Raw genomic sequence first — 72,089 nt, 5'->3', positions numbered from 1 at the left:
ACAACAACAACAGCAACTACAACAATCATCCCAACAACAATAATAACCGCAACAACAACAACAACAACAACAATCAGAAGCAGCTATGCCAAAGGTGTGAAAAGTATCACTCGGGGTTTTGCACCAAATTTTGCAACAAGTGTAAAAGAAATGGTCATAGCGCGGCGAAGTGTGAGGTCTATGGACCAGGGGTTAATAGAACGAAAGGAACAAATGGTGTCGGAACGAGTAATGGCGGAGCAAGTAGTGCCGGAGCAAGTTATGCCAATGTAGTTTGTTATAAATGTAGAAAACCGGGCCACATTATTAGAAATTGCCTGAACCAGGAGAACACGAATGGACAAGGCCGCGGAAGAGTTTTCAATATTAATGCGGCAGAGGCACAGGAAGACCCGGAGCTTGTTACGGGTACGTTTCTTATTGACAATAAATCTGCTTACGTTTTATTTGATTCGGGTGCGGATAGAAGCTATATGAGTAGAGATTTTTGTGCTAAATTAAGTTGTCCATTGACGCCTTTGGATAGTAAATTTTTACTCGAATTAGCAAATGGTAAAATAATTTCAGCAGATAATATATGTCGGAATCGAGAAATTAAACTGGTTAGCGAAACATTTAAGATTGATTTGATACCAGTAGAGTTAGGGAGTTTTGATGTGATAATCGGTATGGACTGGTTGAAAGAAGTGAAAGCAGAGATCGTTTGTTATAAAAATGCAATTCGCATTATACGAGAAAAAGGAAAACCCTTAATGGTGTACGGAGAAAAGGGCAACACGAAGCTACATCTTATTAGTAATTTGAAGGCACAAAAACTAATAAGAAAAGGTTGCTATGCTGTTCTAGCACACGTCGAGAAAGTAAAAACTAAAGAAAAGAGCATCAATGATGTTCCCATTGCAAAAGAATTTCCCGATGTATTTCCGAAAGAATTACCGGGATTACCCCCACATCGATCCGTTGAATTTCAAATAGATCTTGTACCAGGAGCTGCACCAATAGCTCGTGCTCCTTACAGACTCGCACCCAGTAAGATGAAAGAACTGCAAAGCCAATTACAAGAACTTTTAGAGCGTGGTTTCATTCGACCAAGCACATCACCGTGGGGAGCTCCTGTTTTGTTTGTCAAGAAGAAAGATGGTACATTCAGGTTGTGTATTGACTACCGCGAGTTGAACGAACTTACCATCAAGAACCTCTACCCACTACCGAGAATCGACGACTTATTTGATCAACTACAAGGCTCGTCTGTTTATTCAAAGATTGACTTACGTTCCGGGTATCATCAAATGCGGGTGAAAGAAGATGATATTCCAAAGACTGCTTTTAGAACACATTACGGTCATTACGAGTTTATGGTCATGCCGTTTAGTTTAACTAATGCACCAGCTGTGTTCATGGACCTTATGAACCGAGTGTGTGGACCATACCTTGACAAGTTTGTCATAGTTTTCATTGATGACATACTTATTTACTCAAAGAATGACCAAGAACACGGTGAACATTTGAGAAAGGTGTTAGAAGTATTGAGGAAGGAAGAATTGTACGCTAAGTTTTCAAAGTGTGCATTTTGGTTGGAAGAAGTTCAATTCCTTGGTCACATAGTGAACAAAGAAGGTATTAAGGTGGATCCGGCAAAGATAGAAACTGTTGAAAAGTGTGAAACCCCGAAAACTCCGAAACACATACGCCAGTTTTTAGGACTAGCTGGTTACTACAGAAGGTTCATCCAAGACTTTTCCAGAATAGCAAAACCCTTGACTGTATTAACGCATAATGGGAAGAAATTTGAATGGAATGATGAACAAGAGAAAGCGTTTCAGTTATTGAAGAAAAAGCTAACTACGGCACCTATATTGTCATTGCCTGAAGGGAATGATGATTTTGTGATTTATTGTGATGCATCAAAGCAAGGTCTCAGTTGTGTATTAATGCAACGAACGAAGGTGATTGCTTATGCGTCTAGACAATTGAAGATTCACGAACAAAATTATACGACGCATGATTTGGAATTAGGTGCGGTTGTTTTTGCATTAAAGACTTGGAGGCACTACTTATATGGGGTCAAAAGTATTATATATACCGACCACAAAAGTCTTCAGCATATATTTTATCAGAAACAACTGAATATGAGGCAGCGTAGGTGGATTGAATTGTTGAATGATTACGACTTTGAGATTCGTTACCACCCGGGGAAGGCAAATGTGGTAGCCGATGCCTTGAGCAGGAAGGACAGAGAACCCATTCGAGTAAAATCTATGAATATAATGATTCATAATAACCTTACTACTCAAATAAAGGAGGTGCAACAAGGAGTTTTAAAAGAGGGAAATTTAAAGGATGAAATACCCAAAGGATCGGAGAAGCATCTTAATATTTGGGAAGACGGAACCCGGTGTAGGGCTGAAAGGATTTAGGTACCAAAATTTGGAGATATGAGAGAAATGGTACTTAGAGAAGCTCATAAAACCAGATACTCAATACATCCTGGAACGGGGAAGATGTACAAGGATCTCAAGAAACATTTTTGGTGGCCGGGTATGAAAGCTGATGTTGCTAAATACGTAGGAGAATGTTTGACGTGTTCTAAGGTCAAAGCTGAGCATCAGAAACCATCAGGTCTACTTCAACAACCCGAAATCCCGGAATGGAAATGGGAAAACATTACCATGGATTTCATCACTAAATTGCCAAGGACTGCAAGTGGTTTTGATACTATTTGGGTAATAGTTGATCGTCTCACCAAATCAGCACATTTCCTGCCAATAAGAGAAGATGACAAGATGGAGAAGTTAGCACGACTGTATTTGAAGGAAGTCGTCTCCAGACATGGAATACCAATCTCTATTATCTCTGATAGGGATGGCAGATTTATTTCAAGATTCTGGCAGACATTATAGCAAGCATTAGGAACTCGTCTAGACATGAGTACTGCCTATCATCCACAAACTGATGGGCAGAGCGAAAGGACGATACAAACGCTTGAAGACATGCTACGAGCATGTGTTATTGATTTCGGAAACAGTTGGGATCGACATCTACCATTAGCAGAATTTTCCTACAACAACAGCTACCATTCAAGCATTGAGATGGCGCCGTTTGAAGCACTTTATGGTAGAAAGTGCAGGTCTCTGATTTGTTGGAGTGAAGTGGGGGATAGACAGATTACGGGTCCGGAGATTATACAAGAAACTACCGAGAAGATCATCCAAATTCAACAACGGTTGAAAACCGCCCAAAGTCGACAAAAGAGCTACGCTGACATTAAAAGAAAAGATATAGAATTTGAAATTGGAGAGATGGTCATGCTTAAAGTTGCACCTTGGAAAGGCGTTGTTCGATTTGGTAAACGAGGGAAATTAAATCCAAGGTATATTGGACCATTCAAGATTATTGATCGTGTCGGACCAGTAGCTTACCGACTTGAGTTACCTCAACAACTCGCAGCTGTACATAACACTTTCCACGTCTCGAATTTGAAGAAATGTTTTGCTAAAGAAGATCTCACTATTCCGTTAGATGAAATCCAAATCAATGAAAAACTCCAATTCATCGAAGAACCCGTCGAAATAATGGATCGTGAGGTTAAAAGACTTAAGCAAAACAAGATACCTATTGTTAAGGTTCGATGGAATGCTCGTAGAGGACCCGAGTTCACCTGGGAGCGTGAAGATCAGAAGAAGAAGAAATACCCGCATCTATTTCCAGAAGATTCGTCAACACCTTCAACAGCTTAAAATTTCGGGACGAAATTTATTTAACGGGTAGGTACTGTAGTGACCCGAACTTTTCCATGTTTATATATATTAATTGAGATTGATATTTACATGATTAAATGTTTCCAACATGTTAAGCAATCAAACTTGTTAAGACTTGATTAATTGAAATATGTTTCATATAGACAATTGACCACCCAAGTTGACCGGTGATTCACGAACGTTAAAACTTGTAAAAACTATATGATGACATATATATGGATATATATATAGTTAACATGATACTATGATAAGTAAACATATCATTAAGTATATTAACAATGAACTACATATGTAAAAACAAGACTACTAACTTAATGATTTTTAAACGAGACATATATGTAACGATTATCGTTGTAAAGACATTTAATGTATATATATCATATTAAGAGATATTCATACATGATAATATCATGATAATATAATAATTTAAAATCTCATTTGATATTATAAACATTGGGTTAACAACATTTAACAAGATCGTTAACCTAAAGATTTCAAAACAACACTTACATGTAACGACTAACGATGACTTAACGACTCAGTTAAAATGTATATACATGTAGTGTTTTAATATGTATTTATACACTTTTGAAAGACTTCAATACACTTATCAAAATTCTTCTACTTAACAAAAATGCTTACAATTACATCCTCGTTCAGTTTCATCAACAATTCTACTCGTATGCACCCGTATTCGTACTCGTACAATACACAGCTTTTAGATGTATGTACTATTGGTATATACGCTTCAATGATCAGCTCTTAGCAGCCCATGTGAGTCACCTAACACATGTGGGAACCATCATTTGGCAACTAGCATGAAATATCGCATAAAATTACAAAAATATGAGTAATCATTCATGACTTATTTACATGAAAACAAAATTACATATCCTTTATATCTAATCCATACACCAACGACCAAAAACACCTACAAACACTTTTATTCTTCAATTTTATTCATCTAATTGATCTCTCTCAAGTTCTATCTTCAAGTTCTAAGTGTTCTTCATAAATTCCAAAAGTTCTAGTTTCATAAAATCAAGAATACTTTCAAGTTTGCTAGCTCACTTCCAATCTTGTAAGGTGATCATCCAACCTCAAGAAATCTTTGTTTCTTACAGTAGGTTATCATTCTAATACAAGGTAATAATCATATTCAAACTTTGGTTCAATTTCTATAACTATAACAATCTTATTTCAAGTGATGATCTTACTTGAACTTGTTTTCGTGTCATGATTCTGCTTCAAGAACTTCGAGCCATCCAAGGATCCGTTGAAGCTAGATCCATTTTTCTCTTTTCCAGTAGGTTTATCCAAGGAACTTAAGTTAGTAATGATGTTCATAACATCATTCGATTCATACATATAAAGCTATCTTATTCGAAGGTTTAAACTTGTAATCACTAGAACATAGTTTAGTTAATTCTAAACTTGTTCGCAAACAAAAGTTAATCCTTCTAACTTGACTTTTAAAATCAACTAAACACATGTTCTATATCTATATGATATGCTAACTTAATGATTTAAAACCTGGAAACACGAAAAACACCGTAAAACCGGACTTACGCCGTCGTAGTAACACCGCGGGCTGTTTTGGGTTAGTTAATTAAAAACTATGATAAACTTTGATTTAAAAGTTGTTATTCTGAGAAAATGATTTTTATTATGAACATGAAACTATATCCAAAAATTATGGTTAAACTCAAAGTGGAAGTATGTTTTCTAAAATGGTCATCTAGACGTCGTTCTTTCGACTGAAATGACTACCTTTACAAAAACGACTTGTAACTTATTTTTCCGACTATAAACCTATACTTTTCTGTTTAGATTCATAAAATAGAGTTCAATATGAAACCATAGCAATTTGATTCACTCAAAACGGATTTAAAATGAAGAAGTTATGGGTAAAACAAGATTGGATAATTTTTCTCATTTTAGCTACGTGAAAATTGGTAACAAATCTATTCCAACCATAACTTAATCAACTTGTATTGTATATTATGTAATCTTGAGATACCATAGACACGTATACAATGTTTCGACCTATCATGTCGACACATCTATATATATTTCGGAACAACCATAGACACTCTATATGTGAATGTTGGAGTTAGCTATACAGGGTTGAGGTTGATTCCAAAATATATATAGTTTGAGTTGTGATCAATACTGAGATACGTATACACTGGGTTGTGGATTGATTCAAGATAATATTTATCGATTTATTTCTGTACATCTAACTGTGGACAACTAGTTGTAGGTTACTAACGAGGACAGCTGACTTAATAAACTTAAAACATCAAAATATATTAAAAGTGTTGTAAATATATTTTAAACATACTTTGATATATATGTATATATTGTTATAGGTTCGTGAATCAACCAGTGGCCAAGTCCTACTTCCCGACGAAGTAAAAATCTGTGAAAGTGAGTTATAGTCCCACTTTTAAAATCTAATATTTTTGGGATGAGAATACATGCAGGTTTTATAAATGATTTACAAAATAGACACAAGTACGTGAAACTACATTCTATGGTTGAATTATCGAAATCGAATATGCCCCTTTTTATTAAGTCTGGTAATCTAAGAATTAGGGAACAGACACCCTAATTGACGCGAACTCTAAAGATAGATCTATTGGGCCTAACAAACCCCATCCAAAGTACCGGATGCTTTAGTACTTCGAAATTTATATCATATCCGAAGGGTGTCCCGGAATGATGGGGATATTCTTATATATATGCATCTTGTTAATGTCGGTTACCAGGTGTTCACCATATGAATGATTTTTATCTCTATGTATGGGATGTGTATTGAAATATGAAATATTGTGGTCTATTGTTACGATTTGATATATATAGGTTAAACCTATAACTCACCAACATTTTTGTTGACGTTTAAAGCATGTTTATTCTCAGGTGAATACTAAGAGCTTCCGCTGTTGCATACTAAAATAAGGACAAGATTTGGAGTCCATGTTTGTATGATATTGTGTAAAAACTGCATTCAAGAAACTGATTTCGATGTAACATATTTGTATTGTAAACCATTATGTAATGGTCGTGTGTAAACAGGATATTTTAGATTATTATTATTTGATAATCTACGTAAAGCTTTTTAAACCTTTATTTATGAAATAAAGGTTATGGTTTGTTTTAAAAATGAATGCAGTCTTTGAAAAACGTCTCATATAGAGGTCAAAACCTCGCAACGAAATCAATTAATATGGAACGTTTTTAATCAATAAGAACGGGACATTTCATTCTCATCCCAAAAATATTAGATTTTAAAAGTGGGACTATAACTCACTTTCACAGATTTTTACTTCGTCGAGAAGTAAGACTTGGCCACTGTTGATTCACGAACCTATAACAATATATACATATATATTAAAGTATGTTCAAAATATATTTACAACACTTTTAATATATTTTGATGTTTTAAGTTTATTAAGTCAGCTGTCCTCGTTAGTAACCTACAACTAGTTGTCCACAGTTAGATGTACAGAAATAAATCGATAAATATTATCTTGAATCAATCCACGACCCAGTGTATACGTATCTTAGTATTGATCACAACTCAAACTATATATATTTTGGAATCAACCTCAACCCTGTATAGCTAACTCCAACATTCACATATAGAGTGTCTATGGTTGTTCCGAAATATATATAGATGTGTCGACATGATAGGTCGAAACATTGTATACGTGTCTATGGTATCTCAAGATTACATAATATACAATACAAGTTGATTAAGTTATGGTTGGAATAGATTTGTTACCAATTTTCACGTAGCTAAAATGAGAAAAATTATCCAATCTTGTTTTACCCATAACTTCTTCATTTTAAATCCGTTTTGAGTGAATCAAATTGCTATGGTTTCATATTGAACTCTATTTTATGAATCTAAATATAAAAGTATAGGTTTATAGTCGGAAAAATAAGTTACAAGTCGTTTTTGTAAAGGTAGTCATTTCAGTCGAAAGAACGACGTCTAGATGACCATTTTAGAAAACATACTTCCACTTTGAGTTTAACCATAATTTTTGGATATAGTTTCATGTTCATAATAAAAATCATTTTCTCAGAATAACAACTTTTAAATCAAAGTTTATCATAGTTTTTAATTAACTAACCCAAAATAGCCCGCGGTGTTACTATGACGGCGTAAATCCGGTTTTACGGTGTTTTTCGTGTTTCCAGGTTTTAAATCATTAAGTTAGCATATCATATAGATATAGAACATGTGTTTAGTTAATTTTAAAAGTCAAGTTAGAAGGATTAACTTTTATTTGCGAACAAGTTTAGAATTAACTAAACTATGTTCTAGTGATTACGAGTTTAAACCTTCGAATAAGATAGTTTTATATATATGAATCGAATGATGTTATGAACATCATTACTACCTCAAGTTTAGTAGGTAAACCTACTGGAAGTGACAAGAAATGATCTAGCTTCAAAGGATCTTGGATGGCTTGAAAGTTCTTGAAGTAGGATCATGACACAAAAACAAGTTCAAGTAAGATTTTTACTCGAATTAAGATAGTTTATAGTTATTGAAATTGAATTAAAGTTTGAATATGAATATTACCTTGAATAAGAAAGATAACCTACTATATATAACAAAGGTTTCTTGATCTTAGATGATTACTTGGAATGGATTAGAAAGCTTGGAAGTAAATTAGTAAACTTGAAGGGATTTTTGAAGTGTTCTTGAAGTGTTCTTCCTATGATGATTATAGCTTGATTCTTGAAGTGATTTTTGATGAAGATGATGATTAACTACTGGAAAAATACGTTCATAATAGTGTGTGTGTGTGTTGAGAGAGAATTAGAAAGAGAATTGGAAGTGAAATGGAGTGAATGATGAGTGGTAATTGGTGAGTGGGGTTAAAAGGAGTTCTAGTTAGTTGACTAGCTCATGGTAGAAGTTAAAATTGATTAGTCATACATGACATAATCAAGAGTGGAATCACATGCTAGTTCCTATTGGTATATACCCATAGTAAGTACGTTTTGAAGCTGTGTATAATACGGGTAAGAATACGACTAGAATTCTTGATGAAAGAAAAGAATGGGAAAGTAACTGTAACCATTTTCGTTAAGTATGAGTGTTTTGATATATGTCTTGAATTCTTCCAAAAGTATTTTAATACATCTAAATACACTACATGTATATACATTTTAACTGAGTCGTTAAGTCATCGTTAGTCGTTACATGTAAGTGTTGTTTTGAAACCTTTAAGTTAACGATCTCAATTAATGTTGTTAATCCATTGTTTATTATATCTAATGAGATGTTAAATTATTATATTATCATGATATTATGATATATTAATATATATTAATATGATATATATACATTTAAATGTCGTTACAACGATAATCGTTACATATATGTCTCGTTTCGAAATCCTTAAGTTAGTAGTCTTGTTTATATGTATATAACTCATTGTTAATATACTTATTGAGGTACTTACTTATCATAATCTCATGTTAACCATATGTATATCCATATATATATCATCATGTCATTTTTACAAGTTTTAACGTTCGTGAATCGCTGGTCAACTTGGGTGGTCAATTGTCTATATGAAACATATTTCAATTAATCAAGTCTTAACAAGTTTGATTGCTTAACATGTTGGAAACATTTAATCATGTAAATATCAATCTCAATTAATATATATAAACATGGAAAAGTTCAGGTCACTACAGTACCTACCCGTTAAATAAATTTCGTCCCGAAATTTTAAGCTGTTGAAGGTGTTGACGAATCTTCTGGAAATAGATGCGGGTATTTCTTCTTCATCTAATCTTCACGCTCCCAGGTGAACTCGGGTCCTCTACGAGCATTCCATCGAACCTTAACAATTGGTATCTTGTTTTGCTTAAGTCTTTTAACCTCACGATCCATTATTTCGACGGGTTCTTCGATGAATTGAAGTTTTTCGTTGATTTGGATTTCATCTAACGGAATAGTGAGATCTTCTTTAGCAAAACATTTCTTCAAATTCGAGACGTGGAAAATGTTATGTACAGCCGCGAGTTGTTGAGGTAACTCAAGTCGGTAAGCTACTGGTCCGACACGATCAATAATCTTGAATGGTCCAATATACCTTGGATTTAATTTCCCTCGTTTACCAAATCGAACAACGCCTTTCCAAGGTGCAACTTTAAGCATGACCATCTCTCCAATTTCAAATTCTATATCTTTTCTTTTAATGTCAGCGTAGCTCTTTTGTCGACTTTGGGCGGTTTTCAACCGTTGTTGAATTTGGATGATCTTCTCGGTAGTTTCTTGTATAATCTCCGGACCCGTAATCTGTCTATCCCCCACTTCACTCCAACAAATCGGAGACCTGCACTTTCTACCATAAAGTGCTTCAAACGGCGCCATCTCAATGCTTGAATGGTAGCTGTTGTTGTAGGAAAATTCTTCTAACGGTAGATGTCGATCCCAACTGTTTCCGAAATCAATAACACATGCTCGTAGCATGTCTTCAAGCGTTTGTATCATCCTTTCGCTCTGCCCATCAGTTTATGGATGATAGGCAGTACTCATGTCTAGACGAGTTCCTAATGCTTGCTGTAATGTCTGCCAGAATCTTGAAATAAATCTGCCATCCCTATCAGAGATAATAGAGATTGGTATTCCATGTCTGGAGACGACTTCCTTCAAATACAGTCGTGCTAACTTCTCCTTCTTGTCATCTTCTCTTATTGGCAGGAATTGTGCTGATTTGGTGAGACGATCAACTATTACCCAAATAGTATCAAAACCACTTGCAGTCCTTGGCAATTTAGTGATGAAATCCATGGTAATGTTTTTCCATTTCCATTCCGGGATATCGGGTTGTTGAAGTAGACCTGATGGTTTCTGATGCTCAGCTTTGACCTTAGAACACGTCAAACATTCTCCTACGTATTTAGCAACATCGGCTTTCATACCCGGCCACCAAAAATGTTTCTTGAGATCCTTGTACATATTCCCCATTCCAGGATGTATTGAGTATCTGGTTTTATGAGCTTCTCTAAGTACCATTTCTCTCATATCTCCAAATTTTGGTACCCAAATCCTTTTAGCCCTATACCGGGTTCCGTCTTCCTGAATATTAAGATGCTTCTCCGATCCTTTGGGTATTTCATCCTTTAAATTTCCCTCTTTTAAAACTCCTTGTTGCGCCTCCTTTATTTGAGTAGTAAGGTTATTATGAATCATTATATTCATAGATTTTACTCGAATGGGTTCTCTGTCCTTCCCGCTCAAGGCATCGGCTATTACATTTGCCTTTCCCGGGTGGTAACGAATCTCAAAGTCGTAATCATTCAACAATTCAATCCACCTACGCTGCCTCATATTCAGTTGTTTCTGATTAAATATGTGTTGAAGACTTTTGTGGTCGGTATATATAATACTTTTGACCCCATATAAGTAGTGCCTCCAAGTCTTTAATGCAAAAACAACCGCGCCTAATTCCAAATCATGCGTCGTATAATTTTGTTCGTGAATCTTCAATTGTCTAGACGCATAAGCAATCACCTTCGTTCGTTGCATTAATACACAACCGAGACCTTGCTTTGATGCGTCACAATAAATCACAAAATCATCATTCCCTTCAGGCAATGACAATATAGGTGCCGTAGTTAGCTTTTTCTTCAATAACTGAAACGCTTTCTCTTGTTCATCATTCCATTCAAATTTATTCCCTTTATGCGTTAATGCAGTCAAGGGTTTTGCTATTCTGGAAAAGTCTTGGATGAACCTTCTGTAGTAACCAGCTAGTCCTAAAAACTGGCTTATGTGTTTCGGAGTTTTCGGGGTTTCCCACTTTTCAACAGTTTCTATCTTTGCCGGATCCACCTTAATACCTTCTTTGTTCACTATGTGACCGAGGAATTGAACTTCTTCCAACCAAAATGCACACTTTGAAAACTTAGCGTACAATTCTTCCTTCCTCAATACTTCTAACACCTTTCTCAAGTGTTCACCGTGTTCTTGGTCATTCTTTGAGTAAATAAGTATGTCATGAATGAAAACAATGACAAACTTTTCAAGGTATGGTCCACACACTCAGTTCATAAGGTCCATGAACACAGCTGGTGCATTAGTTAAACCAAATGGCATGACCATAAACTCGTAATGACCGTAACGTGTTCTGAAAGCAGTCTTTGGAATATCATCTTCTTTCACATGCATTTGATGATACCCGGAACGTAAGTCAATCTTTGAATAAACAGACGAGCCTTGTAGTTGATCAAATAAGTCGTCGATTCTCGGTAGTGGGTAGCGGTTCTTGATGGTAAGTTTGTTCAACTCTCGGTAGTCGATACACAACCTGAATGTACCATCTTTCTTCTTGACAAACAAAACAGGAGCTCCCCACGGTGATGTGGTTGGTCGAATGAAACCACGCTCTAAAAGTTCTTGTAATTGGCTTTGCAGTTCTTTCATCTCGCTGGGTGCGAGTCTGTAAGGAGCACGAGCTATTGGTGCAGCTCCTGGTACAAGATCTATTTGAAATTCAATGGATCGATGTGGGGGTAATCCCGGTAATTCTTTTGGAAATACATCGGGAAATTCTTTTGCAATGGGAACATCATTGATGCTCTTTTCTTTGGTTTGTACTTTCTCGACGTGTGCTAGAACAGCATAGCAACCTTTTCTTATTAGTTTTTGTGCCTTCAAATTACTAATAAGATGTAGCTTCGTGTTGCCCTTTTCTCCGTACACCATTAAGGGTTTTCCTTTTTCTCGTATAATGCGAATTGCATTTTTGTAACAAACGATCTCTGCTTTCACTTCTTTCAACCAGTCCATACCGATTATCACATCAAAACTCCCTAACTCTACTGGTATCAAGTCAATCTTAAATGTTTCGCTAACCAGTTTAATTTCTCGATTCCGACATATATTATCTGCTGAAATTAATTTACCATTTGCTAATTCGAGTAAAAATTTACTATCCAAAGGCGTCAATGGACAACTTAATTTAGCACAAAAATCTCTACTCATATAGCTTCTATCCGCACCCGAATCAAATAAAACGTAAGCAGATTTATTGTCAATAAGAAACGTACCCGTAACAAGCTCCGGGTCTTCCTGTGCCTCTGCCGCATTAATATTGAAAACTCTTCCGCGGCCTTGTCCATTCGTGTTCTCCTGGTTCAGGCAATTTCTAATAATGTGGCCCAGTTTTCCACATTTATAACAAACTACATTGGCATAACTTGCTCCGACACTACTTGCTCCGCCATTACTCGTTCCGATACCATTTGTTCCTTTTGTTCTATTAACCCCTGGTCCGTAGACCTCACACTTCGCCGCACTATGACCATTTCTTTCACACTTGTTGCAATATTTGGTGCAGAACTCCGAGTGATACTTTTCACACCTTTGGCATAGCTGCTTCTGATTGTTGTTGTTGTTACGGTTATTATTATTGTTAGGATGATTGTTGTAGTTGCTGTTGTTGTTGTTGTTGTTGTTGGGCCGTTTGTTGTAGTTGCGATTGATGTTGCGATTGTTGGGATAATTGTTGCGATTATTGTTGTAATTGATGTTGTTGTTGTATTGGTGATTCTTATCACCGTTTTCCTCCCACTTTCTTTTGACTTACTTCACATTGGCCTCTTCAGCAGTCTGTTCTTTAATTCTTTCTTCAATCTGGTTCACTAGTTTGTGAGCCATTCTACATGCCTGTTGTATGGAGGCGGGCTCGTGTTAACTTATATCTTCTTGGATTCTTTCCGGTAATCCTTTCACAAACGCGTCGATCTTCTCTTCCTCATCTTCGAACGCTCCCGGACACAATAGGCACAATTCTGTGAATCATCTTTCGTACGTGGTAATATCAAATCCTTGGGTTCGTAACCCTCTAAGTTCTGTCTTGAGCTTATTGACCTCGGTTCTGGGATGGTACTTCTCGTTCATCAAGTGCTTGAATGCTGACCACGGTAGTGCGTACGCATCGTCTTGTCCCACTTGCTCTAGATAGGTATTCCACCATGTTAACGCAGAACCTGTGAAGGTATGCGTAGCGTACTTCACTTTGTCCTCTTCAGTACACTTACTTATGGCAAACACCGATTCGACCTTCTCGGTCCACCGTTTCAATCCGATCGGTCCTTCGGTTCCATCAAATTCTAAAGGTTTGCAGGCAGTGAATTCTTTGTAGGTGCATCCTACACGATTTCCTGTACTGCTAGATCCAAGGTTATTGTTGGTATGTAGCGCAGCCTGTACTGCGGCTATGTTTGAAGCTAGAAAAGTACGGAATTCCTCTTCATTCATATTCACGGTGTGTCGAGTAGTCGGTGCCATTTCCTTCAAAATAGTCAAATGGAACAAGTTAATCATACAGAATATTAAGAGTAGTTAATAGTATTTCGTAGCATAATATGAACTCATTTATAAAAGCTTTTTCTTCATATTAGCGTTTTATAAGTTTAAATTCGGGTAGTACCTACCCGTTAAGGTCATACTTAGTAGCTAATATACAATTCAACTACTACAATTCTATATGAAAAACCGATTATAATAATATTTCGCGTTCAAACTTTTACACAATATTTTACAAACTTACAATACCGCTTATTTTACATATAGCATGAAATATAGCACACAATAAATTTGATACAAGATGGTTGTGAAGATAATTCTAGCTAGTACACAAGTCGTTCAGCAAAGGCAATAAAGACACGTAATTCATACGTCCAGAAACAAGTCATGCATTCTGGTTTTACTAGGATTACTTCCCATCCTTGGTCTTGTGGAACATAACCATTATGGCCGTTGATAAGACAGTGTGTTGTAACGTCGTCAAAGGGACGAGGGTTACGTAATTTCCAACAGTCCCGTAACAATCTAAAAACCTCATTTCTTACCCCAATTATCGACTCCGTCACTTGTGGGAACGTTTTGTTTAATAGTTGTAGCCCGATGTTCTTGTTCTCACTTTGGTGAGAAACGAACATTACTAATCCGTAAGCATAACATGCTTCTTTATGTTGCATGTTAGCCGCTTTTTCTAAATCACGAAGTCCAATATTCGGATATATTGAGTCAAAATAATTTCTTAACCCATTGCGTAAAATAGCATTTGGGTTCCCCGCAATATATGCGTCAAAGTAAACACATCGTAACTTATGGATTTCCCAATGTGATATCCTCCATCTTTCGAACGAAAGCCTTTTATAAACCAAGGCATTCTTGGAACGTTCTTCAAATGTCTTACAAACTGATCTCGCCTTAAATAGTTGTGCCGAGGAATTCTGACCGACTCTAGACAAGATTTCATCAATCATGCCTCCGGGTAGGTCTCTTAAAATATTGGGTTGTCTATCCATTTTGTGTTTTTATACTGTAAAATAGACAAGAGTTAGATTCATAAAAAAAATACTTATTAATACAAGCAATTTTTACATATGTCATAAAGCATAAGCACACTATATTACATATATTACACCACACGAATACAACTATCTTATTCCGACTCGCTTGTTTCTTCTTCTTCGGTTTTGGTTCGTTTTGCCAAGTTTCTAGGGATATATGATGTTCCCCTAATACGAGCTGTCGTTTTCCACATTGGTTTAGAAAAACCTGGTGGTTTAGAGGTTCCCGGGTCATTGTTACAACTTAAGGACTTCGGGGGTTGACGATACATATAAAGTTCATCGGGGTTGGAATTAGATTTCTCTATTTTTATGCCCTTTCCCTTATTATTTTCTTTTGCCTTTTTAAATTCAGTTGGGGTAATTTCTATAACATCATCGGAATTCTCGTCGGAATCCGATTCATCGGAGAATTGGTAATCCTCCCAATATTTTGCTTCCTTGGCAGAAACACCATTGACCATAATTAACCTTGGTCGGTTGGTTGAGGATTTTCTTTTACTTAACCGTTTTATTATTTCCCCCACCGGTTCTATTTCTTCATCCGGTTCCGATTCTTCTTCCGGTTCCGACTCTTCTTCCGGTTCCTCTTCGGGAACGTGTGAATCAGTCCACGAATCATTCCAATTTACATTTGACTCTTCATTATTATTAGGTGAGTCAATGGGACTTGTTCTAGAGGTAGACATCTATCACATAATATCAAACGCGTTAAGAGATTAATATATCACATAATATTCACATGTTAAAAATATATAGTTTCCAACAAAATTTGTTAAGCAATCATTTTTCAAGTAAACACGGTCGAAGTCCAGACTCACTAATGCATCCTAACAAACTCGATAAGACACACTAATGCAAAATTCTGGTTCTCTAAGACCAACGCTCGGATACCAACTGAAATGTCCCGTTCTTATTGATTAAAAACGTTCCATATTAATTGATTTCGTTACGAGGTTTTGACCTCTATATGAGACGTTTTTCAAAGACTGCATTCATTTTAAAACAAACCATAACCTTTATTTCATCAATAAAGGTTTAAAAAGCTTTACGTAGATTATCAAATAATGATAATCTAAAATATCCTGTTTACACACGACCATTACATAATGGTTTACAATACAAATATGTTACAACAAAATAAGTTTCTTGAATGCAGTTTTTACACAATATCATACAAGTATGGACTCCAAATCTTGTCCTTATTTAAGTATGCGACAGCGGAAGCTCTTAATAATCACCTGAGAATAAACATGCTTAAAACGTCAACAAAAATGTTGGTGAGTTATAGGTTTAACCTATATATATCAAATCATAATAATAGACCACAAGATTTCATATTTCAATACACATCCCATACATAGAGATAAAAATCATTCATATGGTGAACACCTGGTAACCGACATTAACAAGATGCATATATAAGAATATCCCCATCATTTCGGGACACCCTTCGGATATGATATAAATTTCGAAGTACTAAAGCATCCGGTACTTTGGATGGGGTTTGTTAGGCCCAATAGATCTATCTTTAGGATTCGCGTCAATTAGGGTGTCTGTTCCCTAATTCTTAGATTACCAGACTTAATAAAAAGGGGCATATTCGATTTCGATAATTCAATCATAGAATGTAGTTTCACGTACTTGTGTCTATTTTGTAAATCATTTATAAAACCTGCATGTATTCTCATCCCAAAAATATTAGATTTTAAAAGTGGGACTATAACTCACTTTCACAGATTTTTACTTCGTCGGGAAGTAAGACTTGGCCACTAGTTGATTCACGAACCTATAACAATATATACATATATATCAAAGTATGTTCAAAATATATTTACAACACTTTTAATATATTTTGATGTTTTAAGTTTATTAAGTCAGCTGTCCTCGTTAGTAACCTACAACTAGTTGTCCACAGTTAGATGTACAGAAATAAATCGATAAATATTATCTTGAATCAATCCACGACTCAGTGTATACGTATCTCAGTATTGATCACAACTCAAACTATATATATTTTGGAATCAACCTCAACCCTGTATAGCTAACTCCAACATTCACATATAGAGTGTCTATGGTTGTTCCGAAATATATATAGATGTGTCGACATGATAGGTCAAAACATTGTATACGTGTCTATGGTATCTCAAGATTACATAATATACAATACAAGTTGATTAAGTTATGGTTGGAATAGATTTGTTACCAATTTTCACGTAGCTAAAATGAGAAAAATTATCCAATCTTGTTTTACCCATAACTTCTTCATTTTAAATCCGTTTTGAGTGAATCAAATTGCTATGGTTTCATATTGAACTCTATTTTATGAATCTAAACAGAAAAAGTATAGGTTTATAGTCGAAAAAATAAGTTACAAGTCATTTTTGTAAAGGTAGTCATTTCAGTCGAAAGAACGACGTCTAGATGACCATTTTAGAAAACATACTCCCACTTTGAGTTTAACCATAATTTTTGGATATAGTTTCATGTTCATAATAACAATCATTTTTTCAGAATAACAACTTTTAAATCAAAGTTTATCATAGTTTTTAATTAACTAACCCAAAACAGCCCGCGGTGTTACTACGACGGCGTAAATCCGGTTTTACGGTGTTTTTTGTGTTTCCAGGTTTTAAATCATTAAGTTAGCATATCATATAGATATAGAACATGTGTTTAGTTGATTTTAAAAGTCAAGTTAGAAGGATTAACTTTTGTTTGCGAACAAGTTTAGAATTAACTAAACTATGTTCTAGTGATTACAAGTTTAAACCTTCGAATAAGATAGCTTTATATGTATGAATCGAATGATGTTATGAACATCATTACTACCTTAAGTTCCTTGGATAAACCTACTGGAAAATAGAAAAATGGATCTAGCTTCAACGGATCCTTGGATGGCTCGAAGTTCTTGAAGCAGAATCATGACACGAAAACAAGTTCAAGTAAGATCATCACTTGAAATAAGATTGTTATAGTTATAGAAATTGAACCAAAGTTTGAATATGATTATTACCTTGTATTAGAATGATAACCTACTGTAAGAAACAAAGATTTCTTGAGGTTGGATGATCACCTTACAAGATTGGAAGTGAGCTAGCAAACTTGAAAGTATTCTTGATTTTATGTAACTAGAACTTTTGGAATTTATGAAGAACACTTAGAACTTGAAGATAGAACTTGAGAGAGATCAATTAGATGAAGAAAATTGAAGAATGAAAGTGTTTGTATGTGTTTTTGGTCGTTGGTGTATGGATTAGATATAAAGGATATGTAATTTTGTTTTCATGTAAATAAGTCATGAATGATTACTCATATTTTTATAATTTTATGAGATATTTCATGCTAGTTGCCAAATGATGGTTCCCACATGTGTTAGGTGACTCACATGGGCTGATAAGAGCTGATCATTGGAGTGTATATACCAATAGTACATACATCTAAAAGCTGTATATTGTACGAGTACGAATACGGGTGCATACGCGTAGAATTGTTGATGAAACTGAACGAGGATGTAATTGTAAGCATTTTTGTTAAGTAGAAGTATTTTGATAAGTGTATTGAAGTCTTTCAAAAGTGTATAAATACATATTAAAACACTACATGTATATACATTTTAACTGAGTCGTTAAGTCATCGTTAGTCGTTACATGTAAGTGTTGTTTTGAAACCTTTAGGTTAACGATCTTGTTAAATGTTGTTAACCCAATGTTTATAATATCAAATGAGATTTTAAATTATTATATTATCATGATATTATCATGTATGAATATCTCTTAATATGATATATATATATATATACATTAAATGTCTTTACAACGATAATCGTTACATATATGTCTCGTTTAAAAATCATTAAGTTAGTAGTCTTGTTTTTACATATGTAGTTCATTGTTAATACACTTAATAATATATTTACTTATCATTTAACATAATTAACCAAGTGTATTAATATCTTAATATGATTCATATGTACCTAGTAAGACGTTGTTATAACGATAATCGTTATATATATCGTTTTCGAGTTTCTTAAATTAATAGTCTCATTTTTTATGTATATAACTCATTGTTAAAATACCTAATGAGATACATACTTATAATAAAATCATGTTAACTATATATATAACCATATATATGTCATCGTATAGTTTTACAAGTTTTAACGTTCGTGAATCACCGGTCCACTTGGGTGGTCAATTATCTATATGAAACCTATTTCAATTAATCAAGTCTTAACAAGTTTGATTGCTTAACATGTTGGAAACACTTAATCATGTAAATAACAATTTCATTTAATATATATATAAACATGGAAAAGTTCGGGTCACTACATTTGTCGCATGGTAGAAGGTGCGTCCTGGAGTGTGATGAGATGAGTGACGGAGCCACCATCAGGTGTCACAGAAAGAAGATGGCGTTTGTGTGTTGAGGTGTCGTAAGCGGTGATGAAAATGGCGGTACCGGCGGTTGATGACGGAGCGATTGAGGTGGAGTTTGGTAAATGATGGATCGGCGATGAGAGATAGCCATGGTTTGGATACTGATCGAAATTGGAGTATCGATTTCACAAGAATTGTTATTTGTGATCCTGATTGTTCTTCTAGGGTAAGGGTTTCCATTTTTGGCAGAAAAGAGGAAAAGATAGCCGTGTGTAAGACCAATTTTAAAATTTTAAAGCAGCGTCACTTTCGGAATCTGACGCCCCTAAAACCGACGTGTCATGTGATTTGGCATAAAATCTGACGCCCTTAACCCTGACGCCCCGAGGCGTCAGTTAAAAAACTGACGGAAAAAAAAGTCAGCGTCACGGATGTTTGGACCAATCAGATTTCACCATTAATTTTTATATATTATTAATTAATATAATTTATACCCAACTACCAATAATATTTTACCACATCATTCTTCACAAATATAACACTCAAACTTAACATTCCCCATTATTTAACATTCACTTCATGACATTGCCACATCATCAAAAAGTACCTCATCTGCCTTTGACATCACAGCCAGGGTTATAATTGGTCTAATTGAAGAGGTGATATTTTCAAACTTTAAATTGATAGATCCACAAACATTTATTGTTTTTTTTAATAATGCCCTTTAAAAAATTGTACCAAGGAATTTGTGTAATATATCATTAAGTAAATCTAGGTGGTTCTATCAAATACATGTTTGGAAATATCAATTCTCGTAATTGAAGATGGAGAAATATTGCGGAATACCCAGCCCGGTTATTTAACATGAGCTTTTACATGGTGGTCTAATGGGCCTGGACGACCAAATAATATGATGAGCCAGTAAATTCGGGTTATTAAGCAGAACACTCATTTTCCGACCATGAAACCACTCATTTTTTATTAATAACCCGGGAAACTCATTTTTGCAACTTGCATGACCCGAGCAAACTTAAAACTTTGAAACGTCATTGAAAACTTACTAGTCAATTTATTTACCGCTCCATTCAATCTTTCATATTCCGACTCACCTTGAGGCTTCGTTCCCGAGTTATACTTTGGGAAGAAGAAAAAAAACCGGAGAGAAACTTAACTGAAATGGTATTTCTAAATTTTGTTCAAATGAAAGGAAAAGAAGAGGATGTAAAATTAGTCGAATTTTCCCTCATAACTCTCCTTTCATTTTGGAAGAACCATATTTCCCTCACCTTTACTTCTCTTCATCTCAATCTTTTTTTTTTCTCATATAATAACTCGGGAACAGAGCATGGGAGTTAGGCAATGATACACTTAGGTCCCGTTTGACTCACGAAAGTCAGTGGGATTCCGACAGAATTGGAATCGAATTTAGACACGAAGCGTGTGTAAATTCAATTCCAATTCTGCCAGAAACTCATTAGATTCCGTAAGTCAAACGAGGCCTTATAGTTCGTATGTCCTAGAATCCATTATTGGATTCGATATGAATAAAGAATCTTCGTGCGATTTTATGTGCTTCTAATTGTTTAATATGGTATTAACTAATATTTAAGGTCACTCAAGTTTATTAATTTGTGTTTATATCCCACTCATATTTTTGATAACGAATTTGTACGCCATCTAAATTCAGATATTGATCCATATAAACCAAATTTGCATAATAACTAATCTAAAATAACACAAAATACAAATGTATTTCATACTTAAAGTTATTTATACCGATTACTAATTTAGCTATTTTCCTAATACACGATCATTTACATTTTAATGATGAGTTTTTAGTCGAATTTAGTATGTATGAACAAGATATACATTTAGAGATGGCCTACGAAATCATTTTTAAATACGAGTGAACTACAAAAATAAAACGACATAGTCTGCAAATGTATAATCACATTTTAAAAATGACGAGAATTCAAAGCGTTGGTACAACACTTAACCAGTTACAACAAAATGGATTTCATCGATAATGTTTCTTGTTTACAAGTTATATATACATAGCTTTTCTTCTTATCTTTGTTTTGGTCCAATCGTCTCGGGGACTAGCCATCGTTCTCGGGTTACTTTATCTCCTAGCCCTATTGTTGCCACAAGATAGGGATTGCCCAAGCTCGTAGGATGAGGACTTTCTGTTGCGTCGTTGAGTCTGTTGGTGACATATCTTTTACTAGAGCGATCGATTCAGTTCCAACAGATTTTCGTTTCCTTCTTTTCACCTCGTTTGAATCAAGAGCTTCAAATTTCTTCCGATTTGCTTGGAGCGAGGTTAGGGGCATACCGGTCAAGTACGCATCTTTGGAAAACACCGAGAAGGTAGCTAACCATTTTGGATCCGTGCTTCATGTGACAAAATCCTCGTCCAATTTGGGTAATGTTGGTAGTTTTATCTCTTTTATCGAATCTAATTGCATTAAACTTATTCATGAGTTATTTGAGGTCGAGTTAGATGAAGCAAACCACGTTAAAACGCAGACTTGAGGCAATGATATTGGGGACCCTTGGTCTTGCCCCGATTGCTTGATAATAAGTTTGCTTTTGATTTCGTTTTCGATGTTAATCGAGCAATTGCGGGCTTTTATGAGAATGTAAATGATTTTGGGTTTGTATCTTGCAATTCGGGTATTGAGGTCGTGGATGGTTCTTCGACGGCGTCAGTACACTCGAACCATATCAAAAAAGCGCAAGGAGCCTTGTGTAAAGAAAAGAGAAAAGCAAGTTTCACCTCGGGATCGGTTAATGTTTCAGCAACGTCTTCGGGTGATGTTAGTTATGAATTTGTGGTGCCTGACACTCTCGTTGATAATTCTCAGGTTGGTTTGAATCAAGAAGACGACGTTCTAGCGTGCCCATGCTACGGTAAACCTTGTGAAAAAAAGTGCTTAAAGGCTTGAAAATTTGCTAGAGAATATAAAGTGTCGTTTGAGTGTATTGGGGGTACTAAAAGGATTTTTCAAAGGATGAAAACCATGGAGGAGGACTCGAATGGCGGCGGCGGCGGCGACGACGACGAGGATGATGATGACGATGATGTCGGCCCCTGTGTGGCTGCGGGATCACATGGTGGGCACTTTTCTGGGTCTTCCAAGATGGCTCAAGTCTCACTGGATGTTGTTCCTCAAATGCCCGGCAAAGAGGTTTCTTATAAGCAAGCCGTGGGTAAATTTGTTGGGCCGGGCCAACGTGGTAAGAAGGCGCGGCCGTTTAGCTTGGATCTTTCTTGCTGCCGGGGTGTTTCTTTTTTGTTTTAGTCAATGTGTTGGGCTAATTTTTTAACTCCCCGATTGTTTGGGTTTAGTTTTGTCTATGTTTGTGATTTGCTTTGTGCAAGTTCTATTGTTGTTCTTTGCGTGTTGTTGCTTGTTTTGCTCGGCACACTCCAATATAGTTCTAGGTAAGGTTGTAGGTGTTGCTTTCTTTGGCCGAGGCATGAGGCATTGTCCGAGTCGGTTTTGTTTCCTCTATTTTGAAGGGCTCTTTCACCAATGGCACTTTCACTATTAGTGAAAGGCCCATATTCAATATAAGTTTTTCATTTTTTGGCGGAAAGAAAAATACATTAACATGGTTTTGTTGACTCTGTCATCTTTTAACTTAACATTCAGATAACACAAAACAATGACATGTTTATATTCAACATAAAGAGTTTGGAAATTTAAGTATTGACATGAGAGGGAGTCTCGAGAGGCTTTCTTTAATAATTCTGATTTCGTTCGGCATCAAAATCGTTACAATATGCACAACTTACATACTGTTGTTGGTACACTACTTAAAAACATTGAGTTGTAGCTCAACTGGTAGTGAATTGCCTCTCTTAGCGAGAGGTCGGTAGTTCGACTCCGCTGGGCTACCAATAGTCCCCCTGGGTGATCTCAAACCGATGTAAAAAAAACACTACTTAAAACATATGAACTACAACTTCAAATATATCATCAACATTGTATTAGGGGTAGTGATTGGAACACTACAAAATTACTTCAGAGTTCAGACATGATACTACAATAACAACAAAAAAAACACCACAAACAAAAACTAACAAATAACTTAAAATCTGAAACTTGAGAGGGAATTGAAATCATCTACCTTTATACAACCATAGATGATAGATCGTACTTGACAATGGCAGGTTATATTAAAATCTTGTGCACATTCCCAATATACCGTAATTGCCTTACCTTACTTCAGTGATAACATTCGTTAATTCAGAGAATCATAGCCTTAACATAAGATCCATGTCTAACAAGACTTTGAACTAAGTACTACAAGAACAACAATAATTCCGTTCTAGGGCCAGAAAATACAAAATAAAATACAGCGATCGTTGACAACCACAGTTAATAAATCATGAAGTCATTGACACATTCATCGGTAAAGGCACAATGCTTTCGACATAACTAGTAACTCCACAGAATTCCACGTTTTTAGAACGTAGAAACTTGTGAGGAAGAAAAAACTTCACGGGTTCAAAACTTGCCGTATTCAAGTCATAAACATATGCTCCCATCATATTCTTAGACAATCTTTTTGGTGAAAACATAATCTTATCCCTATCAACATAATCCGAAGGAAATGGCCCATCTAATTCTACCCAAGATTTAGGGAACGTAATAGTTTCTCTAATCCAAACACGATTATCATAATCTTGTAATATCCACAATTGCATTTCGTTAGTCGCCACCACACGATCATGACAGAGAACTCCTAACAATCCATTAACTTTCATTATCGAAGGTTGGTTTAATTTCAACGTGTTCGTACCTTTGTCATTATACCAAGTAGCGTGTTCACTAGGTAGAGCATCCTCAGGAATCTTAATTATCTCAAACTTCTCCGTTCTCAAATCAAACGCCAAAATTTCGTTCTGACTCTGAAGCATCATGTGTATCACACTATTAACACAAACACTACTTTTCGACCCATAGTACCAATGCTCACCACTAATATCAATCGGAAGCTTCGCATCGATCGTTCTCCAAGAATAATCCGACAAAGAGAATATCATAAACTCGATACTCGACGGTCTAAAAGGTTGCAACGCTTTAAGACCGAGCATCCTAATATTCAAAACCTTATGTTCATTTCTCGACTCATCGAAACCGAACATATAACAGATATGCACCGATCCGTAAGTATATTTTGGTACTAAAGCCACACCAGGTAATTCATAAACGCTACGAGTGCTAGGGTTAATAACGACTGCAAAATTATTTTCAACAAATCAGTTTCCACAAGTGAATAGAATCAAACCGCGTAAATGTTCGGCTTCCGGAGTTTGTCTGTAGGTATAAGGTGCGTCCTGGAGTGTGATGAGATGAGTGACGGGGCCACCATGAGGTGCGGCGGAAAGAAGGTAGCGTTTGTGTGTTGAGGTGTCGTAAGCGGTGATGAAGAGGGCGGTGCGGCGGTTGACGACGGAGCGATTGAGGTGGAGTTTGGTAAATGATGGATCGGCGATGAGAGATAGCCACGGTTTGGAAACGGATCGAAATTGGAGTATCGATTTAACAGGAATTCGTGTGAGGATATCTTGAATGATTTCATTTGGGAATGAAATTGTTGTTTCTGATTCTGATTGTTCTTCTAGGGTTAGGGTTTTCATTTTTGGGAGAAAAGAGGAAAAGAATAGTAGTGTGTAATTGAAGATGGGGAAATATTGCGGATGAATACCCGACCCGGTTAATTGACATGGGCTTTTTTAGGGTCGGTCCAATGGGCCTGGACGTGCAACTAATATGATGAGCCATTAAATTACTATTACTATATTATCTATATATTCAATTAGAAAAGGGAAAAAGACAAAAAAAAAAAAAAATGACACTATTCATTTAAAACTTTTTTTCAATTTTGTAACCTGACCTTCCGATTTTTATATTATGTTAAATTTCATCCTTTTTTTGCATTATGTTAAATTAAAAAGGTAGTAAAAGTTTTACTACCTTTTTAATTGTGACCAAGCCTCTAATTTTAAGAGATATATGTTAAACAAACTATAAATTAATTTTGTCACCTTACCCTCCGGTTTTTACTTTATATTAAATTTCACCCCTTTTACTACCTTTTTAAATTTTGACCAACCCTCTAATTTTAAGGGATATATGTTAAACAAACTATAAATTTATTAGAATGAATATGTAGATCACTTGGTAAGGATGTTTGTTGAAATTTAAAGGGACGCAGGTTCAAACCTTGAAGTTGGCCTTTTTTTTTCAGGCTAGCGATCTTGGGCTCAGCAAAGTGGGCCGACCCGAATACTTGTTAACTATTAGACAAAAAACAATGAATAGTATCAGGGGCGTTTTCGTCCTTTCATCTTTTTTCACCTTTTTTATTTTCCAAAAAAAACCCACACTTTTTCCAAAATTAAAATCGACCCCCAAACAGGGAGAAGTGTCAAATACCTATTGTCATAAAATATCTTAAATAAACTCCACCCAAATATTTAACGGGTTATATCTTCTTGCTCGCAACGAGTTAAATTTTTGGGTCAATCACCAAAATACCCATTTTTTTTGCCTTTTCTGAGCTGGAACCCCCTTTTTTTTTTTTTGAGAATTTGCCCGCGCAAGGCGCAAGTATCTTTAGACCTTGCGACCTTGCGGCTTGCGCCTTTGCGTGTAAACGCAAGGCGCAAGGATAAGGGCTTGCGTCCTTGCGCCTTGCGCCTTATCAGAATGGATTTTTCCTGATTTCTGGATAAGATTTTTTTGGATTCTTTGTACCTTTACGGATAAGATTATGTACCTGTCTATTTAATGAGGCTAGAACTCCAGATTAATAATTTTATTTTACTTCATTTTCAAAAAGATCAAGTCATTAGAGCATCGTTAAGGTACCAACTTTTATCTATTTTTTCACTAATTTGTGTCTTAATGAGCTGTAGTAATGATGAAGCATTTGTTGTTCATGTATGTTGTGGAGGTAATTTTGAATTTGTTAACAACATACCTATGTATCTGCCTCTTGACTGTTTTAGAACCAGATTAAAACTACCACTTGCTCCACAAAAACCAATAAATCGAAGAGTATTGTTAAGGAAAATTCTCAAAAAAATTGAATTGCCACCTAATGCACCTGTTTCGCTAAGATATATTGATAATAATCATATTTTTGATATTACTGATGATCATGAAGATTTTTTTGAGTTTTTAAAACACGCTGTCACAAACGAGCCTATTGATATTTATGTTGTCGACAAAGTTAGAATGCTTCAACCCGGACAAAATTCACAAACACACCAGCCCCAACAAAATCCACAAACACACCATCTCCAACAAAACCTCCGGATTCTCGAGTCTCAACCAAACAAACAAACTCACCATCTGCAAAAAGAACAGGATGAAATACACAATTCCGAACCAAACCTCGAAACACACTATTCGGAAGAAAAACAGGCTGAAATACCACCTCCAAACACAGAAGAATTTGACTTCTTCAACCATGGCGCCGAGAACGTGTGTAAAATAAAAAAAATAGAGAACCCGTTTATACCTGTTGTTGGGTCTAGTGAATCGGATGAAGCAAGTGACGAGGAAGATGAAGATGAAGAAGATGAAGAAAAACAAGATGTATTCTGGAATATGCCAACTCTACACAGTCAGCAAGATGAAGAAAACCCAGAATTTACGACCCCAATTCCAACCACGTATCAGGTATCTGATTTGGTCAAAGTTCGTCAAACGTTTTCGAACAAGGAAGAATTCCTAAACCAGCTATTTACAAAATGCCTTGAAGAAAACTTTCAAATAAAGCCTGTAAAGTCAGACAAATCTCGGTACACCGCTAAATGTGTGTTGCCAAATTGTGAGTGGAAATGTAGTGCATACAAAATAAGACACACTGAAAACTTTATGGTTAAAAAGTTGCATGACGTACACACTTGCTCACGCACACAAATTATGGGAAACAATAAACATGCTACTAAAAAGGTGTTGGGTAGTATTCTTATGGATTCGTTCAAGGCTGCTAATCGAGAGTATAAACCAAAAGATATACGTGATGATGTAGCTAATCGGTTTAGAGTGAGTGTATCATACAATCAAGCATGGAGGGCCAAGTGTCAAGCAATAGAGATGTTACGTGGCAGTAGTGATGACTCCTTTAGAATGCTTCCCATTTACCTTCATAACCTTAAGATCCACAACCCGGGGACCATCACCAATTTGGTTACCGATAAAGAAAATAAATTTGTGATGTGTTACATGTCCATTGGAGTAGTTGTAAGTAAATATATTTTAGCAAAAACCACCTTTTAATATGTACACCATACGCAAAGGCGCAAGGGTCACCTTGCGCCAACTAATACGCAATGACGCAATAAAAACCTTGCGCCTTGCGTATGGTGTATGAGGTCTTTATTAATAATATTTGATTTACTGTGAAAATTTCATGCAGATTCGATCATTTGTGCAACATGTGCGCCCGATAATCATCGTCGATGCTGCACATTTAAAGGGTGGGTACCTGGGTACTAATTTAGTTGCTGTTGCGATGGATGGCAATAATGGAATTTTGCCATTGGCTTATGGAATTGGTGAAGGCGAGACAAACAGTGTTTGGTCATGGTTTTTTGGTAACCTAAGAGATCATTTAATGAGTTATGGTATGGTTGATCGTATGTCAGAGATTACTTTTATTTCTGATCGTGCTGCTTCAATAGCACACGGCATTGCAAACGTGTTTCCGGAAGCGTTTCACGCTCATTGTGCACGTCATTTATTCATGAACATCAAAACTAAATCCAACAAGATGAAATTCTTCGAATGGCACTTTTGGAAAATGGTTAAGGCGTACCGTGCGTCGGATTTTCATGATCATCTGGATGTATTTCGAAGGAGATTGAAAGCGTCTTATAAAGTTCTATGTGAGGATGGTATCAATAGATGGTCCAGAAGTCAATCTACTCATATTAGGTATTCATACCTTACAAGCAACAGTGTAGAGTCTATAAACTCTCTATCAAGACATGCTCGTAAACTACCCGTTTGCATGTTGTTCGAATTTTTTCGTTGTTCAATACAGGATTGGTATTTCAAACATCGCAACAAATCAGTTAGTCTTACTTCACCGGTTACTCCATATGTTGAACGTAAGCTAGCTAAGAGGACGGACAAATCAAGAAGATGGAGAGCATTTCCATCGACAAATGATCTAATAGAGGTACATGATGGACGAAAAAATGGGTTGGTTAATCTACAAGATAGAACTTGTTCATGTGGTCAATGGCAATTATCAGGCATACCCTGCGGTCATGTGATTGCATCAGCACGACACTTCGGAGTGGAGGATATTAGTTGTTATGTATCACATTGGTTCAGCACTCAAACATACATAAATACGTATTCCGAACACATTCTTCCTCTCCCCCATCGGTCTGAATGGTCGGATCCGGTTCCCGGGATTTTGCAACTTGTACACCCCCCAGTTCTAAAGAAAAGACAACCTGGACGTCCTAAAGGTAAAAAACGCATTCCTTCAAAAGGTGAAGAAACTTCAAAAAAAGTAAGAACTTGTAGTCGTTGCAAAGAACCAGGTCATTCTCGATCAACATGCCCAGCTGCTTATGACCGAACAGGTGAATCAACTTCTCAACGGGCAAGAAACACAACCTCGAAGGCGAAAGAGACAGTCGAACCATCTCAAGCTTATCAATCTCAGTTTTATCCAACGTACAATTTAGGTAGTAATTAGTTCCTAGAATACGTTTATTTTCAGGAACAAATTAAGGTGTGATGTCTTCCATTGTTGTAATATTTTTTAATTAGTATTTTATGATGTGGTTTCGTGTGTTACTTCATATGTTATAATATTGAATGCACAAGCTAGTGTTACAAGAATAATAAAAATTTTGTGGCGCAAGGTCGCAAGATGAACCTTGCGTGTGTTTCAAAAATAGGCGCAAGGACGCAAGAAGAACCTTGCGCCTGCTTAATAAAAAGGCGCAAAGACGCAAGAATCACCTTGCGCCTGCTTCTAAATACGAGGCGCAAGGCCGCAAGAAGGACCTTGCGTCTACGGCTATTACGGGACGCAAGGTCGCAAGGTCTGATTACACACCTTTGCGCCTTCAAAAATACAGTTACGGACCTGTTCACAGTTTACAACATTTACAGTTTTATACACAAATTACATAATTAACTACAGTTTCCAAAATAAAACCTCAGTTACCAACTTTTGCTTTCTCTTTTGGTGGGGGTTCCTGGGGTATCAAAGCGTGCACGAAAGAAGGTCTTGGCCATTCTCACTCTGTAGTCTTCTGCGGCCTTTTTAGGATCTCCAATGTTTGGGATTTCATCCCACCCAAAGATCACCCTCTCCATATGGATGCAGACCCAAACACCACAGTCCCCATTACTTCCACCTTGCACCGGCACGACTGGTGCTGCCTCGGTCATGAACTCGATGCTCTCCTTGTTTTCCAAGTAGTCAACAATCTGGGAGTCTTGCTTTTGGTTAAAGTAATCAATTGCTCTTAAGTATACAGGCAATTGATCTCCCAGATCTTTGGTGAGCTTGACAATTTCTTGATCAACATGACCGGGCAAACTATCGTACACCAATATCTTCTGTTCCTCCAAGTTCAACACAATCAGAATAAAGTGTTGAGCATCGTAAAAGTGAACGGGGATCAAAATCTGCAAAAAACATACACAATATTAGCTAAACTGTAATAGGCGCAAGGACGCAAGACCATACCTTGCGCCTGCAGAATGGAAGCAAGGACGCAAGACTAAAGGGCGCAAGGACGCAAGGACAACCTTGCGTCAACCAGAAACAACAGGCGCAAGGACGCAGGGACAACCTTGCGTCAAACCTAAAACACAAGGCGCAAAGACGCAAGTCACACCTTGCGCCTGTGCCAGAACACCTAAAAAGACCAGGCGCAAAGACGCAAGACTGAACCTTGCGCCTGTGCCAGAACACCTCAAAACACCAGACGCAAAGTTTGATTGAGTCTGAGATTGAGACTGAGATTGAGATTGCAGCTCCTTCTCTCGTGATCATTTATTTGCGTTCTACACTCTTGCAGCTCCTTCTCTTGCCTATCCATCCGTTTCACCAAAGACATGTATAATTCCTTTGCATCAGTAGATAAGTTTGATTGAGTCTGAGATTGAGACTGAGATTGAGATTGAGATTGAGACTGTTCTCCACCACCATGTTCCTCATTGACAGGTTCATCTTCAACAGGTTCTTCAACTTCCTCATCCACTTCCGTCCCATCAAAGTATTGGCAACTTTTTAACCACCATTGACATCCACTCTCAACATCAGTGGGATGCAGAGTACGAAAAGGTCGTTTATTCTTCGGACAATCATCCTGTACAACAGCAGCAAAAGTTAAATCCAAAGGCGCAAGGACGCAAGACCAACCTTGCGCCTCGTAAATGATGACGCAAGACTACTCTTGCGTTGACCATAAGACGTTAGCTGAAGGCGCAAGGACCCAAGGACAAACCTTGCGTCCCGGAAACAAACACGCAAGCCGTGAACCTTGCGTGTTACGTCATCAGTAACCAAGAGCAAGGTTGGTCTTGCGTCCTTGCGCCTAATTACTGATGACGCAAGACTACTCTTGCGTTGGCGATATGACGTAAGGTGCAGGCGCAAGGTCGCAAGAACGAACCTTGCGCCTTGGTCACGCAAGGACGCAAGATATATCTTGCGCCCATCACAGAACCCATTTTATCCTAAATCCTTACTCTATATTCTTCCAGCACCAACAAAACTTTTATGTTAAAAACAACACTTACCATAACGTTTAGTAGATGCAGGTAATCAGTGACTGAAAAAGTCTCAGCCGATGAACGTTTCCAAAATAAGGCCCTCGGTACTCCATTTTTGTCTGTCTTGTGGGCAAAACTTTTAATTGTTCGTCGATATGCCTCGAGAATCCAAATCTACAAAATTAGTTAAATAAATAAGGACGCATAAAAAAATAATATACGATTCAAATGTAGAGGTATTAACCAAATCTACCAAACTTGTTTATTTTTACCTTAAATGACCACATAAAACCGACCAAAGTATAACCCTTTCCCACCTCTAACTGACTTTCCCGAGCTTGAAATCCATCTTTAACTACGGGGTAAGTGGCATCCCAAATACGATTACCCCACGGGTAGTCATTCAATTTAGCAAAGTCTTCAACTAGCCATAGGTATTTTTTGCTCACCACATGAATCCCTTGCTTACCCATAAACGCTCTCTCCACAATCAAAATAATGGCTAGTCGCACGACATCATCATCACTAACCACAAAATCAGCACCATCATATAAAAGCTTTTGGATATCGGTAATTGTAATGTTTGAATTAACTTTACGATTTGGGAAACAACGTCGTCTAATCGGTGGTGTTTCTACATCATAACTTCTGGGAATGTAATGTGCCATGTCCGTGCGACGACTAAACTTAAACCCCGTGATGAGACAAAATTCCCGCCTACTAAATCTAATTTTGAAATTCGGACGGAAACTAAACCATATTTCCTCATCATCAGCAGGGTACTTTTCATCTATTCCTATCGGTCGCTCACTCTTTCTTTGGAGCATTGCATGTACAAGGCCCGGATCATTGCCGGTGTAAGAAAGATCTAGCCAACGACCAAAACAAGTTCCCCTAAAAATTTTTTGTTGATTCTCAGTCATTGATGCCTTTAGTTGAGGTATAACATTAAGCATATTCTTCATCGTCAACTTCGCCTCAACATATCCCTGAAACAGACAGTTTTTCAGAAGAAAAATACAGGCGCAAGGACGCAAGTCGCACCTTGCGTCTCGTGTATCACACAGGCGCAAGGACGCAAGACGTGCCTTGCGCCAGCTACTAGGGACAAAACGCAAGGACGCAAGACTTTACTTGCGCCTATACCAGATTCTAGTTTTAAGCCCTAAAACAATCGTGTTCCAGTTTTTATAAAATGTTAGCTTCCAAATACTGTAACTTTAACAAATCTAGCAACACTATAAGTGAGTTTTGCATCACCAAGCTCGTTGAAGCATTTCATCGAACACTTGGTGTGCAACAAAAATTATATATCATTTTCGACATAGAAATGGAGTAATCGAACGGAGATAGTTGAAAGGAAACACTTACCTGTTCTTGTGACATATTGATCACGTTTTTTGTCGGTTTTTTTTCTCTTCCTTTTTCTCAATCGTGGTGGTGATGGTGATGCTAATGGAGGCGGTGATGGTAATGGTGGTGAGATGTACTGATGGCGGTGGTGCTGGCGATGGTGGTGGTGGTGGTGGTGATGTGGTGAGTCTCAGAAGAAAGGTCGCAAGGGTAGACGGGTCGCAAGGGGGTCGCAAGTGCAAGGTTCTTTGTAATCGCCGTCGGTCGCAAAGTGGTCGCAAGAGCTGAGTGTCGGGGTGTGTGTGTATATGTGGTGTCTGATTTCTATATTTGACCTAATTTTTTAACACAAGGACGCAAGGCGCAAGGACGCAAGGCGCAAGGACGCAAGTCGCAAGGTCTCTTGCGCCTTGCGCGGGCATTTTGTCAAGGTTTTTTTTTTTTGGGTACCAGCTCAGAAAAGACCAAAAAAATGGGTATTTTGGTGATTGACCCTAAATTTTTCCGGCACCATCGTTAAACTCGAAATAATTTTAGGAACAAAATGTCACTAACTATATGCAAAACGGACGCTTTTTAAAAAACGCTAAATATTTGAGATACTTTTCATACACGTTGATTTTGCGTTAAATTTTTAAAAGTCGACAATTCCATAGCGAAATGCGGATATGCACATATATTGTTAATTTAAAATAACATTTAAATCTTTCACGGATTATACCTTTTAGTTCGACTCGAGTTGCGCTTCAACGACATCATCGTTAGCCACGAAATAATTTTACAAACTAAACGCAAAAAAATACATTGAAAAACGAACCCCCGGCGCGAAGCGAGGATTCGTAAACTAGTTTGAGTTATTAATCGAAATGTTCATATTCGAAAGTATTATAACGATTCGCTCTAAAAAATAAAATTGTCAAAATGCTCTAGCAACTGGCATGACTCGGGCAAAAGTATAACTTTGAAACGTCAATGAGAATTTACTAGTCAATTTATTTACCGTTCAATTCAATCTTTCCCGACTTTACCTTGAGAGTTAGGAAATGATACCCTAATAGTCCGTATATCCTAGAATCCATTATTGGATTCGATATGAATAAGGAATCTTCATAAGATCTTTTGTGGTTTTAAGAGCACTCTTAACCATGACGTTATGTCATGGTATCACGGACTGCTACATCAGCGCCACATCAACACCTTCTTCTTATCACTAACCAAAGACTAACTGCTAACAATTATGACGTACCCATCATACACTTCCACACACCCACTAAATTAATTAATTAATTCAATGTACAAGTTCAAAAGCATTATGTACAACAAATAAATACAAGTGTTCCGTGATTCAATTTGTCATCCATCGAAAATATGCATCACGGTGGTTCAACCACTTGTTGCTAATATTGGTGTGAGTGGTTGGCGGATCCAACGACATAACCGATAAAAGTGCTCTAATGGTTTAATATGGTTCCAACTAATATTTGAGGTCACTCAAGTTTATTAAGTTTATTAATTTGTGTTTATATCTCACTCATATTTCATAACGAATTTGTACGCCATCTAAATCTAGATATTGATCCATATATATTGCATAAAAACTAATCGAAAATATGTAAAATAACACAAATACAATCGTATTTCGTACTTACAGTTATTTATACGGAGTACTAATTTAGCTATTTTCCTAATACACGATCATTTACATTTTAACGACGAGTTTTTAGTCTAATTTAGTATGTATGAACAAGATATACATTTAGACGGCGTACAAAATCATTTTTAAATATGAGTGACCTACAAAAACAAAACGACATAGTCTGCAAAATGTATAATCACATTTCAAAATGTACAACAGTTAACCGGGTACAAAAAAATAGATTTCATCAACTAACCATCGTTCTAGGATTACTTCATCTCCTATCCCTATTGTTACCGTGAGTATTACTCGCACCTTTATGGTGGTTTATTGTGCTCCGTTTGAAGATGAAAAGGTCCAGAAATTTTTAGAGGTCTGCAAGATAAGGATTGCTCAAGCTCGTAGGATGGGGCTTTCTGTTGCGTCATTGAGTGTGTTGAATCAAGAGCTGCAACATTCTTCCGATTTGCTTGGATCGAGGTTAGGGGCAATGAAATTGGGGACCCTTCGGTGTTGCCCCGGTCGCTTGATAATAAGTTTGCTTTTGATTCCGTTTCCAATGTTAATCGAGCAATTGCGGGCTTTTATGAGAAGTAAATGATTTTGGGTTTGTGTCTTGCAATTCGTGTATTGAGGTCGTGGATGGTTCTTCGACGGCAGCAGTATACTTGAACCATTTCAAGGAAGCGCAAGGAGCCTTATGCAAAGAAGAAGAAAAACAGGGTTTCACTTCGGAATCGATTAATGTTTCGGCCACGTCTTCAGGTGATGTTAGTTTTGAATTTGTCGTGCCTGATATCAGTGGCGAAACTTAATTTTTTTATTCGAGGGGGCGAGATCACTAATTCATAAAATTTAAACCTTATCATCAACATCTTGGCTTGATGGTATCCTTGGTTTCACTTCGGTGGGGCCAGGGCAAGGGGGAGAGTGGACTCAAGTTCGAGTCCCACTCTTTAAAAAATACCCGTGGTAGGCTTACTTACCATAAGCCGGGTTGCCCCGAGGGAAGGTTTTACCGACCTATTCAGGACCCAGATCCAACCCGCCTGCCCCTCGGGATGGTTTAAGGTTCGGATCCCTGTAATATGGTTCGGGTTTCCTGCCCGAACGTGTGTGTTGTGTGCAAATGATGAGTGTCGTTGAAATAAATGATACGCTGATGCAAGCTTGCCGTTCAAAAAAAAAAAATTTAAACCTTTTGTCTTCAAGTTAGGAGGGTATAATATATGAAAATCCATTTATCGTTAGCTTATGTTCCGCCTCTGGGTATGCTTATGTTCCAACTCTGTTGATGCTCACGTTGATAGTTCTTAGGTTGGTTTGAATTTAGAAAACGGCGGTCTAGAGTGCCCTTGCTATGGTAAACCTTGTGCAAAAAGGTACTTAAAGGCTTGGAAATTTGCTAGAGAATATAAAGTGCTGTTCGAGTGTATTGGGGGTACTAAAAGAATTTTTCAAAGGAAAAATAAACCCGTGGAAGACGACTCAAATTTGGTTTCGGGTTCGTGTTTTCTTCGCAAAGGTTGCGACTAGCTTGTGTTTAGTAATTGGGATGAAGATGTAAGTTTTGATGATGATGAAGTCGACCCCTGTGTGCTGCTGGTTCACATCGGATCAACCTTGTAAGAAGGCGATTGACGCAGCCGTTTAACTTGGATCTTTCTTCTTGTTGGGTGTTTTCTTTTTGGTTTAGTCAATGTGTTGGGTATGTTTTAGCTCCCTGGTTGTTTAGGTTTAGTTTAGTCTACGTTTGTGATTTGCTTTGTGTAAAGTTCTATTGTTGTTCTTTGCACGTTTTTGCTTGTTTTGCTCGGTTACGTCTCACTCCACGATAGTTCTAGGTTAGGTTGTAGGTGTTGCTTTCTTTGGTCGAGGCGTTATCCGAGTCCGTTTTGTTTCCTGAATTTTGAAGGGCTCTTTCACTATTGGTGAAGCGCTAAGGTTCAATATAAGTTTTCCAATTTTTGGCGGAAAAAAAAACATTGACATGCTTTTGTTGACTCTGACTTTTTTTTTTTTGCGAAAAAACGAAAACTCATAGAAACGAGACCGTTTTCCAAAGGAAAACGCTCTTCAACGGAAAATACAAAAGGACTAGGGAAAAACGGGAAGGCTCGAGCCTAGAAAGCAACCAACTAAACAAAAAACTAACTACAAACGAGCCTCCCTAACAACCCGAAAAAAACAAACATATTAACCAAACAAAGAACCGAATAAAGACGAAATACAGCGAATGAAAGCAACCGAAGAAAAACAAGACGAACCATAACAATCAACCTCGAGGACCCGCTCTTTTCAATTTTCCATTGACCCGCCCTTTTCAATTTTCCATTGACCTTTTCAATTTTGTTGACTCGTCATCTTTTAATTTAACATTCAAATAACAAAAAAACATTGACATGTTTATATTCAACGTAAAGAGTGTAGAAATTTAAGTATTGACATGAGAGGGAGTCTCGAGAGGCTTTTTTTTGATGATTCCGATTTCGTTCGGCATCAAAATTGTTACATTATCCACAACTTAAATACTGTTCTTGGTATGGTACTTATAACATATGAACTACAACTTCAAATATATCATCAACAAATCAACATTGTATTAGGGTAGTGATTGGAACCCTACAAAATTACTTCAGACATGATACTACAATAACAACAACAACAAAAAATCAACAGAAACAAGAACTAACAAATAACTTAAAATTCGAAAGTTGAGAGCGGAATTGAAATCACCTACCTTGATAAAACCATATATGATAGATTGCATTCGATATTGGCAGGTTATCTTAAAATCTTCCCAATATACCATTATTGCCCTACCTTACTTGAGCGAGAACATTCGTTAATTCACAGAATCATAGCCTTGACCTAAGATCCATGTCTAATAAAACTGTGAACTAAATACAACAACAATAATTCCACTCTATGGCCAGAAAATACAAAATAAAATACAGATCGTCAACTACCGGTTATTAAATCATGAAGCAATTGACACGCTCATTGGTAAAGGCACAATGCTTTCAACATAACTTCAACTCTATGAAAGTCCACATTTTTAGAACGTAGAAACTTATGAGGAAGAAAAAACTTCACCGGTTCAAAACTTCCCGTATTCATGTCATAAACAGATGCTCCCATTATATTCCTAGACAATCTGTTTGGCGAAAACATGATCTTATCCCTATCAAGAGAATCCACAGGATATGGCTGATCTAATTCTAACCAAGACTTAGGGAACGTAATAGTGTTTCTAACCCAAACACGATTATCATAATCTTGTAATACCCACAAATGCATTTCATTAGTTGCCACCACACGATCAGAACAAAGAACTCCTAACAATCCACTAACTTTCATTATCGAAGGTTTGTTGAATTTCAAACAAGTCCTACCATTTCGAATATACCGAGTAGCTAATTCAATAGGTAGAGCATCCTCAGGAATCTTAATTATCTCAAACTTCTCCGTCCTCAAATCAAACGCCAAAATTTCGTTCATACTTTGAAGCATCACATGTATCATACTATTAACACAAACACTACTTTTCGTCCCATAGTACCAATGCTCACCACTAATATCGATTGGAAGTTTCACATCGATCGTTCTCCACGAATAATCCGACAAAGAGAATATCATAAACTCGATACTAGATGGTCTAAAAGGTTGCAACGCTTTAAGACCGAGCATCCTAATTTGCAAAACCTTATGTTCATTTCTCGACTCATTGAAACCGAACATATAACAGATATGCACCGATCCAAAAGTGTATTTCGGTATCGAAGCCACACCAGGTAATTTATACACATTACGAGTGCTAGGGTTTATAACGAATGCAAAATTATTTTCAACAAATCCGTTTCCACAAGAATAGAATCAAACCGTGTAAATGTTCTGCTTCTGTGGTAGATCGCTCGGTAGAAGGAGCGTCCTGATGTGTGATGAGATGAGTGACGGAGCCACCATCAGGTGCGGCGGAGAGGAGGTGGTGTTTGTATGTTGAGGTGTCGAAAGCGGTGAAGAAAAGGGCGGTGCGGTGGTTGACGGCGGAGCGATTGAGGTGGAGTTTGGTGAATGATGGATCGGCGATGAGAGATAGCCATGGTTTGGATACGGATCGAAATTGGAGTATCGATTTTATAGGAATTCGGGTGAGGATATCTTGAATGATTTCATTTGGGAATGAAATTGTCGATTGTGATTCTGATTGTTCCTCTAGGGTTAGGGTTTCCATTTTTGGGAGAAAGGGCAGTGTGTAGTTGAAGTTGGGGGAAATGTAGCAGATGATTGCCCGATCTGGTAAAGCAACATGGGCTATGTCATAATCGGTCCAATGGGCCTGTCCGATATATGATGGCCCATCAAATTCAACATTTGAATTTTTAGTAAGTTTCTTCTAAATTGAATATTTCGCATTATAAAAGTTCTACTTGAGCTCCAAAATTGTAGTGACAAAAAAGAATGATTTAAGTGTTTTATTCATTCTGCGTTGCCCAATGAAGTACACCACCCGAGTTCAATTCCTGTTTATTCCACATTATTCAAAAAGGGAGTGTGACTATAGGGTGCGCATAATGCGCAATTCATCCGGTACCAGGTCTCGCGCTCGGAGGGCTTGATTAGCCGAGGTTTTACACTTTTACCTTCAATGGGGGAGCCAATGTGCTCGTTTATAGGAGAGTTTTCTCGCTTACTAAAAAAAAGTGTTCTATTCGTTTCTTTGTTGGGTCCATTGTGTCTTGGGCCTCTTGGCTCAAATGTGACGTATGTTTTGTAGCTTTCGTGTATTCTTTGATAGTACAAATGTTTACTCATTGGTATTTGTTTTTAGTTGAATTTTGTTGAAGGTAACATGCTTGAAAGGTGCTATATAATTCGATTAAATTCGCATTGTTAAATTTGGATTCTATCTTTTTAGGTTTAAAAACCTGTCCTCCCATAAGTGATTGAACAATCGGTACAAATAATACAATAGGGTGTTAACATCATGTGACATGTTTTGGTTGATTGCTTTTCATATTTTAGTTTTACATTTTATGCTAGATTGCTAATGTTATTATTGAACTTGTCCTACATGTTCACGGTTCACCGTTCTTTTATTTGTACATATTATTATTGATTAATTCATTAATTATTAAATATGCTAAAACGTTATTTAAGCAAGAGTCTAATACTCCTACAAGGGTAAATGTTTATTTTCTTTTTAAGACAGTCGAAATTTATTTGTTTATTTAAATATTTCATTATCATCTGTGAGTCATTAATTTTTCATTTATTAATTAAAAACATAAGTTAAAATTGAACAAGATCCGGGAATCTAAAATGTTACAAGTGATACAAACTTAACAATATGTTTTAGCGGATAGTCGATGTAGTTGACCAATATACATGAACTAACATCTGAACTACCATATGAGCTAAACCAACATGCATGATCTACAAGAACATACTATTGCAACTTTGAACAAACAAACGTTAATGAAACCGATACAATTGAGACAGCCTAATCCCCGGTTTTTCACGCGTCTTGACCCTATTGCATTATCAGAATATTGAACGCCAACAGACTATTGAAGGCGAGACACTAGTTGCATACGATGAGACTCAATCCGGCCCAAAGCTACAATTCTCCATATCACTCACAATATCCACCCCAACGAGCTATGGGCGAATAGAGGAGAAGGAATCATCGAGCAAAGGAACAACCTCCATAGCGAGAACAAACCGAAAAATATGACGAGTCTTGATAAAGCACTTAAATTAACCAACTAAGAATCCAAAGAGTCATGTCATTAATATAGTACTCCCTCCGTCCATATTTATTGTCACTAGAAAAAAAACAAACAGTTTAAAGAAATGTATAAAAGTAATATACTTTATGGTATTTTTTTTCAATTTTACCCTTAATTTTTCTTTTTCCTTCAATCATATCCACATCAGATTAAGGGAATAATTAAATTTAATCTTCTTATTCTTTTTTATTTATTGAAATGAACAATTAATTTGTTATATTCTAAAATGAAATCGTACCAACAAATGGCACCATCCGACTCAAAGACCAGCAAAAACACCAAGAGCATGAAGGCAACTGAAACAACCTCAACCAAAGCAGCACTTGAACCAGTTGATGAAAACATCATTGAAAATATACCTGTGGATCAATTAACTCTTGAAGAAACTTCAATTGAGGAAGAAGATCACTTGCACACTAGGACCACAGATGACCAAGTGCATGAAACCATATCACGATTGAGGAAACCATTGATAGGAAGTTCGAGTGGGGGAGTGTGGAAAGTCACGCGAGGAACACACAATGTTTCTTTTAAGAAGACATCTGATTACACTTTCATTCATGTAGGTTGGTTTAATTTTAACGTATTCCTACCATTCCAATTATACCAAGTCGTTGATTCACTAGGTAGAGCATCCTCAGGAATCTTAGTTATCTCGAACTTCTCCGTTCTCAAATCAAACGCCAAAATTTCATTCTGACTTTGAACATCAAATGTATCACACTATTAACACATACACTAGATTTCATCCCATAGTACCAACGCTCACCACTAATATCAATTGGAAGCTCCACATCGATCGTTCTCCACGAATAATTCGACAAAGAGAATATCATAAACTCAATACGAGACTGTCTAAAAGGCCGTAACGATTTAAGATCGAGCATCCTAATATTCAAAACCTTATGTTCATTTCTTGACTCATCGAAACCGAACATATAATATATATGCGCCGATCCGTAAGTGTATTATGGTATCGAAGCCACACCAGGTAATTTAAAAACGTTACGAGTGCTAGGGTTAATAACAAATGCAAAATTATTTTCGACAAATCCGTTTTCAGAAGTGAATAGTATCAAATCGTGTAAATGTTCGGCTTCTGTGGTTTGTCTCTCGGTAGAAGGAGCGTCGTGGAGCGTGATGAGGTGAGTGACGGAGCCACCATCAGGTGCGGCGGAGAGGAGGTGTTGTTCGTGTGTTGAGGTGTCGTACGCGGTGATGAAAAGAGCGGTGCGACGGTTGATGGCTGAGCGATTGAGGTGGAGTTTGGTAAATGATGGATAGGAGATGAGAGATAGCCAGGTTTGGAAACGGATCGAAATCTATGTAGCGATTTCACAGGAATTCTGGTGAGGATTTCTTGAATGATTTTATTTGGGAACGAAATTGTCATTTGTGATTCTGATTGTTCTTCTAGGGTGACGGTTTGCATTTTTAGGGGGAAAAAAAAAGGAAAAGAATAGATGTGTGTCATTGAAAATGGGGATATATTGCGGAAGAATACCCGACCCGGTTAATGAACATGAGTTGTTTAAGTTTCGTTCCAATGGGACTGGACGACCATATAATATGATTAGCCATCAAATTCAGGGGATTATCACTTAAATGCCTATTTTTTTTTACATTTTTTGACTCAGAACTCATAAAATAAAAGTTTGACAAATTGCCCGCACAAGGCGCAAGGACGCAAGGTGCCATTTTGCGACCTTGCTTCCCGGTAGACCCAAGGTCGCAAGGTGTCTCTTGCGACCTTGCTTCCCGGGGACGCAAGAACGCAAAATGCTCCTTGCTCCTGACTGCATAGCATAATCAATATTTTCTTTCAGACATTTCATCAAACACCTCACTTGCACCTACATTATACATATAATTCAAAATCAGTCAACTAAACCTCTAACTAAACACATATTCCCACAATCAGATATGATTTCGATCAACATAAACACAATTATATTACACCTACATACATATATACGTATATATTAGCATAATATTATCGGCTACGTGAATCTTACAATTACAGTAACGCCACAATATGCACTAACAAACAAAAGAAAAACAAATCAGATAATGCTACTCATTTATATTTCTAAATTTTATGAAAAACATTTGTAGAGGTAACTAACTAGGCTCGGATGATCTAACATGTTCCGATTTCCTCTTTGAAACAGGAGGCATTATTGATTTAAAATGATTCTTAATATTGAAAATGAAATTGACGATTTCAAGAGTTTTAGGGGTTTTTGGTTTTGGTGCACGTAAGGAGTTTGATGAAATGTCTGAAAGAAAACATCGATTATGATATGCAGTCGGGAGCAAGAGGCACATTGCGTTCTTGCATCCCCGGGAAGCAAGGTCACAAGAGGCACCTTGCGTCATTGCGTCTACCGGGAAGCAAGGTCGCAAAGTGGCACCTTGCGCCTTGCGCGAGCAAATTGTCAAACTTTTTTTTTATGGGTTCTAAGTCAAAAATGTTCGAAAAAAATGGGCATTTAGGTAATAATCCCTAAATTCAGCGGTTGAATTTTTAATAATTAACCAGTTTCGGTCCAATGGGCCTGGCCGGCCTAATAATATGATGGGTCCACTGTGTTTTGGCTCAAACGCGACGTATTATCCGAAATTTAAATTTAAACTAGAAAATACTGGTAGATATTATCACATATAGGCAAATAGTCTTCTTCGTGCAATTAAAGTTTAAGGGTAAAAGTTATGTATTTATGAATTTAAAAACAATAAATTGAACTAGAAAAGGGTTTTGACTTTTGATTGATTAAATAATAAACTAAAGCGATAAAGAAAGTAAACGTAAAACTAATAAGAGAAACGGCGTTCACTTAGACATGTTCCCCATAATGCGAATTGTTTTTACGCTAAAATAATTATCAATGTTAATAAAATATATAGTCTTATGACTACTCATCGATATTCACAAAACCTTAAAAAATAAGATCCGAGTAACTCACTTAAATGACGTCTACCTCTACTAGATATCCAATTAACCCAAACATTACAAATATAATGAAATAAAGTACATTTCAAAGGATGTGGCTGAAAAAGGACATTTTTTCGAAGTTTCCAAATATTCCATAAAGTAGCCACAACAATGACGTCGAATCTTCTCTTCGACTCAATTGTAGCCTGCCAATCTTGAAGCCAAACCGTCCATTCTGACCGCGGCGAGAAAGTCGGCAGTTGTACATCAACCCAAGTACGTATGTGACGCCGTAACTCGGAAGCCAAATCGCAAGAAAACATGATATGAGCTAAGGACTCGACGTTGTAGTCACATAGAAGACACCCAAATGTATTCAATTTCCAAACCCTTTTGAGATAAAATTGAGAGATCTTATATAGGGTTAGAACTAGAAACGATCTCTATAATACTCTCTCTCTTAGAACCTTTTATGTTTACTCGTTACAAAATTAAATATTACACTCACAAAACTTAATCAATGAAAATACATACAATAAACTCTGTATGACGAATGAGATTTCACGAGTTGAAATAAAGCAACTAAATTAAAGTTCGGTTAACAAAACATCCGTTAATTGATAGATAATAGCCTTAACCTAGGATCAATATGTAGCAAGACTGAACTACATACAGTTAATCAAATAAAGCAGTCAAGAAATTAGATGAAATATCAACATACTACAATACACTGGATTATCATATATGATTGCATCCCTCAAAATAAATAGCATTAACAATACTTGGGGCCAGAAATACAAAATAACATACACATATCCACAACGAGTTATCAAATCATGAAGTAGTTGACACATTCAACGGTAAAGGGACAATGCTTTCGAGATAACTAGTAACAGTATTGAATTGCACGTTTTTAGAACGTAGAGGCTGATGAGCAAGAAAGAACTTTACAGGTTCAAAACGTCCCGTCTTCAGGTCATAAACAGATGCTCCCATCATAATCCTAGACAATCTTTTTGGCGAAAACATAATCTTGTCTCTATAAACAGAACCCGAAGGAAACGGCCCATCTAATTCAACCCAAGACTTAGGGAACGTAATAGTTTCTCTAATCCAAAAACGATTATCATAATCTTGTAATATCCACAAATGCATTTCGTTAGTTTCCACCACACGATCATGACAAAGAACTCCTAACAATCCATTAACTTTCATTATCGAAGGTTGGTTTAATTTCGACGTATTCTTACCTTTATGATTATAGAAAGTAGAGTGTTCACTATTTAGAGCATCATCAGGAAACTTAATAATCTCAAACTTCTCCGTTCTCAAATCAAACGCCAAAATATCGTTCTGACCATGAAGCATCACATGTATCACACTATTAACACAAACACTACTTTTCGTCCCAATATACAATTGCAAAACACTAATATCAATTGGAAGCGTTGCATCGATCGTTCTCCACGAATAATCCGACAAAGAAAATATCATAAACTCGATACTAGATGGCCTCATAGGCGGGAACGTTTTAAAACCTAGCATCATAATAATCAAAACCTTGTGTTCATTTCTTGACTCATCAAAACCGAACATATAACACATATTTACGGATCGGTAAGTGTATTTTGGTAATGAAGTCACACCAGGTATTTTATAAACGCTACGAGTGCTAGGGTTAATAACGACTGCAAAATAGTTTTCAACATATTCGTTTCCACAAGTGAATAAAATCAAACCGTGTAAATGTTCGGCTACTAGGGTATTTCTCTGAAGAAGAGGTGCGTCCCGGAGTGTGATGAGATGAGTGACGGAGCCACCATCAGGTGCGGCGGAGAGGAGGTGGTGTTTGTGCGTTGAGGTGTCGAAAGCGGTGATGAAAAGGGCGGCGCGGTGGTTGACGGCGGACCGATTGAGGTGGAGTTTGGTAAATAATGGATCGGCGATGAGAGATAGCCATGGTTTGGAAACGGAACGAAATTGGAGTAGCGATTTAACAGGGATTCTGGTGAGGATTTCTTGAAAAATTTCATTTGGGACAGCAATTATTATTTGTGATTCTGATTGTTCCTCTAGGGTTAGGCTTTCCATTTTTGGGAGAAAAAAGGAAAAGAATAACAGTGTGTAATTGAAGATCAAGAAATATTGCGGATGAATGAATACCTGACCCGACCCGGTTTCAGTTGATTCGTGTATTATATTATAATTCATATATTGCTAACAGAGCCTTTGTGGTTTTTTTTCTTAGAATTCTTTACAACAACAACAACAACAATACCCAATCCCATATAAGTGGGGTATGGAGAGGTGTGATGTAGACAATCCTTCCTCTATCCTAGAATAAAGAGAAATCATTTCTCCACCCCGAGTCAAACACTCACAAGAGCGAAGAAAGTCCTCTCTCTCTCTATTCAACGGGTAGAGAGATTGCTTTCAAGGGGACCTCCGGCAAAAAAAAAAAAAGCATGAAATAAATAGATAAAAAATAGTAATAATACAATAAAAAATAAAATAAACAGAGACGCCATGAAAATGGTAGAATCAAATTTTCATAGGTTTTACGTCGTGCCTGGAGTTCAATTTAGGCTCTAAGCGGCAGTCAAGTCGCCAATAGATCGACGCTTGCTAAAGTCTCGCTTAACAGACCCGTGTATGAAAAAAAAAGTAACTATATATATATATATATATATATATATATATATATATATATATATATATATATAACTACACGTACCTTATACAGCTATACGGGGGCCAAGGCAAATAGAGAAATGCTACACTAAAAAAAAAAAAAAAAAAAAAAAAAAAAAAAAAAAGACATATATGACCACCAATCAACAACCAGAAACACACAAAAACATACATATCAACAAAACAAAAACAACATACAAACATCCATACATCCGCATAAGCATACATACATACATACATACATACATACATACATACATACATACATACCTAAACAAAACATAAAACAAACATACATGAAACAAACATGCGTACATACATACAAACACACAGACGCACTACCATACATGTATCCCTAAACATACCTATATCCCTACCATACATATATCCCTAAACATACAAAACATAGAAACATACATAACCATACATACATATACATCCAAACATAAACATACTTACAAACAACCATAAACATACACCAAGCAAACATATAAGCACACAAAAACAACCATAAACATACATACCCAAAAACATCCTAACCTAAACACGAGAGCAACCACACCTGAAACCCTAAACACGCAAGCATCTATACCTGAAACTCTAAACATGCGTACAAACATACACAAACCTCCAAGCATACCCAAATCAAGATGCATCCTGGTTAAAAGCAAAGCGCGAAAAAACACAAAACAAGAAGAAACATACGTACACAACATACATAACAAAAAAAAAAAAAAAAAAAAAAAAACAGACTCACAATCACCCAAACCCACATACCCACAAGCACCCCTACCCGCATACACACAAACATAACAAAGCCTACTCGTCTATTCTAATTCTCGCCCTCCACGCGTTCCTATCAGAAGTCATGTCCTCGGTCAGTAAAAGCTCCTTCAAGTCGAGCTTTATTCTATCCTCCCATCTACGTGTGGGTCTACCCCTTCTCCTTACACCGTCCACTGCAAGTGCCTCGACTCTCCTAACAGGTGCAGTAAGGGGTCGCCTCCTCACATGCCCAAACCATCGGAGCCGTTATTCTCTTAGCTTGTCGATGATGCTTCTAACTTGCAGGTTCTCCCTAAAAACACTATTTGGAATCATGTCCAACATCGTCTTACCGCATGTCCACCTAAGCATCCTCATCTCTGCCACCTCCATCCTTCTCTCTTGCGCCTTCGTCATTGGCCAACACTCTGATCCGTATAGCATGGCAGGTCTAATTGTCACCTTGAAGAATTTCCCTTTCAGCTTTAGGGGGATCTTCCTGTCGCATAAGACTCCAGTCGCTGCTCTCCACTTCACCCACCCTACTTTAGTACGGTGAGATACGTCTTCATCTATCCTCCCCGATTTGTGGAGCATCGAGCCTAGATATCTAAACGAGGTTTGTGGATGCAGGATCTGGTCTCCAATGCAGATGCTCCCTCCATCATCTTGTTCATCATTGTTTCTATCGAAATCACATCTAAGATATTCCGTCTTTTGTTGTGATGACCCGGAAATTTCTGACCAAATTTAAACTTAATCTTTAACGTTTCCGACACGATATGCAAAGTCTGTAAAGTTGAATCTCAAAATTCTTGAACTATTCAATTACCCTTCGATTGTTCTCAACGATTCGCAAACAATTATATGTAAATAGATACCTACTATAATTTGAAAACGTAACAAAGTGTGAAGTATATGATACTGTGCATTAAACTTATTGGTTTGATTATCTGATTTATATATTTACTACGAAGTTAAAAGATTATGCCAAACGATTGAATGAAAAGATATTTATTGAGTCCCTTAAGGATTATGATATTATTAAGGGTCTCTGTTGTGAGGTCCACGTTGATTTGGGAAATCATTCATGTTTAACGGTATTCGAAATTAATGGTAAAGTGTTTGTTTAAATAACGTAATTTGGACACATACAATAATAAGGAATATTAACTGTTAGAATTAGATATATGAATAACTTGCAAAATGTATTTTAAAACGTGTTTATATATATATTAGATATATTTGATTTCAAATTAATTAAGGAAACGATTGTTACGCTCTCTTATGGATTCGATTGAAATTTAGATATGTCATATAGTACATAAAGAAGTAATAAACTCTAGTACATAAATGAACTACTTAGTTAAGTTTTAAAATAAAAACGTGATATGATATAATAAATTTGAGATTAATTTAATTATAAAACGTTTTGAGTAAAAAGGATACTATTATATATATATGTATATGTATATATAACGAGGCGATAATTTATATAAGTAAATGACCAAAACACTCGAAAGTTTAAGATACACTTTGAGTGATATAGTTTATGGATAATTTCAGGCTATATTTTGACAAATGTACGTGACACGAAACGTAAAATGCAAGTTTTCTAAATGTACGAAAGGACATTCGAAAAACGGGAACCGGGACATAAGTCAAGTGACGACGTACGACTTATCGGAGCAAAAGTTACAAGTCCACTACGCACGGGAATAAAATATAATATATAATTAATTAATTTAAATTATATATATTATATATATTATTATTAAATTATGTCGACAAACAAAAAGTTAAAACAATGTGAGCTGGATCAGAGGGCCATGCGATCGCATGGCCTTGATGCCCAAAAACCATGCGATCGCATGGTGGGCTGGGACAAGTCAGATAGTATAAAACTCGAAGCCAGTGATCGAATTCAATTCATATCTATCTCTCTACTTTCCATATTTATATTTAAATTTATATTATTATTATTATTATTATTATTATTATTATTATTATTATTATTATTCTTATTCTTATTCTTATTATTCTTATTCTTATTATTATTATTATTATTAAGATTAATATTATTATTAATCTTATTATTATTAATATTATTAATTAGTATTAAACATAAAATACTACGACGAGGTTATAAGCGTGTCACTTTCAAAATGGTTTTCAAGCGGGATAGAGCTAAGGAAATTATGGGTTATTGCCAAGGAGGTTATGGGTAATGTTCAGGGGTATATTTGTGAATCAAACCTAGTGTTTATCATCTCCGTTACGTCTACGTACTTTCCTACAATATTGAATCTCAATACTGATACGTAAGCACTCATATTTTATCTTTTATATATTAATTGTGTATCCATGTCTAGTGCTCGTGTATATATATTTATACATGCTTGTATGCTAAAATTCGTCGCTAAACAGTTTATAATGAATTACGAATTAAATACATATATTACTGGTAAAAGGTATATGATATACATGTTTTTGGAAAGCTGGCGAAAAATCAATGACTTTTCATTTAGATATCGAATAGTTTCGATGAACGGATTAAAAGATATGATCAACTGAATTATGATTGACGTTAATTGAAATTGCTTTTAAATCTGCAATTAAGATTTAAACAACTTGTTTACGAGATTGATAAAGTGGATTTTTAAATATTAACAACCGAGTAAATGAATCCATATATAAGGTACGTCTCGTTTTGTTGAACTATTGTCAAAATTGACTTTTTGAAACGACTACGGATAACTTTTGTATGTCGGTCTCGAGCATTAGGATTGTGATACACTATGACTTGACCTAGCTTGATAGACATTTATTGACCAACATATGTTCTCTAGGTTGAGATCTACGATTATTTGATATTTCGAGTTTCGGTCACATTACGATGAACAACTTTATGTGCTGCTAAGGTGAGTTTATTAATCCCTTTTTAATTGCTTTTGCAATATATATTTTTGGGCTGAGAATACATGAACTTTATTTTAAACGCAATGGATACAAGTACATACTAAATTCTACACTGAGTTTGAACCGAAAATCCCTTAGCTTTGGTAACTAGTAGCTGCCAGTACATAGGATATGGACTGGTGGGCACGAATAACAGTATATGGATCCATAGGGCTTGACATCCCCGTCCGAGCTAGAGCGCTAGCCTTTTAACGGACGTGTGTTATTTGAGTTTAAGACACGTTGGTTTGCGTGTATTAAAACGAATGTGGTATTTATCATTATAACTTTAAAGCTTAGTTACCAGGGTGCTCTGTTACATAGAATCTATTGACAAACTTTTGATAAACGTTTCTGGATGAAACAACTGAAATCTTGTGATCCACTTTTATATACAGATTATGCGAAACACTAAAACTATGAACTCACCAACCTTTCTGTTGACACTTGTTAGCATGTTTATTCTCAGGTTCCTAGAAGTCTTCCGCTATTTGCTTATATGTTAGACAAGCTATGTGCATGGAGTCTTACATGGCATATTTATCAAGGAAACGTTGCATTCACCAAAGCATCACCATGTTATCAACGGAATTACTATTGTAAACTATTATTTACGGTGATTGTCTATATGTAGAAATCATCAGATGTCTAAAACCTTTGATTTAAATATTCATTTATGGTGTACCTTTTCAAAAGAATGCAATATTTACAAAACGTATCATATAGAGGTCAAATACCTCGCAATGAAATCGATGAATGGTGTGTTCGTCCATATGGATTTGGAGCGATCGTCACAGTTGGTATCAGAGCGTTGGTCCTAGTGAACCAGGTCTTGCATTAGTGTGTCTAACTGATAGTTGTTAGGATACATTCGTAAGTCTGGACTTCGACTGTGTCTGCATGTCAAAAGTTTTGCTTATCATTTCTTGTCGAAAATTACCTGCTTATCATTCCTAGTCTAGACACGTCTTACTGCATTAATTGCATGAATAGTGTATAGACAAAATCCGTATCATAGCGTATCTGCTAATTCATATCTTAGCGTATATGTTACTATAAACTTTATCTGACAGCTTTTGAAAGTTCCTCCGTAATTTACGGATCCCTTGTATTATATATAGGTAGTCTATGTAATTAGAATATCATCCGATATCCAAAAATCATTCCATATCAAAAATCCTTTATCCAAACCGTGTAAGATGAATTCCGCATCTAGTTTGAATTCCTCAGATTCCGATAGCTATTTCGATATGGATTTCCACTCGAGCTCCGAAAGCAGCGTAACCGGAATGAATCAACCAATTAGCCATCATCTATTCTGGATGAATTGGGGATGGGTTCGTAATCTACTTAATTAGTGGAGGCAGGAAGAAGGCGATCCCTTCCATCCACCACATTCACCTCTTGGCGAAGAACCTGAAGCACTTACCGGAGAACCCGTTCGTAACACCATTTTCACCCTCATTTCCAGAACAGCTCGCAATGACTACGTAATATCCAATATTGTAAATCTTATTCATCCGCTTGTCCGAATCGCCAATCATCCGGGGGTAGTAGAAGAAGTCAACGAGCTTCGTGCTCGGGTAGTGGCTTTGGAGAATATGGTGCAAGGGTTACGAACACCAGCAGCAGCACCAGCAGCATAACCGGTACCACCATCATCAACACCAACAGTATCATTACCTCCACCAACAATAACATCCCCATCACACGCCTCAACATCACAATCTATACCTCGGATATCAACATCATACGCACCATAGATACCAAGGAGTACCAACAACAATAAACGATGAAGTATTGATTCATAACTTCATCGGAGAAACATTCTACGGAAATTATGTAATTTCTAAAGTTTAGAGATTATCTATTCTAGCCTTAACCATAAATCAGATAGAGTAGAAACCCTGATCGGAATGGTGTATGATTTACAAGCTAGACTTGTTATATTACAACATCAACAGTACCGTCAGCATCATCAGCACCGTCAGTACCGTCTGCATCGTCAGCACCAGCAGCATCTGCTACATCACAAGCTCCGCCAGTTCAAGAAAGCACTGTGGACATCATTACGAATCAATAACGCGTATATTGTATCAACGAGTTATGAAATATTAACTCATTCCCTCTGAAGAGTTTATATGTATATCTTATATATATAAATTTTGAAACCATCATAAATCTTTTCGTACTAAGCTATTATGTATGAATTGAAAAAGGGTAAATATTACTCGATTAAATTCATATTATTAATATGCTATGATGTACATCCTTCGTTAACAACTTAACCATCGTTAACTACAATCTCTATTTCAACTCAATGAATTCCATTTCATAATAAACCAAGTGTATTATTCAATTACATAATTGATTTTACATTTTCATTTTCGATGTACTCGAAACTTTCCCGAAAACATCATCTGTGACTTGTAAGGTTCACAAGAATTTCACGAGCATCAACATCCTTCACCGAGAAATATCAATAAGAATAAATAATGAAGTATTGATTTTATTAGTGAAATACCCCGCGAAGATTATGTAATCTCTAATATTTTAGAGATTATTCATTTCTAATTTAAGCAGAAAATCAAATGAGTTTAATATGATATTAGCTCATTAAATCTGTATTACATCTGAAGAAAATATACATACATATATTTTCATAAAGACGGTAATAAAAATTCTTTTGTACAAAATATTACTTGTGAAATCTTTAACGGGTAGGTAATACCCGGGAAAATATATAAGTTCACAAATAATATGTTAAACTGTACATTCTTCAACTTTGATTCAAAAATTATTAACAATGCTCACAACGATATACAATCGTTTTCATACAAATTCAATTACATATTCTGATATTGACGGATCAGAATTCAAGTCATAACTCTGAACCGGTGAAATCATTCTTAGATCTCTACATCTTTCAAAGCTATACTTTGACTTCAAAACTGTGCAAGATCCTTTAGCATTATTATTACCGAAAATAATCTTGCAATCCTTTTCAAAGTATCCAGTTTTACCACACTTCCAACAAGTCAACTTTGACTTTTCAGATTAGCCTTATTATAACCTTGACATATACGTTTTTGTCACTGGGGAACCTTTTATGTTCCACCACATTAGCAGTAAATTTACCAACAACTTCATTTATCCTTGACCTTCCGAAAAATCCTTATACTCATTGAAACCCTATCATGTACTCCTTCACATCTTGTAACAATAATTGCCATACCAACTACCGGGAATTAGCAATCAGTATTTTGAATCTCGCAGCATTTTCTACGACAACAGTTATATATAGATAACATCTATCTTCTAGACTTACATACTTCGAATGTGAAGTTTCTGAAAAACACCCCAAACTGTGAAACTAGTCCTCCGAATTTTGGAAAAATGCTGATGAAGCAACAAAAACTGTAAACGACATTAACAGTCAAAAGTTTGATGATAAAGAATGGTATGGTGGTAAAGCTGAGAAAAAGAGAAGGTTGGAACTGGAAAACGGATTTAACAGACCATGAAGGAGACAAAGGACAAATACAAGGACCAAACTCTATATTCAAAGAATCCAAATGATTCAGTGTCTGCTGAAGTCATTAACGAATACCTTGCTCCTGACTCTAAACCTTCACAGACAAATCTTTTTCATCATCCTTCGATATTAGAAATTCTAAGATATCATCGTATCTTTCATTATAAATATCCTCGATATTTCTGAAGATATTTCATAACTATTCTTATCTGAAATCATTCATCTCTTAGTAATATCTGTATTACATCATAAAAGAAACTATTTTAGTTTTTAAATTCTGAAATCTTCAAGTTTAAAATTTGAACGTTTTGAAGTAGTGTTGGGAACTGAAGCATGAATTAGTATAATATAATGACACTTGATCAACGTGATTATATTACAGTAAGTCATGCTGAGTTTCTAATAGAACGTGATAAAGGTTCACAGATCACACCCTCATCATGAACCATGTTACATAACTCTTTCATTCTATTTAATCTCTAAATATATCAAGAAAATACTTTTCTTGATGATTCGGTCTTTTCCAGATATTCTGGTAATTTGACAAATCAAGATCGTGCCATTACAATTTCTTTCTTAGAACATTAACTATGTTCATTCCAAAATGTATAGCTACGAATTTTGGACCATTATTCGCTTGACTTGAAGTCAAGAAGGAAAAACGAAAGCATGGAGCTCCTAAATATAAGGGAAAATATAAAGCCTGACAACAACACATATATTACAAACCGTGTATATCAATGCGTATAGCAATATAAAGACACGGGAGAATGAAAAATACTATAACCCCAAAGTAATAGTAGAAGAAAATAACTTCCTCTGGTGGCAGATGAAAAAGAAGAATGATAGATATGAAAGTTAGGAGCATATCAAGAATTAGAACTGGATGAAGCATTTTCACAATCTATTAAGAAGTATTAAATAATGAAGCAGATTATAGGAGTGGTGAAAATAAATGAAACGGAAGAGGTCAATTTATAGCGAAATATCAGACATAGCAATCGAGGCAGATTACGCATTTAATCAAAGAAAATACTAATTTCCGCAAATTCCGAAGAATCAAATCTTATTTAGATAATGAAGATTTTCTATTCCTTAAATTCCGGAAATCAGTCGTTACTACGTCAAGAGTTAAAACGAATCTCTATTTCCTCATTTCACTCTTTTACGATAACTTCTTTCATACGCTTCGAGTAATCAAAATATTTTATCCATATTATTGAATGGTGATAAAATTCTATTTACCAACTCATATTCATCATAAAAACATTTTTATTGTTAGCCATGACGACCTCACTCAAATTTCGGGACGAAATTTCCTTAACGGGGAGGTACTGTGATGACCCGGAAATTTCTGACCAAATTTAAACTTAATCTTTAACGTTTCTGACACGATATGCAAAGTCTGTAAAGTTGAATCTCAAAATTCTTGAACTATTCAATTACCCTTCGATTGTTCTCAACGATTCACAAACAATTATATGTAAATAGATACCTACTATAATTTGAAAACGTAACAAAGTGTGGAGTATATGATACTGTGCATTAAACTTATTGGTTTGATTATCTGATTTATATATTTAACTACGAAGTTAAAAGATTATGCCAAACGATTGAATGAAAAGATATTTATTGAGTCCCTTAAGGATTATGATATTATTAAGGGTCTACGTTGTGAGGTCCACGTTGATTTGGGAAATCATTCATGTTTAACGGTATTCGAAATTAATGGTAAAGTGTTTGTTTAAATAACGTAATTTGGACACATACAATAATAAGGAATATTAACTGTTAGAATTAGATATATGAATAACTTGCAAAATGTATTTTAAAACGTGTTTATATATATATTAGATATATTTGATTTCAAATTAATTAAGGAAACGATTGTTACGCTCTCTTATGGATTCGATTGAAATTTAGATATGTCATATAGTATATAAAGAAGTAATAAACACTAGTACATAAATGAACTACTTAGTTAAGTTTTAAAATAAAAACGTGATATGATATAATAAATTTGAGATTAATTTAATTATAAAATGTTTTGAGTAAAAAGTATACTATTATATATATGTATATGTATATATAACGAGGCGATAATTTATATAAGTAAATGACCAAAACACTCGAAAGTTTAAGATACACTTTGAGCGATATAGTTTATGGATAATATAAGGCTATATTTTGACAAATGTATGTGACACGAAACGTAAAATGCAAGTTTTCTAAATGTACGAAAGGACATTCGAAAAACCGGAATCGGGACATAAGTCGAGTGACGACGTACGACTTATCGGAGCAAAAGTTACAAGTCCACTACGCACGGGAATAAAATATAATATATAATTAATTAATTTAAATTATATATATTATATATATTATTATTAAATTATGTCGACAAACAAAAAGTTAAAACAATGTGAGCTGGATCAGAGGGCCATGCGATCGCATGGCCTTGATGCCCAAAAACCATGCGATCGCATGGTGGGCTGGGACAAGTCAGATAGTATAAAACGCGAAGCCAGTGATCGAATTCAATTCATATCTATCTCTATGCTTTCCATATTTATATTTAAATTTATATTATTATTATTATTATTATTATTATTATTATTATTATTATTAAGATTAATATTATTATTAATCTTATTATTATTAATATTATTAATTAGTATTAAACATAAAATACTACGACGAGGTTATAAGCGTGTCACTTTCAAAATGGTTTTCAAGCGGGATAGAGCTAAGGAAATTATGGGTTATTGCCAAGGAGGTTATGGGTAATTGTAACATCCCGTTTTCCCGTACGTATAGAAAGGTACTTACTTAATCATTTGTACGTTTATAACTCGTTAGCTTATGCGTAAATGCATGAATATATGTGTAGATATATATATATATATATATATATATATATATATATATATATATATATATATATATATATACACATATATGTATACTTGATAATGTGTGCATGTATAGGTTTAAACATGGGTTTGGTTAGCGTTATGTCTTGTGAGACTATTGTTGAAGGCTAGGTGAATATAGGAAGCGGGTTTGGAATGTACAAATTAAATAAAATCGAAAATTGTTTAAATCGGTCGAACTGTCCAGTTACAGCCTTAGGCCGCGCCGCGATAATTGGGTCCGCGCCGCGGCATATAAAGCAATTCCAGATCAGAAGTCAAGTTAAAAGGGGTCATTTTTCCTTCGTTAGGTCGCGCCGCGACAAATGGGCCGCGCCGCTGCACCTCTGCAGTTCTGACTCCGATTTTAGCTCAAATTAAATAAATTTAAGGGGCAAATTGGTAATTTAACATGTGGATCTGATGGGAGCATTAAACCTCCACCACTAGTTCATTTATTTCATTTCCTTTTCTATTTTCTTTCCAATTTCTCTCCCAAAACACAAAACCCACTTAGTTTAATCTTGAGATTTGGAGTTGGAGATTTGTGAATCAAACCTAGGAGCGAGATTTAAAGTTGTTCTCCTTGTTACTAGCTACAAAAAGATAGTCTTGGTAAGTTCTAACTTTATATTTTAAGTTTTAATTGGTTAATGGCTAGGGTTTGGGTTACTAGAGATTTGTATGACCCATTTGAGGGTAAAATGGGTGAGTTTGAGTTATGTTGTTGTAAGGAAACCCTAATAGCCACTATTTAGGGTTTTGGCCTTGTGATTTGAGGTTGTAAGTGTCAATTGGTATTGTTAGTCACTAATGCACTTTAAGATTTATGAAAGAAGTGTAAATGGGTAAGTTTGACTTGATTGTGAGTCTAAGTAATATAAAATGGGTCAAAATGTACTAGTTGACCTAGTTTGGGTGAAATGGGTATGAATTACCCTAAGTTTGTGTTAATTGAAGTTAGTAGACTTTAATGCACTAGCTTTAGTGGTTAAAGTCGGGTCTTGGCCATTTAAGGGCGGTATTGGTATGGTTGAATCATTTAATGCGAATTGGGTCATTAAATGCTCAAGTAAGTGTAATGTGGTTAATTCCACTAGTTGGTGTATTGAATGTGTACTTAATGAATTAGGTACATTGCCTTGAAGCTCGGACGTGCATAATCATCATCCTTGTGTCAAGATGAGTGGAATAAGTATACTTGTACGTATATGATGTGCTTATTTGTACGTAAGGATATATGTTGTCCTAGTTAGCGATATATGTGTTGTACACTAACGAATTATGAACGGATATGTGTTGTCTAAATTAGCGATATATGTGTTGTACGTTAACGGTTTATTAAATGGATATGTGTTGTCCAAGTTGGTGTTATATGTGCTGTACACTAATGATCTTATGAACGGATATGTGTTGTCCAAGGGTTGGTGATATATGTGTTGTGCACTAACGGTTGTTATGAACACCGATGGGAATTTTGAGTACCATTCCTTTTTGCTATTGGTTAACCATGGTTGTGTGAATGTGTATTTTTCATATTAAATTATGAACTATATGCTATTGTCGGTTACTAGCTCCTTGTGAATTATGGATTGTAGTTTATGCATGATGTTTGCATGCTTGTCGAATAGCTAGCTTGTACGCGGTATTGTGTAAGTGATTGCAAGTAAGTAGGTTATATATGAACATGTATAATTATTGCATTCACTAAGCATTAGCTTACCCCTCTCGTTGTTTATCTTTTTAGTTGCAGGTGCGGATAAGGGCAAAGGGGTTATCGGGCACTAGGTGGCCTTTGATGATGTTTTGTTGAAGTTTGAAAGTTGGCCTAACGTTTTGGTTAGTTTAGTCCCAAACCATGCTCAAAGAGTCGTTTGGATTATAAACTATCGTTGTAGTGGGTCAAACTTATATTGAACTTAATTAATGGCCTTCGTGCCTTTTGTAAACATTTAAATTGAACGTTTAAATGGAACTTGTGGATTGGTTTACATATTTTATTGGCGCGTAAATGTGTATCATTATAAAAAAAATTTATCGTATGGAATACGGGTTGGGTTGTTTCAAGTGGTATCAGAGCATGGTCTAAGGGATTTAGGCGACTTGAGATAGGTGCCTCGACTTGGACTTTATTGTGTGAGCGCTTTATGCGGGACTTGTAGGACTTTGGGTCTAATCGGGAATTGTTAGTGCTTTAGTTTATGTGAACTAACCTGGTGCTAATTGTTTTGTGTTGTGTTAAGCAATCATCAAGCAAGACGGACGTTGTACTAGCAAGTTAATGCGACGTGTTCGCGTAACAATGATTAGCTACCATTGTTACGGGTGCAAATCGTGTCAAACAAGTAATGTACGACGATTGTTGAGTAAGATGGAGTAGTGTGGGGTATACGTATATGCATACATGTTATGTCCTTTTATTTCGTTCGTTGTTTAATCTTTTCCGTTTTATAGAATGAAGATGAGAAACGGACACGACACCGAAAATGGGGGTACGAGTGAGGACGTTGAGTTCACGGCCAAAGTTGAGGCCATCTTTAAACGTCAAAAGGCGGAGTTCCTCGAGGATGTTAAGAAAATGTTTCTAGATACGATTGACGAGCAATTAGTCAATGTAGTCAAGGAGCAAGTGAAGGCCGTTCATCAAGAGGATAATGTGGGTAGACAGGACTTCTTTTATAAGAATTTTAAGGATTCTCAACCTCCCACCTTTGAAGGTGAACGAGACCCTCTCAAGAGTGCCCGATGGATCTCCGATATGGAGGGGGCTTTCCGTACTTGTGAATGTCCTCTTGATAAGAAGACAAGGTACGGGTGTAGTATGTTAAGGGGCGATGCTAAGTTATGGTGGGACACGAAAATCCAAGGATATGGCGAAGAACAATGTATGGAGTTCACATGGGATGAATTCAAGGCGGAGTTTTTCGATGAGTACCGAACTTCGGCCGATCTTACTAGGTTTAAGGACGAGTTACGTTCCTTGAGGCAAGGGTCGATGGATTTAAACACTCTCAAATCCGTGTTTTTGTCCAAGACCCAATTTTGCCCGGAGTATGTCGGGAATGATAAAATGTTGAAAGAAGATTTCTATCGAATCTTGAATGATAACTATCAAGAGAAAATTAGTGTGAATGTGGTGAAGAGCTTTGATGAATTGTTCAATATGGCAAGGGTTTTGAAGCGCTTGTGTTGAGAAAGAGTAGTTTTACTTTTGGTAAGAGGAAGTTCGAGAATTCGAATCAATCGAGCTTTTCCAACAAAAAGAACAAGAAGGGCTCCGAAAGTGTTAATAGTGTGAAGAAAGGTGGCTCCGGTGGTCATGTACCCACTTGCTATACTTGTGGGCAAAAAGGTCACATGTCTCGTGATTGCCCCAACTCACCTTCCACACCCAAATTTACTTGTTTCAATTGTGGTAAAGAAGGGTACAAGAGGCCTGAGTGTCCCAAGTTGCGCAATGATAATGTTAAGCGGTTAGAAAAGGCGGCGGGTACGGCTAGGGGTTGAAATTATTTGATGACCAATGATGAAGCCAAACAATCGAACGAAGTTGTCTCAGGTACTTTCATGGTTAACTCTAATCCGGCAAGGATTCTATTTGATAGTGGTGCAAATTTGTCTTTTGTGTCACCTCGATTTGTACCTAAACTTAATAAGCTATTAGCTAAGTTAAGTCGTCCGGTAGAAGTCGAAATAGCGGACGGCAAGACGGTGCTAGTGGTTGACGTATGTAAAAATTGTGATGTTGTGTTTGGTGCCGAAAACTTTAAAATTGACCTCATTCCTATGACTTTGGGCGATTTTGATATCGTTGTGGGTATGGATTAGCTTGATCATAATAGAGCCGATATTGCATGTCACGAAAAATTTATTTGTGTAAAGGCCCCAAGTGGGGGAGAGTTAATTATTCACGGCGATAAACGAAGAAGACTTGTGCCGATATGTTCTTTTGCACGGGCATGTCGTTTTCTTGTTAGTGGTAGCATGGCTTATCTTGCCCATGTTGTGGATACTCGTGATGAGCCACCACCCATTCGTGAAATTCTGGTAGTTAGTGAATTCGAAGACGTTTTTCCGGACGAGTTATCGGGTGTTCCGGCGGAAAGACAAGTAGAATTTCGCATTGAGTTGGTTCCGGGGGCTACCCCCATTGCTAAAACTCCTTATCGTTTAGCACCGACAGAAATGCAAGAGTTGTTAAATCAAACCCAAGAGTTGCTTGAAAAGGGTTTCATTCTACCGAGCTCCTCGCCATGGGGTGCTCCGGTCTTGTTTGTGAAAAAGAAAGATGGAAGTATGCGGATGTGCATCGATTATCGGGAGTTGAACAAAGTGACGATCAAGAATCGCTATCCATTACCTAGGATCGACGATTTGTTTGACCAACTCCAAGGTGCAACGTATTTCTCTAAGATCAACCTACGGTCCGGCTATCATCAAGTGCGGGTCCGTGAGGAAGACATAGAGAAAACGGCTTTTCGAACGCGTTATGGGCATTTTGAGTTTGTAGTTATGCCTTTTGGTCTTACGAATGCACCGGCGGCATTCATGGACCTTATGAACCGAGTGTGCCAACCTATGTTGGACAAGTCGGTGATTGTGTTCATTGACGACATACTAGTCTACTCGAAACGTATGAACGAACATGAACGTCAATTGCATGAGGTATTGAAGACATTACGAAAGGAGAAGTTGTATGCTAAGTTCTCCAAATGTGAATTTTGGCTAAGGGAGGTTCAATTCCTTGGCTACATTGTGAACAAAGACGTTATTCAAGTAGATCCGGGGAAGATAGAGACGGTGAAGAGTTGGAGACAACCGAGTACGCCTATCCGAAGTTTTCTCGGATTGGCCGGTTATTATCGTCGGTTTATCCAAGACTTTTCTAAAATCGCTTCTTCGTTGACGAAATTGACGAGGAAGAACGCGAGGTTTGTTTGGGAGAATGAGCAAGAAATTGCTTTTCAATTGTTAAAAGAGAAATTGTGTCAAGCTCCGGTGTTAGTGTTGCCGGAAGGGGTAGAAGACATGACGGTTTATTGTGATGCTTCTTTAAATGGGCTCGGGTGTGTTTTGATGCAAAGAGGTAAAGTCATCGCTTACGCCTCTCGACAATTAAAGGAACACGAAAAGAGATACCCGACTCACGATCTTGAATTGGCGGCGGTGGTTCATGCGTTGAAAATTTGGCGCCATTACTTGTATGGTGTCAAGTGTACGATTTATTCGGATCATAAGAGTTTGAAACATCTCTTTAATCAACGAGATTTGAATTATCGTCAACGTAGGTGGATGGATGTGGTAAAAGACTATGATTGTGAGATACTTTATCATCCGGGCAAGGCGAATGTGGTCGCGGATGCGTTAAGTCGAAAGAGTCATCACCCGGCTTTACGATTGGGATTATTACGTATTATTATTACTAACGATTTTCTTGAAAAACTCGGCGTGATTCAAATAGAGTCTTACGTTCACAACAAGCATGCGGAACGAATTGTGGGACAATCGGAGTTCATTACTATGGGCTCGCGTGGTTTGTTGTCGTTTCAAGGAAGAATGTGGGTACCTAAGATGGGTGGTAACCGACAAGTGCTACTTGATGAAGCACATAAGTCAAAGTATTCCATTCATCCGGGCGCAACGAAAATGTATCTTGATTTAAAGAAAGATTATTGGTGGCCGGGCATGAAATGTGATGTTGTGAAGTATGTTGAGCAATGCGTCACGTGTTTGCAAGTTAAAGCCGAGCACCAAAAGCCGTATGGTAAGTTACAACCGTTAGAAATCCCGAAATGGAAATGGGAGCACATTACCATGGACTTCATCACAAAGTTACCTAAAATAGCGAGAACCCAGTTTGATTCGATTTGGGTTATAGTTGATCGACTGACGAAGAGTGCTTTGTTTCTTCCCATTAAGGAAGCGATATCGTCAGAGACCTTGGCTAAGTTGTTTATCAAGGAAGTCATCTCTCGACACGGTGTTCCTATATCTATTATTTCGGATCGAGATACTCGTTTTACATCTCGGTTTTGGGAAAAGTTTCATGAAGATATGGGTAAGCAATTGAAGTTGAGCACGGCGTATCATCCTCAAACGGATGGTCAAACCGAACGTACGAATCAAACTTTGGAGGATATGTTAGGAGCATGTATTATCGATTTTGGTGGTAGTTGGGACGAGCATTTGCCTTTGGTGGAATTCTCGTACAATAATAATTATCATACTAGTGTTGGGATGCCACCTTATGAGATGCTCTATGGGCGTAGGTGTTGAACTCCCATTTGTTGGGGAGAAGTGGGTCAACGAGAAATCGAAAGTTCCGATTTGGTCTTGGAGATGAATAGTAAGATTGAAATGATTCGGGCTCGACTTAAAGCGGCACAAGATAGACAAAAGTCTTATGCCGATAAAGGTAGGAGAACGATTGAGTTTCAAGAAGGTGACATGGTGATGCTTAAGGTTTCTCCATGGAAGGGTGTCATTCGGTTTCGGAAACGAGGAAAGTTAGCTCCTCGGTTTATTGGTCCTTTCAAGGTTTTGGCACGTGTTGGTGAGGTTGCTTATCGACTAGAGTTACCCGAAGAACTCTCGGGAATTCATAACACATTTCATGTTTCCCATCTTCGTAAGTGTCTTGCGGATGACTCGACTTGGGTGCCTTTAGATGAGATTACGTTAAATAACAAACTAGAGTATGCGGAAGAACCGGTTGCAATCCTTGATGAGAAGGTTAAAATGTTGCGAAACAAGGAAGTTAGAACTTTTAAAGTGCAATGGCGACATCGAAAGGGTTCCGAGTTTACATGGGAATCCGAAGAGTTTGTCTTGGTCTATCTTCCGGCTTGTCATGCGGCTTGGATCGCGAGGACGCGCTCCGATTCAAGTGGGGGAGAGTTGTAACATCCTGTTTTCTCGTACGTATCGAAAGGTACTTACTTAATCATTTGTACGTTTATAACTCGTTAGCTTATGCGTAAATGCATGAATATATGTGTAGATATATATATATATATATATATATATATATATATATACATATATACATACATATATGTATACTTGATAATGTGTGCATGTATAAGTTTAAACATGGTTTGGTTAGCGTTAAGTCTTGTGAGACTATTGTTGAAGGCTAGGTGAATATAGGAAGCGGGTTTGGAATGTACAAATTAAATAAAATCGAAAATTGTTTAAATCGGTCGAACTGTCCAGTTACAGCCTTAGGCCGCGCTGCGACAATTGGGTCCGCGCCGCGGCATATAAAGTAATTCCAGATCAGAAGTCAAGTTAAAAGGGGTCATTTTTCCTTTGTTAGGTCGCGCCGCTACAAATGGGCCGCGTCGCGGCACCTCTGCAGTTCTGACTCCGATTTTAGCTCAAATTAAATAAATTTAAGGGGCAAATTGGTAATTTAACATGTGGATCTGATGGGAGCATTAAACCTCCACCACTAGTTCATTTATTTATTTCCTTTTCTATTTTCTTTCCAATTTCTCTCCCAAAACACAAAACCCACTTAGTTTAATCTTGAGATTTGGAGTTGGAGATTTGTGAATCAAACCTAGGAGCGAGATTTAAAGTTGTTCTCCTTGTTACTAGCTACAAGAAGATAGTCTTGGTAAGTTCTAACTTTATGTTTTAAGTTTTAATTGGTTAATGGCTAGGGTTTGGGTTACTAGAGATTTGTATGACCCATTTGAGGGTAAAATGGGTGAGTTTGAGTTATGTTGTTGTAAGGAAACCCTAATAGCCACTATTTAGGGTTTTGGCCTTGTGATTTGAGGTTGTAAGTGTCAATTGGTGTTGTTAGTCACTAATGCACTTTAAGATTTATGAAAGAAGTGTAAATGGGTAAGTTTGACTTGATTGTGAGTCTAAGTAATATAAAATGGGTCAAAATGTACTAGTTGACCTAGTTTGGGTGAAATGGGTATGAATTACCCTAAGTTTGTGTTAATTGAAGTTAGTAGACTTTAATGCACTAGCTTTAGTGGTTAAAGTCGAGTCTTGGCCATTTAAGGGCGGTATTGGTGTGGTTGAGTTATTTAATGCGAATTGGGTCATTAAATGCTCAAGTAAGTGTAATGTGGTTAATTCCACTAGTTGGTGTATTGAATGTGTACTTAATGAATTAGGTACATTGCCTTGAAGCTCGGACGTGCATAATCATCATCCTTGTGTCAAGGTGAGTGGAATAAGTATACTTGTACGTATATGATGTGCTTATTTGTACGTAAGGATATGTGTTGTCCTAGTTAGCGATATATGTGTTGTACACTAACGAATTATGAACGGATATGTGTTGTCTAAATTAGCGATATATGTGTTGTACGCTAACGGTTTATTAAATGGATATGTGTTGTCCAAGTTGGTGTTATATGTGTTGTACACTAATGATCTTATGAACGGATATGTGTTGTCCAAGGGTTGGTGATATATGTGTTGTGCATTAACGGTTGTTATGAACACCGATGGGAATTTTGAGTACCATTCCTTTTTGCTATTGGTTAACCATGGTTGTGTGAATGTGTATTTAGCATATTAAATTATGAACTATATGCTATTATCGGTTGCTAGCTCCTTGTGAATTATGGATTGTAGTTTATGCATGATGTTTGCATGCTTGTCGAATAGCTAGCTTGTATGCGGTATTGTGTAAGTGATTGCAAGTAAGTAGGTTATATATGAACATGTATAATTATTGCATTCACTAAGCATTAGGTTACCCCTCTCATTGTTTATCTTTTTAGTTGCAGGTGCGGATAAGGGCAAAGGGGTTATCGGGCACTAGGTGGCCTTTGATGATGATTTGTTGAAGTTTGAAAGTTGGCCTAACGTTTTGGGTAGTTTAGTCCCAAACCATGCTCAAAGGGTCGTTTGGATTATAAACTATCGTTGTAGTGGGTCAAACTTGTATTGAACTTAATTAATGGCCTTCGTGCCTTTTGTAAACATTGAACGTTTTATTGGCCCGTAAATGTGTATCATTACAAAAAAAAAAAATTATCGTATGGAATACGGGTTGGATTGTTTCAGTAATGTTCAGGGGTATATTTGTGAATCAAACCTAGTGTTTATCATCTCCGTTACATCTACGTACTTTCCTACAATATTGAATCTCAATACTGATACGTAAGCACTCATATTTTATATTTTATATATTAATTGTGTATCCATGTTTAGTGCTCGAGTATATATATTTATACATGCTTGTATGCTAAAATTCGTCGCTAAACAGTTTATAATGAATCACGAATTAAATACATATATTACTGGTAAAAGGTATATGATATACATGTTTTTGGAAAGCTGGCGAAAAATCAATGACTTTTCATTTCGATATCGAATAGTTTCGATGAACGGATTAAAAGATATAATCAACTGAATTATGATTGACCTTAATTAAAATTGCTTTTAAATCTGCAATTAAGATTTAAACAACTTGTTTACGAGATTGATAAAGTGGATTTTTAAATATTAACAACCGAGTAAATGAATCCTTATATAAGGTACGTCTCGTTTTGTTGAACTATTGTCAAAATTAACTTTTTGAAACGACTACGGATAACATTTATATGTCGGTCTCGAGCATTAGGATTGTGATACACTATGACTTAACCTAGCTTGATAGACATTTATTGACCAACATATGTTCTCTAGGTTGAGATCTACGATTATTTGATATTCCGAGTTTCGGTCACATTACGATGAACAACTTTATGTGCTGCTAAGGTGAGTTTCATTAATCCCTTTTTAATTGCTTTTGCAATATATATTTTTGGGCTGAGAATACATGCACTTTATTTTAAATGCAATATATATTTAACGGGTAGGTAATACCCGGGGAAATATATAAGTTCACAATTAATATGTTAAACTGTACATTCTTCAACTTTGATTCAAAAATTATTAACAATGCTCACAACGATATACAGTCGTTTTCATACAAATTCAATTACATATTCTGATATTGACGGATCAGAATCCAAGTCATAACTCTGAACCGGTGAAATCATTCTTAGATCTGTACATCTTTCAAAGCTATACTTTGACTTCAAAACTGTGCAAGATCCTTTAGCATTATTATTACCGAAAATAATCTTGCAATCCTTTTCAAAGTATCCAGTTTTACCACACTTCCAACAAGTCAACTTCGACTTTTCAGATTAGCCTTATTATAACCTTGACATATACGTTTTTGTCACCGGGGAACCTTTTATGTTCCACCACATTAGCAGTAAATTTACCAACAACTTCATTTATCCTTGACCTTCCGAAAAATCCTTATACTCATTGAAACCCTATCATGTACTCCTTCACATCTTGTAACAATAATTGCCATACCAACTACCGGGAATTAGCAATTAGTATTTTGAATCTCGCAGCATTTTCTACGACAACAGTTATATATAGATAACATCTATCTTCTAGACTTACATACTTCGAATGTGAAGTTTCTGAAAAACACCCCAAACTGTGAAACTAGTCCTCAGAATTTTGGAAAAATGCTGATGAAGAAACAAAAACTGTAAACGACGTTAACAGTCAAAAGTTTGATGATAAAGAATGGTATGGTGGTAAAGCTGAGAAAAAGAGAAGGTTTGGTGTAGTGACCCGAACTTTTCCATGTTTATATATATTAATTGAGATTTATATTTACATGATTAAATGTTTACAACATGTTAAGCAATCAAATTTGTTAAGACTTGATTAATTGAAATTTGTTTCATATAGACAATTGACCATCCAAGTTGACCGGTGATTCACGAACGTTAAAACTTGTAAAAACTATATGATGACATATATATGGATATATATATAGTTAACATGATACTATGATAAGTAAACATATCATTAAGTATATTAACAATGAACTACATATGTAAAAACAAGACTACTAACTTAATGATTTTTAAACGAGACATATATGTAACGATTATCGTTGTAAAGACATTTAATGTATATATATATCATATTAAGAGATATTCATACATGATAATATCATGATAATATAATAAATTAAAATCTCATTTGATATTATAAACATTGGGTTAACAACATTTAACAAGATCGTTAACCTAAAGGTTTCAAAACAACACTTACATGTAACGACTAACGATGACTTAACGACTCAGTTAAAATGTATATACATGTAGTGTTTTAATATGTATTTATACACTTTTGAAAGACTTCAATACACTTATCAAAATACTTCTACTTAACAAAAATGCTTACAATTACATCCTCGTTCAGTTTCATCAACAATTCTACTCGTATGCACCCGTATTCGTACTCGTACAATACACAGCTTTTAGATGTATGTACTATTGGTATATACACTCCAATGATCAGCTCTTAGCAGCCCATGTAAGTCACCTAACACATGTGGGAACCATCATTTGGCAACTAGCATGAAATATCTCATAAAATTACAAAAATATGAGTAATCATTCATGACTTATTTACATGAAAACAAAATTACATATCCTTTATATCTAATCCATACACCAACGACCAAAACACCTACAAACACTTTCATTCTTCAATTTTCTTCATCTAATTGATCTCTCTCAAGTTCTATCTTCAAGTTCTAAGTGTTCTTCATAAATTCCAAAAGTTCTAGTTTCATAAAATCAAGAATACTTTCAAGTTTGCTAGCTCACTTCCAATCTTGTAAGGTGATCATCCAACCTCAAGAAATCTTTGTTTCTTACAGTAGGTTATCATTCTAATACAAGGTAATAATCATATTCAAACTTTGATTCAATTTCTATGACTATAACAATCTTATTTCAAGTGATGATCTTACTTGAACTTGTTTTCGTGTCATGATTCTGCTTCAAGAACTTCGAGCCATCCAAGGATCCGTTGAAGCTAGATCCATTTTTCTCTTTTCCAGTAGGTTTATCCAAGGAACTTAAGGTAGTAATGATGTTCATAACATCATTCAATTCATACATATAAAGCTATCTTATTCGAAGATTTAAACTTGTAATCACTAGAACATAGTTTAGTTAATTCTAAACTTGTTCGCAAACAAAAGTTAATCCTTCTAACTTGACTTTTAAAATCAACTAAACACATGTTCTATATCTATATGATATGCTAACTTAATGATTTAAAATCTGGAAACACGAAAAACACCGTAAAACCGGATTTACGCAGTCGTAGTAACACCGCGGGCTGTTTTGGGTTAGTTAATTAAAAACTATGATAAACTTTGATTTAAAAGTTGTTATTCTGAGAAGATGATTTTTATTATGAACATGAAACTATATCCAAAAATTATGGTTAAACTCAAAGTGGAAGTATGTTTTCTAAAATGGTCATCTAGACGTCGTTCTTTCGACTGAAATGACTACCTTTACAAAAAAGACTTGTAACTTATTTTTCCGACTATAAACCTATACCTTTTCTGTTTAGACTCATAAAATAGAGTTCAATATGAAACCATAGCAATTTGATTCACTCAAAACGGATTTAAAATGAAGAAGTTATGGGTAAAACAAGATTGGATAATTTTTCTCATTTTAGCTACGTGAAAATTGGTAACAAATCTATTCCAACCATAACTTAATCAACTTGTATTGTATATTATGTAATCTTGAGATACCATAGACACGTATACAATGTTTCGACCTATCATGTCGACACATCTATATATATTTCGGAACAACCATAGACACTCTATATGTGAATGTTGGAGTTAGCTATACAGGGTTGAGGTTGATTCCAAAATATATATAGTTTGAGTTGTGATCAATACTGAGATACGTATACACTGGGTCGTGGATTGATTCAAGATAATATTTATCGATTTATTTCTGTACATCTAACTGTGGACAACTAGTTGTAGGTTACTAACGAGGACAGCTGACTTAATAAACTTAAAACATCAAAATATATTAAAAGTGTTGTAAATATATTTTGAACATACTTTGATATATATGTATATATTGTTATAGGTTCGTGAATCAACCAGTGGCCAAGTCTTACTTCCCGACGAAGTAAAATCTGTGAAAGTGAGTTATAGTCCCACTTTTAAAATCTAATATTTTTGGGATGAGAATACATGCAGGTTTTATAAATGATTTACAAAATAGACACAAGTATGTGAAACTACATTCTATGGTTGAATTATCGAAATCGAATATGCCCCTTTTTATTAAGTCTGGTAATCTAAGAATTAGGGAACAGACACCCTAATTGACGCGAATCCTAAAGATAGATCTATTGGGCCTAACAAACCCCATCCAAAGTACCAGATGCTTTAGTACTTCGAAATTTATATCATATCCGAAGGGTGTCCCGGAATGATGGGGATATTCTTATATATGCATCTCGTTAATGTCGGTTACCAGGTGTTCACCATATGAATGATTTTTATCTCTATGTATGGGATGTGTATTGAAATATGAAATCTTGTGGTCTATTGTTACGATTTGATATATATAGGTTAAACCTATAACTCACCAACATTTTTGTTGACGTTTAAAGCATGTTTATTCTCAGGTGAATATTAAGAGCTTCCGCTGTTGCATACTAAAATAAGGACAAGATTTGGAGTCCATGTTTGTATGATATTGTGTAAAAACTGCATTCAAGAAACTGATTTCGATGTAACATATTTGTATTGTAAACCATTATGTAATTGTCATGTGTAAACAGGATATTTTAGATTATCATTATTTGATAATCTACGTAAAGCTTTTTAAACCTTCATTTATAAAATAAAGGTTATGGTTTGTTTTAAAAATGAATGCAGTCTTTGAAAAACGTCTCATATAGAGGTCAAAACCTCGCAACGAAATCAATTAATATGGAACGTTTTTAATCAATAAGAACGGGACATTTCAGTTGGTATCAGAGCGTTGGTCTTAGAGAACCAGAATTTTGCATTAGTGTATCTTATCGAGTTTGTTAGGATGCATTAGTGAGTCTGGACTTCGACCGTGTTTACTTGAAAAATGATTGCTTAACAAATTTTGTTGGAAACTATATATTTTTAACATGTGAATATTATGTGATATATTAATCTCTTAACGCGTTTGATATTATGTGATAGATGTCTACCTCTAAAACAAGTCCCATTGACTCACCTAATAATAATGAAGAGTCAAATGTAAATTGGAATGATTTGTGGACTGATTCACAAGTTCCCGAAGAGGAACCGGAAGAAGAGTCGGAACCGGAAGAAGAATCGGAACCGGAAGAAGAATCGGAACCAGATGAAGAAATAGAACCGGCGGGGGAAATAATAAAACGGTTAAGTAAAAGAAAATCCTCAACCAACCGACCAAGGTTAATTATGGTCAATGGTGTTTCCGCCAAGGAAGCAAAATATTGGGAGGATTACCAATTCTCCGATGAATCGGATTCCGACGAGAATTCCGATGATGTTATAGAAATTACCCCAACTGAATTTAAAAAGGCAAAAGAAAATAATAAGGGAAAGGGCATAAAAATAAAGAAGTCTAATTCCAACCCCGATGAACTTTATATGTATCGTCAACCCCCAAAGTCCTTAAGTTGTAACAATGACCCGGGAACCTCTAAACCACCAGGTTTTTCTAAACCAATGTGGAAAATTACGGCTCGTATTAGGGGAACATCATATATCCCTAGAAACTTGGCAAAACGAACCAAAACCGAAGAAGAAGAAACAAGCGAGTCGGAATAAGATAGTTGTATTCGTGTGGTGTAATATATGTAATATAGTGTGCTTATGCTTTATGATATATGTAAAAATTGCTTGTATTAAATAAGTATTTTTTTTTATGAAGCTAACTCTTGTCTATTTTACAGTATAAAAACACAAAATGGATAGACAACCCAATATTTTAAGAGACCTACCCGGAGACATGATTGATGAAATCTTGTCTAGAGTCGGTCAGAATTCTTCGGCACAACTATTAAAGGCGAGATCAGTTTGTAAGACATTCGAAGAACGTTCCAAGAATGCCTTGGTTTATAAAAGGCTTTCGTTCGAAAGATGGGGGATATCACATTGGGAAATCCATAAGTTACGATGTGTTTACTTTGACGCATATATTGCGGGGAACCCAAATGCTATTTTACGCAATGGGTTAAGAAATTATTTTGACTCAATATATCCGAATATTGGACTTCGTGATTTAGAAAAAGCGGCTAACATGCAACATAAAGAAGCATGTTATGCTTACGGATTAGTAATGTTCGCTTCTCACCAAAGTGAGAACAAGAACATCGGCCTACAACTATTAAACAAAACGTTCCCACAAGTGACGGAGTCGGTAATTGGGGTAAGAAATGAGGTTTTTAGATTGTTACGGGACTGTTGGACATTACGTAACCCTCGTCCCTTTGACGACGTTAGAACACGCTATCTTATCAACGGCCATAACGGTTATGTTCCACAAGACCAAGGATGGGAAGTAGTCCTAGTAAAACCAGAATGCATGACTTGTTTCTGGACGTATGAATTACGTGTCTTTATTGCCTTTGCTGAACGACTTGTGTACTAGCTAGAATTATCTTCACAACTATCTTGTATCAAAGTTATTGTGTGCTATATTTCATTCTTTATGTAAAATAAGCGGTATTGTAAGTTTGTAAAATATTGTATAAAAGTTTGAACGCGAAATATTATTATAATCAGTTTTTCATATAGAATTGTAGTAGTTGAATTGTATATTAGCTACTAAGTATGAACTTAACGGGTAGGTACTACCCGAATTTAAACTTATAAAACGCTAATATGAAGAAAAAGCTTTTATAAATGAGTTCATATTATGCTACGAAATACTATCAACTACTCTTAATATTCTGTATGATTAACTTGTTCCATTTGACTATTTTGAAGGAAATGGCACCGACTACTCGACACACCGTGAATATGAATGAAGAGGAATTCCGTACTTTTCTAGCTTCAAACATAGCCGCTGTACAGGCTGCGCTACATACCAACAATAACCTTGGATCTAGCAGTACAGGAAATCGTGTAGGATGCACCTACAAAGAATTCACTGCCTGCAAACCTTTGGAATTTGATGGAACCGAAGGACCGATCGGATTGAAACGGTGGACCGAGAAGGTCGAATCGGTTTTTGCCATAAGTAAGTGTACTGAAGAGGACAAAGTAAAGTACGCTACGCATACCTTCACAGGTTCTGCGTTAACATGGTGGAATACCTATCTAGAGCAAGTGGGACAAGAC

General features: G+C 36.2%; 3 protein-coding genes across 3 annotated transcripts; all 3 read right to left on the bottom strand.

The window, feature by feature from the left end:
• Positions 1 to 23,933: 23,933 nt before the first annotated feature.
• On the bottom strand, positions 23,934 to 25,190 carry LOC139868908 (F-box protein At5g65850-like). The gene is made up of 2 exons (XM_071857246.1): positions 24,839 to 25,190; positions 23,934 to 24,787 (listed from the first exon to the last, which is right to left on the bottom strand). The coding sequence occupies exons 1-2, from the start codon at positions 25,188 to 25,190 to the stop codon at positions 23,934 to 23,936; spliced, it is 1,206 nt and encodes a 401-aa protein (XP_071713347.1).
• Positions 25,191 to 37,303: 12,113 nt separating this feature from the next.
• LOC139868907 (F-box protein At1g30790-like) lies at positions 37,304 to 38,044 on the bottom strand. Its single transcript, XM_071857245.1, has one exon. The coding sequence runs from the start codon at positions 38,042 to 38,044 to the stop codon at positions 37,304 to 37,306; it is 741 nt and encodes a 246-aa protein (XP_071713346.1).
• Positions 38,045 to 43,662: 5,618 nt separating this feature from the next.
• Positions 43,663 to 45,159, bottom strand: LOC139867320 (F-box protein At5g65850-like). Its single transcript, XM_071855681.1, has one exon. The coding sequence runs from the start codon at positions 45,119 to 45,121 to the stop codon at positions 43,865 to 43,867; it is 1,257 nt and encodes a 418-aa protein (XP_071711782.1). The 5' UTR covers positions 45,122 to 45,159; the 3' UTR covers positions 43,663 to 43,864.
• Between the last annotated feature and the right edge of the window lie 26,930 nt (positions 45,160 to 72,089).

This window comes from Rutidosis leptorrhynchoides, chromosome 9 (assembly GCF_046630445.1).
Source record: "Rutidosis leptorrhynchoides isolate AG116_Rl617_1_P2 chromosome 9, CSIRO_AGI_Rlap_v1, whole genome shotgun sequence".
Taxonomy (NCBI): Eukaryota; Viridiplantae; Streptophyta; class Magnoliopsida; order Asterales; family Asteraceae; genus Rutidosis; species Rutidosis leptorrhynchoides.
The sequence above is the reverse complement of the archived record's forward strand: the minus strand, read 5'-3'. Positions and strand labels throughout refer to the sequence as shown.

Coding starts and splice junctions, on each gene's coding strand:
- LOC139868908 (XM_071857246.1), bottom strand. CDS start 25,190: ATGAAAACCCTAACCCTAGAAGAACAATCAGAATCAGAAACAACAATT. Junction 24,788..24,838: donor GGAAGCCGAACATTTACGCG/GTTTGATTCTAT, acceptor ATAATTTTGCAG/TCGTTATTAACCCTAGCACT.
- LOC139868907 (XM_071857245.1), bottom strand. CDS start 38,044: ATGTTCGGTTTCAATGAGTCGAGAAATGAACATAAGGTTTTGCAAATT.
- LOC139867320 (XM_071855681.1), bottom strand. CDS start 45,121: ATGGAAAGCCTAACCCTAGAGGAACAATCAGAATCACAAATAATAATT.